Raw genomic sequence first — 52944 nt, forward strand, 5'->3', positions numbered from 1 at the left:
GAGTAGAATTCCATGACAGGTGCCTACCTTATGGAATTTCCTTCCAATAAATATTATGGCTGCCTCCTTCATTTTCAGGTTTTTGGGGAAGTTTTAAAAAGTTCTGTTTACCCTGGCTTTTAGTTGAAGGTTTTAAGTATATGCTTAAGTTTTAAGAAGGACTTTTATGCAATTTTTAAATGTATTATGCACAGTGTTGGTCATTTTTATTCATTGTTGTATGATATTTCGTGTATTGTCCTGTTCTTACATATGTTGTACTCCACCCTGATTTACTTCTTGATCAAAGATAGCACAAAACATTTCAAATACAGTAAATAAATGTTGTCGCTCATAGCTGGGCTGATAAAATGTTATAAACTTAAGCTTGTTGCAGATCACATCATTTTGTTTTCCACTTTAAAGAGCCACCACGGATTAAGGCTCCATTGCACTTATCTGGGATTAAGCATTTTTTAAGGTAGTGGGACACATTTCTGAGGAGACATGCATAAGAAGTCTTTGACGTGCCTGTTGTGCTACAGGCCCACAGAAATGAAGATCCATGGCAGGTTTGTCCAAGAAGACACTCTTGCTGTGTAGCTGTGACAAAAAAAGGAATCTGGTCTTTCACAGGGTCACCACCAATATCAGTCTAGTGCTACAATTGGGATTATCACATCCTGCTTTGAGTAAACACCGGTCCATTAAATGTCTACTTTGTTCATCTGATGAAATGGGCTTGTGTAGTTTCAGAAGCAAGTCCCACTGTGTTAAATGGAGTTTACATGTTTGAGAATGTCACTGGATTCATCGTAGCTGGTTTTGTCCATTAGGTGGCAACAAAGATCTTTTTTTAAAAAAAGACACATCTGAAAAGCATCAAGCAAAAAAAAGACAACTCAAACAAATACCTGTTTGGTGGGTAAATGCTGGCCTACATCTGAATCAAGCCAAGGCAATCAGACTAATATACCGTATGTGTTTTGTTTTTTTCTGGAGCATTAAAAAAACGTGTTGCTTTAATTCAATAAACAGCTTGTAAAGATCTAAGTAGCCAACATTTTGAGAACGCAGAAGAGTGATGTAGAGGTTATTCCTTCTGCACATTTCAAGTCTATTTCTGTTCAGTGCTGCTTTATTTGCATAGCAAGCAATCTAAATAATGACAATATATAAGAGCAGACTATACACTGCGGATCTTTACAAAGCCTCAGAGTTTGAATCAATTGCACTCCCTTTGCAGGGGGAGGAATCCCTGCCCATGAGCCCACCTGGAGCATTGGGTTTGTTGGTGAGCTCAAGAGATAGGGTCTTTTTTGTGGTGGTCCCCAGATTGTGGGATTTATATAGGGCCTTAACACTGCAGACTTCTTAAATAAATGGCATTCACATCCTCTAGTCAAAACTGTGACAATGGGCTTTGGGAATAGTAACCGAGCTTGGATCAGCCAGAAAATTGGCAAATATTCAACAAAACAGCATCCATTTTGCTAACAGTCATAACTCTGGCATACAGCTTTTACAAAAATTGCACACTATTTACTGTTCCATACAGTGGGTTGTTACATTTTAATCTTGGGCCTTTCTCATCATGTCCATCAAGATCATATGTTAAACAGCGATACTGTAAATTTATTTCACTGTCGAAATTAGGGAGTTGGCTTCCCCCCCCCCCCCCGACTGGACTGAGATGAGCTGTCAAAAGTGACGCTTGGTGAATCAGCTTTAGCTGGCTCTCTCACTAATTAGATAATAATCAGGTGATTGGCAAGGGAGGTGTATAGCTCATCTCCAGAAATATCTATCTTGGTTTCACCAGATCCCTTTTACTTTGTTACCATGCTTCCTCTTCAGTTACGGACGGTACATCTGCAGGGATCCCAATCTTTCTCCACACACCTTTCATTCTTTATCAGTGTATGGGACACAGGGTGCAATCTATGTTCCCTAATTTGGAAGTTAGTTCCATTGGGTTGAATCCAAACTAGCTTTCAGTGGGAACAAAGTGCAGCTAACTTATTCTGGATCCAAACCACTGATTCCAAGTAAGCTTGTTTCTACTTCAAGCATAGGATGTGGCAGAGCAAACCATTTAGGAGTTGTGACTCTTCAGGAGCCACACACTGATTCTGAAGCATGTCAACACTTCTGTTGACTTCAGCCATATCACTTTGACGCCCACCATTCATTGAGAACTTGGGGAATGGGGGCTTGTTCCAGTGTCTGTCTGTCTGTCTGTCTGTCTGTCTGTCTGTCAGGTTAGGCTAGCTGTGACCTGTGCTAAGATATCCTCAACTGCAGCACGAAGTTTCAGACTCCAAGGAGGCCTACTTTAAGACCATCTTTATATTATTCCTTTGTGTGACAAATGAAAAACAAATTTAATTTGGAATAGGAGACACAATGTATTGTGGCTGCTGCTGTGGCTTTTGTATTGGATTGTTGAGGTAAAGCATTTTTAAAAAAAACATGACCACCACCCAAAAACACAGTTAATTATCCAGTAGAAAGGTCAGTCGTGGAGGCCTTGTCTGCAGGCCCACCATCAAGGTCTTTTCAGTGATGGCCCCATATCTCTAGAGCTCCTTCCCAAAGGAGGTACAGCTAGCTCCTTCCTCTCACAAAGCTACAATTCCTAGACTTCCCTGTAAAGAGGGATAGATTGTTAAACCACTCTGGGAATTGTATCTCTTTAAGGGGAATATGAGCAAACAACTCTCAGCGCCCCTAATAAACTACAGTTTCCTGAAGTCTTTGAGGGAAACCATGATGGTTTAAAGCAGGGTCCCCAAACTAAGGCCCGGGGGCCGGATGCGGCCCAATCACTACTAAATCCGGGCCTGCGGGTGGTCCGGGAATCAGCATGTTTTTACATGAGTAGAATGTGTCCTTTTATTTAAAATACATCTCTGGGTTATTTGTGGGACATAGGAATTATTTGTGGGACATAGTTCTTTTTTTCCCTTCAAAATATAGTCCGGCCCCCCACAAGGTCTGAGGGACAGCGGACCGGCCCTCTGCTGAAAAAGTTTGCTGACCCCTGGTTTAAAGTCTTATCATAACACTTTAAATGTATGGTGTGAATGTGGCCTGGGCCTGCCTGCCTTCCTCTCCTCTCACACACAGTGTGGCAATCTCTCTCCTCTTTCCCTGAAACCAGAATAACAAGCAGCTTGGAATCCTTACCCCCCAAATGCCCCTCTGAGTGATGTCGCAAGTCATAGTGGGGACAAGGGCAGCCCTCAGGCTCAGCTGAAGCCACTTCTCATCTGCCTTCCATTTCCCCACAAGTGACTTTATTATATCCACCTCCATTCATTACCAATACACTATGCAAGGTCAATTCAACAGGGCAGAACTACAGCATCGTTCTGCTCAACAAGCAATAAACCTTTATGTCTTATCAAGGATTTATGTTTATGCTGACCAGTGGGGAAATTCCCTGTTACGACTGCAAACTTCTTCCTTTTGTTTCTCTTCTTTGGTTTAACTTCCTTCCTTGTTTGGCTCCAGTGTTCCTAAAACAATACTTTATCTCAGGATCCATATATATGTATGTGAGGCCAGTGTGGTGGTGTGGTTCGAGAACTGAACTAGGACCCAGGACAGCAGCGTTCAAATTCCCACTCAGCCATGAAGCTCACTGGGTGACGCTGGGCCAGTCACAATCTCTCAGCCTAACCTACCTCACAGGGTTGTTGTGAAGATAACATAGGGAAGAACAATGTGCACCATCTTGAGCTCCTTGGAGGAAAGGCGGGATAGAAATGTCATAGTTAACTAAATAAATATGTGCACAATCTGCCAGCAGAGGAGGCTGCTTCATGCATCTGACAAAATTCATGAAAGCTTATGCCACCATTAGATTGGTCACACCAATTAGCCTCCACAGTTGCTGTGGAATTAACTAGAAAATGATTTTTTATTGCTACTTTAAATATGTCTTTACAGCTATTGATCAAAAGATTCCATAATGTGTACAAAACTGTAACTAGAAGTGTGAATAAAAGTGTTTTAAAGCCCAGTCCTGTGCGTGTTTAAAAGGTAAAGGGACCCCTGACCATTAGGTCCAGTCGCGGACGACTCTGGGGTTGCGGTGCTCATCTCGCTTTACTGGCTGAGGGAGCCAGCGTACAGCTTCTGGGTCATGTGGCCAGCATGACTAAGCCGCTTCTGGCGAACCAGAGCAGTGCATGGAAACACCGTTTACCTTCCCGCCAGAGCAGTACCTATTTATCTTCTTGCACTTCGTGCTTTCGAACGGCTAGGTTGGCAGGAGCTGGGACCGAGCAACGGGAGCTCACCCCGTCAAAGGGATTTGAACCGCCGACCTTCTGATCGGCAAGTTCTAGGCTCTGTGGTTTAACCCACAGCGCCACCCGTGTCCCATTTGTGTGTGTTTACTCAGAAGGAAATTCCACAGAATTCAGTGGGACTTACAAAGGTGCACAGGAGGATCAAAGTCTTAGGTCACAGCCACACCATGTACTAAAAGTGCATTGAAAGCACATGGCTTCCCCCAAAGAATGCTGGGAACTGTAGTTTTTGCCCTCACAGCGCTATAATACCTATGCCCCATGGGTGTAGCCGGGGGGGCAGGGGGCATCTGCCCTCCCACATCAAGTAAAACAATAGAAATAACTAACTGACCGATCACATCGGTTTTGCCCCTCCACAAAAGTCTTGCCCCCCCCCCACAAAAATCCTGGCTGCACCCATGCTACCCCCCCCCCAACAAACTTCTGTCCCCAGGATTCTTGGAATTGTAGTTTGCTCCTCACAGAGCTGCAGTACCTAGGACCCTTAACAAATCACAATTCCAAGGGTTCTTTGTAGGAAGTCATTTGCTTTAAATGTGTAGCATGGATGTGACCTTAGTTTTCAAAGCTATCATCTGTGCACCTTTCCTGAGAGAAGATATGCTCTGGTTATAAAAACAAAACTCTTAGCTGAAGTCAGGTCCCATTGTTTGAAAAGCTTTTTACTTTTTTTTTTAGTTGAAGTGAAACTGCACCTGTAATTTTTAGATGCTGGGAGCTAGATAACGCCTGAGAAAGAAACCTGTGGGAGCAGGGTTGTTTGTTTCTAATAAATTAATTGCTCAGATTAAAGAGCATTGAGACACTGCAGAATTCCCACAGAGGTGAAGAAGTCATTCTAGGCAGTCATTGTCAGAAACATATAACTAAGGCAGAAAGCAGGAGTCCGTCAGCAAAATGAAGCGTGATTATTTCAAGAGGTATGTGAGTGAAGAATCTCAGGCAGCTGGCCAGAAGTCATGGAGTGTTGCAGGAAGCTGGGTTGCGCCAATGGTGACAAGAAGGGCTCAATGCTGCAGAAGCGGCTAAATCAGAAATGGCCAATATGGAGCCTCACAGGTGTTCTCGGACTCCAATCCCACCATCCCTGACCAATGGCTGGGCTGGCTGGGGCTGCTGGGATTTGGAGTCCAGCAACATCTGGAGGGATATCCCTGGGGCAAATGTATAGCAGGACTAGCAGGGCCTGGCATCCTTGGACACTGATGATACCTGCCCCAGGGACCAACTTATAGTCGTGTGTTTTTTTCTTTCTGGCTGGCACTCTAAGCCACTCCAAGTGGCTGGGTCTAGACACCTTTTTAAATCAACAGGGTAGCTCATCCCAGCCCCCCTGCAGACCTCTTGAGTGTTGCCAACCACAGCCAGATAAGCCTACCATGGCCAGATGACAGATCAGTGGTGACAACAGAGGAGACTCTGTCCAATCTGGAGCTGGCTCTGCTTCTAGGGAATTTTTGCCCCGTACTGCTAAGTTTAGTTCCAAATGACAATATTAATATGATCTGTGAGAACAGGATCATATTAATGATCCCTGCTTGGCAGGGGGTTGGACTAGATGGCCCTTGTGGTCTCTTCCAACTCTATGATTCTATGATTCTAGGATGCTATACTTGTGCTTGTTTAGTCGTTTAGTCGTGTCCGACTCTTTGTGACCCCATGGACCATAGCACGCCAGGCACTCCTGTCTTCCACTGCCTCCCGCAGTTTGGTCAAACTCATGTTCGTAGCTTCGAGAACACTGTCCAACCATCTCGTCCTCTGTCGTCCCCTTCTCCTAGTGCCCTCAATCTTTCCCAACATCAGGGTCTTTTCCAAGGATTCTTCTCTTCTCATGAGGTGGCCAAAGTATTGGAGCCTCAGCTTCACGATCTGTCCTTCCAGGGAGCACTCAGGGCTGATTTCCTTAAGAATGGATAGGTTTGATCTTCTTGCAGTCCATGGGACTCTCAAGAGTCTCCTCCAGCACCATAATTCAAAAGCATCAATTCTTCGGCGATCAGCCTTCTTTATGGTCCAGCTCTCTATAGGATGCTATACTAGATGGGCCATTGGGCTGATCCAGCAGGCTCCACTTAAGTTCCTATGGCTACCTCCCTCTTGCAGGATCAGGCATTGTTGCTGGCCATCTGGATGGGATCGCCGTGCTGGCAAGGTGGCTTAGTACATTTGCAGTATAAACAGGTGGGGAACCCAGAGCTGGACTGAATGGACTGGGTAGCTCAGTTGGTTAGAGCATGGTGCCGACAATGCCACGGTTGCAGGTTCGATCCCCAGATGAGACAGCTGCATATTCCTGCATTGCAGAGGGGGTTGGACTAGATGATACTTAGGGTCCCTTTCAACTCTACAATTCTATGTATTGCCTGGTATGGATTAACTGTGCCTTGCATGGATTCCATGCCAATAAGCCCTGAGGCCTGAGCTTGGAAGAAGAGGATGTGCTAAGAGGTAGCATGCACAGATCAAATTTTGTTGCAAAATCCTTAGTGAAAGCTACCATAACCATTGTTCTGGGCGAGGGGGGAGGGTGAGAATTAGCTTTCTCAAGGAGCACTATGGGATGGGTGTGTGCATCTCTCACTTTCCTAATCCTTGCCCGCCAAGTTCATTGCAATGACTGCATTTGCTGCACCAGTGATTGTGTCACTGGGAACGCTAATGTCAACACACAGGAGTATGTCACTTACAGCCCAGTCCTGTGCACTCAGAGGTAATAGAGTTCAGTGGGACTTATTCCCAGATATGTATAATATTACAGCCTCAGAGCTCTATTTTTTTTAATCCATTGTCTTTCAGTAGCATGCTGCCTCTTCCACTAATGATGATGCTGGTTTTTGTGAATGCAGTTTGTCACAGGGTCCCTAGGAACAAATGCAAGAGGAAGAGACAACCTGGGTTTCCTCCAGGAAAATACGCATGAAATGAGCCCAAGATTTCACCTCTTCCAGAAAGTCAAACCTGTTTTTTTTGCCATGCCGCCTTTGCAGGATTTATGAAATGTGATATGCTTGCTTTCGTTTGCTTTAGGTTGCTACGTTCTGCTTGTTGACCAAAGCCACCACTCCTGATCCTCTTTAGAAATCCCCGGCATAAATCAATTGCTGTTTCTGTTTGGGCCAAGAGGGCGGAGGGGTTCTGAAACACAATCATCTCACTTATCTCTCCCTCTGGAAACACCCTTTTGAAAGTCTGGTCAGCAGGTGAGAAAAGGACTTTGACTCCACTGTTATAGCAGATGAATCTCAAGGGGTGTCCAGAGCATTGTGTAGTCCTGTTTTGTTGGGTAAGTTTCAGTTAGTAAGGCTTGGGGAGGAGGACAAGATGCTTGGATCAGTCAGGTCGACCACTTGACAAGACTCTTGGCTGCTAAATCTATCTAGCAGGGAGAGGATTAATGCCTCCTTGCGAGAGGGGGTGGTCCCTGCTTGTACATGGTTCTCCCTCTCCCTGTTTTATTCTCACAACAACCCTGTGAGGGAGGTAGGGCTAAGAGTCCATGAGAGACGTTACCCAGTGAGCTTCATGGCTGAGTGCGAACTAGATGCCCATGGGAAGCCTATAAGCAGAATCTGACCACAACAGCATTGCATCTGACAGTGGAGATAGAAGCCACAGTAGCAAAACTCTTTTACCTGTCTGTTTGTCTGTTGTGTGAGACGGCGCTTCACCCCACCTTACCCCCATGTGTCAGTCAGTCCAGCAGTTTGCCACAAACAGCACCTTCGATAAGTGCTAGGGAAAGGAGGAAAGAAGGCTGGGAGTTTGGAGTTTGCTCAAGCACCTATAAGGCAGCATCAGGTTACCGGGAAAGGGGGTGGGCCCATGCAAATCACAGCTGCTCTGGGTGGCTTAAATAATTTTTTTAAAAAAACCATTACAGGTCTCGGGAGTTAAATGCAAAGTGAAAAGGTGGAGTACTCGGCCCGGATGCAACTCTCTTTTGCTCCAGAGCCAGGGCACCTGAAGGGATGTAGTCCCAGAAAATGAGATACTACCACTGCGCGTGGGAACAGAGTGACTGACCCACCTTTGGCTCTCACTTCTTCCTGCTTGGCAGTTGTGGTGGTGTTTTTAAGCACGGAAGAACTAAATATCCAACCGCAACATTTTTTGTTTCAAAAGAGGGACGCCAAGTGTCCCCTTTCCCGCTCCTCCAGCGATGCCCCCACAGGAGCTACTGGATTACTCCTCGCCCACCTTGAGAAGATGCAGCACCCCCAGCAGAGGAAGCGGCTCCGAGCTGGGCATCAAGTGCGTCCTCATAGGAGATGGGGCAGTCGGCAAGACCAGCCTCATTGTCAGCTACACAACCAACGGATACCCAGACCAGTACCAGCCCACTGCGCTGGACACCTTCTCAGGTAAGCAGAGCGGAGCCTGGGCAGCTTCTTCCATCCTGATATGTGTTGGGCTACATTTTGCCACAATGGGGTACATTGTGGTCTGTTGTCATTTTGGCACTCTGCGTCCTAAGACCTTTCGCAGTGACAAGTGGGATACAAAGTTCATAATTAATAGATCAATGGCACGTGTGACAATTGTGAATATATTGAGATGTATATTATTGAGATATATATCGAGATACATATTATTAAACTGCTGGGTTAAATGACTGTGTTTTATTAGAATAGGATGTTGTAATTTAATACTGTTTGCAATGTAAGAAGTCTGAGTGGGGAGGTTAGCCTGCATAGGGATTAAAAATATATATACATACATATTAAGAAGCAATTAAGTAAGCATGCAAATGATTGCTTCCCCCCCCCCGCTGTGCATGGGAGGCAGAAATTCACCAGGTGAAGCTATCTACAACAGGCAGATGCAGAGACAGGGAAAACTTTGCCTATTGAATATTGCCAGAAGAAAATGATTTGGGGGGGGGGCTACATGTGTTCTCTGTTCCAAGCAAAGACTTTTGGATCTTCTCTTCTTGGGTGTAATTGGAGTCGTAGTGGAGGGGCTGCAGCTGCAAACAACCAGCCTTCTGAGCTCAGTATCATATAATTGGCCAGCCAGTTGCAGCAATCTGGTGCTGTTCATCTGTACTGTAAAGAAAAAGATTGGGAAGCAATTTAACCTGATCCCTTACAAAACTTCATTGGCATCACAACCCAATGCATGTCTGCTCAGAGAAGTTAAGTGGCACTTCCTCCCAGAGAGGCTGCTTTCCTATAAATGCTGAGTACAGTGGCCTTCTTTGCCTGTTGCTTTAAGCCACAGTTAAACTTAGCTATCTGCTCGTGCAGGCGAGGGGGTGGGGGAAAGGGAAGGAATTACAACCACTTCATTCATCAAAGTTTGATGGGCTTGTGGTTTGTCTCACTACAGATAAACCATGAACTGTCACCAAGGTTTGTTCATGCTTTGGGAGAGAAAAACCCGAGCCCTGGTTTGGTTGTAAAGCTAAGCTAAGCCAAACCATAGCTTAGCTCCTGGTAGCAGGGCAGCAACAAAAGCTTTCCCTTTAAACTACTGTATAATTAAGCTTCTGTGTGATTTAAAGTGATGTGTGAACGAGGCCATTATTTAAAGCACCAGTAGCCATATGTATCTTACCCACCAATATTGAATCAGTGTCAGTAGCTTTAAGAGGTTCTGAAAGAAAATAAAAAAGCTGTAAAGTGGACACATCTTGAACCCTTAAAAAAAATATTGCAAAGCAAACAGGTTTGGTCTTCTACCCGAAACATGGGTGGCAACACTCTCGCTTAGCTTAGCTAACTGTGGAAGACTGTTCAACTGGTTTTGGGTGTTTGTAATTGGGAGAGTTAACCTCAAGAGATTGTGTTTCCAGTTCAAGCATAGGAAAAGAGGAGAGAGCAGTTGTGACATTTGAAGCTCTGTTAGTAATTCATTTATTAGGATGAAACTCCCCATAGCACGTGGGGCTTGATTGCCTTCAGCTCTGTACAAACAGGAGGTTTCCCACACTGCAGCTCATGTGATAGGGCACTGAACTGGAAATGCAGGAAGGATCATATGGAAGGTAGAAAAAGAAGCAGACATTTGGAGGGATTGTTTGCCAACTGACAGAACATGCTCTGAGTTCTGTTCTTCTTAGGGAGTAAGATCAGGCATGATTTTACTATGGTGGCATACATTTCCACTGGAAGAGTATAGTGGTTAGAGTGTCGGACTAGGAGACCAGGCTTCAAATCCCCACCCAGCCATGAAGCTCACTGGGTAACTCTGGGCCAGACACTGTCTTTCTCAGCCCAACCTACCTCACAGGGTTGTTGTGGGGATTAAATGAGGCAGGGAAGAACCATGTACATTGTACACCATCCTGAGCTCCTTGGAGAAAAAAAGTGGAGATCTGAATCCTGGTCTCCCAGGTCCGATGTTCTAACCATTACTCCATACCACTACTCAGTATGGAGCACAGTAAAACACCAAGCATTAAACAACTTCCGTAAACAGGGCTGCCATCAGATGTCTTCCAAAACCCAGATAATTGTTTATTTCCTTGACATCTGGTGGGATGGTGTTCCACAGGGCAGGAGTGACTACTGAGAAGTCCCTCTTCCTTGTTCCCTGTAACTTCACTTCTCAAATGAGGGAACCGCCAGAAGGCCCTTGGAGCTGGATCTCATGATAAGGGTGGAGACACTTCTTCAGATATACAGGGTCAAAGCCATAGGTGTGAGTCGTGCATCTGGGGAACCACCGATGAGGGAAATCACCCCCTCTCCCTGGCAAAAGTCTCTGCCAATATACGTAATACGGGATCAGAAATTCCTTGAGATGTTCTGGACCCAAGTTGTTAAGGACCCAAGTTTGTTTGGTTATTCTTCCATTTGGAAAGTCCAATTTCATCATTGTTATGGTCAACAGATGCATTTTCAAAAAATGGAAGTTAATATTTATTCATTTATATATTACATTTCTTTGCTGCCATTCCTTCTAAATGGACAGCAAATGCATCGGCGTTGAAACAGTGCAAAATTAAGCATCTGGGCTTATTTATTACAAACACAATCCTCTTTCCTTCAATATTAAGAATTAATTTTAGGCTTCAAAGGGATTTCATTAGAACACAAGCTGTTGCCATGTGTGTCTAAATTATCTGGCTCCCAGCCTTTTCACCCCATTGGGGCCTGCCCTGCCCCACACTCTCTCAAGGCTCTTCAAAGGCCATTAGTCCCCGCCTCAAGAGAGTTTCTGTCAGTCTGGATGCCTTGTAAGGAGAAGGGAGCAAAAGGCACAGCGGGTGAGAACCAGGTGTGAGAGCCTCTCCTTGTATTGCCTGTGAATTGCATAGGCAAAGAGATTACCTGTGGAAAGAGGAGGGACTGTTTATTCATTGCATCTATAATTAGGATGGAGAATTTCGGGTGCCAGGAGGCAGCTGTGTGGAATGATGGTTCCAAAGTCAAAAGGGGATTGGAGCATTCTTGGGTCTTAAAAGACACTAGCAGATTTCACGCTGGAACCCTGCACAAAAGGTCAACCAAATATTTTTGATGAAGTAGGTCATTGCCTTTAAGGTGTCAGGGCACAATGTGTCTTCCTTGCAGCCTTCCTTAACCCTTGCTGCAAAGGCTGCAACCCCATGCAGGCTAACTTGAGAGCCAGCCTTATTGAACACATTGGGATTTACTTCTGAGTAAACAGGGAAGTGTTCTTGGACAGTGTTCTCGAAGTGACCAACATGAGTTTGACCAAACTGCGGGAGGCAGTGGAAGACAGGAGTGCCTGGCGTGGGGTCAGGAAGAGTAAACAACAACAAACAGGGAGAGGGTGGGGGTTTAGAAAGAAATGGCTGAAATCCATTTACTTGAGAGTAAAGCCCATGGAATTTTATTTGGTTTTTTTAAATTGTACCTGAAGTCTGCTCTTCACCAAATGGCCAAAAACAGATAAAACCATTGCAAATCTGGAAACGAAATCACAAAATTCTGAAGCTGTCTTTGGAAACAGTCAGAAAACGATTGCATCAATTTCTTGGTATCAATTTGGCTAGGTTCCGTCAGCCCTTTTGAAAGTTTCCAAAAAGTCTGCCTCTTTATATTTTGGAAACAGTGGTAGTAAAGTAGAACACATCTTGACAGATATTTGGGGCACCTGTGGGAGTAAAGGGTGTACATCTTCAGCATGTTTTAATTGAGCTGCTTGAAGTAGGGTAATAGGGGTGGTGCAGGTAAAGAAAAAACTACTGGTAAACTGCGGGAGGCAGTGCAAGACAGGAGTGCCTGGCGTGCTATGGTCCATGGGGTCACGAAGAGTCGGACACGACTAAACGACTAAACAACAACAACAACAAACCTTAGATAAACTAGGCCCCAGTTTGAATCTCACCTTTGCTCTAATCTCACTAGGTGGCACTCTCTTTTGCTTAGCCTCCTGTCTGCATAATGGGGGACGAATCTACCTTACACAATGGTTGCAAGGATTACGTATATGAAATACTTTGAATGCTTTAAAGTGCTCAATAGAATTGAGTCTTACTTTTACCTTAGGATCTGGCTGTAAAACAGTTTCACCTTTTATTTGATTTCTTTCGTTATTTATAAAATATTGACATACAGCTTGGAATATACAGAAATGGCGAAACTTACCAGAAGAGTAAGAAATCAAGATAAAAAAATTTTTTAAATAAAATAATGGAAATGGTTTATTGAATATTTACAGATAAATTATAAACAGATAAAAACTTTGGCAGGATTATTGTAACAACCTGCAGTATATATTTAAAGAAGATGAATAAATGAGTAAATTAGGTTAATTTGGATTTTTTAAAAAAAAATTAAGGAACTGCAGAAAGAGGGGGAGGTAGGTCAAGTTTTGAAATGTCAAAATGAATGTAAAATTAGTGAAATGTATAAAATCAGTGAAATGTATAAACTTGTAAAGTATAAATAAATAAATAAATAAAATGGAAAAATGTACATACAGCTAGTCATAAAAATATATATATCAGAGCGGTTTAGAACAATTATACTATAGAAGCCATATAAAAATGTATTCTTAATTGGCTGCATAAGCCTGATGGAACAGAAAAGTTTAAAGGCATTTAAAGTTGAACCTTCCCCCTACACTGCACATAGACTCCCCTAGAAAAATGAGTAGTCTAGTGCAAATAGGCTGAGAATGTCTGGAGGCGACATCTCTGTTCTTTTAATTGGGAGCATGTGTAATGTTTAGATGGCAGGCAGACTGTGACTCAGAGAGCAGAGACATCAATTTCATATGTCAGCGGTCATTCCGCTGGTGGTCATTTAGTAGAACAGGCATCCCCAAACTTCGGCCCTCCAGATGTTTTGGACTACAATTCCCATCTTCCCCGACCACTGGTCCTGTTAGCTAGGGATCATGGGAGTTGTAGGCCAAAACATCTGGAGGGCCGCAGTTTGGGGATGCCTGTAGTAGAGTGATTAATCTATTTTCAGGTTTCACCTGTTGCTTTCATTGTTGTGTTTTACTGAATTGATCTGTTATTTTCTGCACTGTCCTGAAATCTAATATGGTTGAGGGGAGTATATAAATGTTCAGGGGCAAACCTAGTGGCTGGTTAGGTTGCCGCCCCCCACCCCCTGGGGTACTGGGAATGGGGATGGCGGCGCAGAAATCTCGCCTCACACCTCTCCACTTTTTGAGTTTCTGGTCCATATTCTCACCTGGCTTCAGAGGCGCCACTACAATTCCTGGCCAAGGGTGCAAATGAGCCTCAGTTCTTCTACTGAGAAGCAGTTTCCTTACATTGGAACTCTGGGGGCTGGGTATTTAATATTGTGAAGGCTGTGACAGCTTTTGCTCCACACCCGATTCAACAACAGCTGATCGCTAACCTTTGGGAGACCAGGCAAGGCCTCATCCTGATTAGGGGCTATTGTATATGGCTATCTTCCTGATCTTCAAATTTATTTGCAAGATATGGCAACAGCAGCTTAATTGCTCTTTCTGTCCTGTGCCTCCGGTGTTCCCGGTGCTCACAGAACAGGCTTTGCAATCTTCTTTTCGAAATGTGTTTGTTTGTTTTTGACACTCCTCCAAGGACTCAAGCTAGGATACAATGCACCCTTATCTCGTTTTCTTCTTCACACAATAGCAGCCGGAGAGATAGTGGCTTATCTAAAGATGGCCAATGAGTTTTCATGTTGTCGTTTAGTCGTGTCTGACTCTTCGTGACCCCATGGACCAACGCACGCCAGGCACTCCTGTCTTCCACTACCTCCCACAGTTTGGTCAAACTCATGTTTGTAGCTTCAAGAACACTGTCCAGCCATCTCGTCCTCTGTCGTCCCCTTCTCCTTGTGCCCTCCATCTTTCCCAACATCAGGATCTTTTCCAGGGAGTCTTCTCTTCTCATGAGGTGGCCAAAGTATTGGAGCCTTAGCTTCACGACCTGTCCTTCCAGGGAGCACTCGGGGCTGATTTCCTTCAGAATGGATAGGTTTGATCTTCTTGCAGTCCATGGGACTCTCAAGAGTCTCCTCCAGCAATATAATTCAAAAGCATCAATTCTTTGGTGATCATAGTTTTCATAGGTAAGCACTTATTTGATCCCTGGTTCCCATGCCCATGGCTAAGTCCACACTATGCTAGGGTGGCCATCTGCCCTGCTTTACAGAGGAATGGTCCTCTGTTGAAAGGTGCCCTTCGTTTCAAGGGCTGCCCAGTCCAAATCTGGTTTAAAGACTAAAAAACCCACCAGAAAGTAAAACTGGAAGCTGCCCTTCAACACTGAAAGCACCTGGGCAGCAAACATGCAGGTCCTGGTCTTCCCCACTATGGCAAGATGTGTTGTATTTATATTTAATACAGTGGTACCTCGAGTTACAGACGCTTCAGGTTACAGACTCCTCTAACCCAGAAATAGTACCTCAGGTTAAGAACTTTGCTTCAGGATGAGAACTGAAATCTTGCTTTAGCGGCACGGCGGCAGCAGGAGGCCCCATTAGATAAAGTGGTGCTTCAGGTTAAGAACGGACCTCCAGAACGAATTAAGTTCTTAACCCGAAGTACCACTGTAATAGTAATTAATTTTAAATCTGTAGTATATGCACAGGTCATGTGAATCGCTTTTTTGTTGCATTTCCTCTTTTCGGTGAGGCCTAAGGGGACGTGGGTGGCGCTGTGGGTTAAACCACTGAGCCTAGGGCTTGCCGATCAGAAGGTTGGCGGTTCGAATCCCCGCGACGGGGTGAGCTCCCGTTGCTTGGTCCCAGCTCCCGCCAACCTAGCAGTTCGAAAGCACGTCAAAGTGCAAGTAGATAAATAGGTACCGCTACAGCGGGAAGGTAAATGGCGTTTCCGTGCGCTGCTCTGGTTTGCCAGAAGCAGCTTTGTCATGCTGGCCACATGACCTGGAAGTTGTACACCGGCTCCCTCGGCCAATAACGTGAGATGAGCGCCTCAACCCCAGAGCCGGTCACGACTGGACCTAATGGTCAGGGGTCCCTTTACCTTTTAAGTGGCCACCACCATAAGTGACTATTCACTGCACCTTCAAGGGGCTGCCTCAAATTAGGGTGTACGTCAAATTAGAGTCCATAGGGACATTGTCATGAGTTCTGCCTTCCAGGCCAAGCTGCAATACATGGCTAAACTTGCTCATCTTATTTATGAGCAAGAAAAAGTCTGAGCCACATGGTCAAATCTGATCAGCTATACAGCTGAATAAGTTGTCTAACAAAACAAAACCCAAACTAAGGTCTGCTGAATAACAACCCCACTGGAGTTTCCCTCCACAAGCTTCTCAAAAGATTTGTCGTTTGTTTTTTATGCCCTGTCCACAGACCTTCTGTCAGGGGGTTAGGCTTCTCTTATGGAAATAATCACGTTTTCCCAGAACCCAAATTACTGTATAATGTTTGGAGGATGTCTGCAGGCAGCACATCTTTGTTGTGTAGTTTATGGGAGAACCACACACACAAGCACACACAGGTAGGTTTGCAACAACAAGGCTTGCCTGCCTTTAGAATACAGTGGTACCTCTGGTTACGAACACTTCGGGTTACAAACTCTGCTAACCCGGAAGTAGCTGCTCCTGGTTGCAAACTTTGCCCCAGGATGCGAGCGGAAGTCGTGCACTGGCAGCAATAGGAGACACCATTAGCGAAAGCTTGTCTCAGGATAAGAACAGTTTCAGCTTAAGAACAGACCTCCGGAATGAATTAAGTTTGTAACCAGATCTGTAACAGATCATGAGTGGTAAGTGCCATTACCTTCTCCCTGGTAAGTGACCAGAGAGAAGATAATGGCATTCAACAAAGCAAATTTTATGTATATATTGTTACTATCCACAGCACCTCCACCTAATAAGGATTCAGTTTCAATTTGTTGGCCCTTGTCCGGCCCATCACAAACTCTACACACTGGCCCAGCTTCTCTGATTGAGGTAGAATTGAAATATAGAGTGGGTGTCATCTGCATATTGATGAAGCCACACGCCAAACCCCCAGCACCACCCAGCAGTTTCATGGAAGCATTTAATAATACAAGACGGGGAGGTCTAAACCACTGAGCCTCTTAGACTTGCCGATCAGAAGGTCAGCGGCTCAAATCCTTGTGATGGGATGAGCTCCCGTTGCTCTGTCCCAGCTCCTGCCAGCCTAGTAGTTCGAAAGCACGCCAGTGCAAGTAGATAAATAGGTACCACTGCAATGGGAAGGTAAACGGCGTTTCTGTGAGCTCTGACTTCTGTCAAAGTGTTCTGTAGTGCCAGAAGCGGTTTAGTCATGCTGGCCACATGACCCAGAAAGCTAGCTGTGTGGACAAACGCCGGCTCCCTCGGCCTGAAAACAGAGCTGAGCACAGCACCCCATAGTTGAATTTGACTGGCTAAGCAGAAAATCTCCAATGCTATTCTCTGGTAATGGTCCTATTGATAGAAACAGAGCCACCGTAACACAGTGCCCCCAATTCCTACAGTACACCAGGAGGATACTATGGTCAGTGGTATGAAACATAGCCAAGAGGTCCAACAGACTCAACCGGGTACCATTCTGTCTGTCACTCTCCCAAATATAATCAACCAGGGTGGCCAAGGCTGTTTCAATGCTATATTGTATTCAAATCTGAAGCCAAGCTGAAATGGGTGCAGGTAATCTGCTGTATCCAGGGATGGCAGCCACCACACAATCACCCTGCCCAGTAAGTGATTATTGCAACTGAGCGGTAGTTATCTAAAACCTCAGGTTCTGGGGAGACCATCATCAGGCGGGGATGCACCACTGCATCCTTTAATGCAGTGGGCATCTTCTCCTCCATGAGTGAGGCATTAAGTGCTCCCTATAGTCATCCAGTCAATCCTCCTTTGCTTAAAAGGCATGATGGGCTATGGCCAAGAGAGAATACAATGGGCTCGATCCCTTCCAGAGTCCTGTCCCTCCTCAGGTTGCAACAACAACTGATCTCACAAACCTCAAGCAGACAATGCTCTAAGCACATGGTTAGCTGCTTTCTCTTCAAGGCTGGATTTCAACAGCCCATTCACCACTTGGAAAGGCCACACTGGGCAGTCCACTGAGGAGGCATACAGTGTACAAAGACAGCCCCATGGTTATCATGTCCTGAGGCAGAGCAGAAAATTGGCCCTGACACAGATCTGGGTCCATGTCACAAACAACCTAGAGAGAAGTGGGGTGGGTGCTACATCACCAACACCCCAGGCTGCTCTGCAGCTCAGCCCCTCTGGTGCAGATTCTCATATCCAGTTCCCAGACAGGCTTCCTGGTGAGAAATTAGTTTCCCATGCTTTTACAGGTTGAGATCTGAGCTCCCGATAACCTGTCATTTCAAGTTAGTTCGTCACTCGGGGTCAGAAATATGCATAAATATTGACCTTCAACCACCAAACTATCCTGTTTAGCCTGCTTCTCCATTATGCTGAAATTCTTCCATTGCGTAGGGGAGGGACCAATGCAAGGTTTAAACTTAGAGAGACCTACAAAATTGTAGTGATGGGGGAGAAAAGAAGCAAACTTCCTCATACTGAGGTACTGTGCATTATACGCTTGGCCAAATGCATTTGGATGCCCTGAAATGGGGTTCTCAGTTTTGCACCTTTTCACACTGCCATCACGTACTCTTCTCTCTGTTGCCATCATTCACAAATGAACCCCGTGCTCCTCCTCTCTCTCCCAACTTCTTTCTCTTTCCTCTTTCCTGATTCTTTTCCAGTTGGGCTTCACCCAGGTAAGGAGAGGGAGATAAGCACAGGCAGTTACTAAGGAAATGTGTGTGATTTTCCTCCTTCAGCAGAATGGAGGGCAGTAATAGTTGAGGGGCTGTCCTGAAACCACCTAGTCCAGGGTTTATCCCTAACCAATGCCATTCTGGCTGGGGCTGATAGGAGTTGGATCCCAATAATATCTGGAAGGCCACAGATTCCCCCAAACCTGATGTACAGGGTAGGCTGCAAAGTGATAGAAGCAATAAATCCCCAGTGAACTTACGGCCTGTATCCTATTGGTTCACAGTTCTCACATGAATTTCTGATAAAGTATTTGGGGCAGTATACAACTACCACATCCTGTTGGTGCCTATATTTCCGCTTGCTCAACAGGACATCCCCCCTACACACGTCCTGCATCTTCCCTCAAATACTGTGCATGCCAGTTATTTATTTCCCAGTTAAGCCCCACCCATGGGATTGGCAAATACTTAGAAATGAGACACCAAGCGGGAAATGCTCAGCATCTTGGACATCAAAGTAGAATCTTTGGATCAGGAACAGGTTTCCCTTCTTTCTGGGTGGTCAGCCATCTCCCATCCATAAGGAAGTGATGTATTTTCCACCAGCTCTTCTGATGGCTGAAGAGGCACTCTAGGACCTTGAGCTATCCCTGCCTCTCTCTTTTTTTACCTGTTTTTGCGCTCATGTGGAGCCACGTTTAAACCCCCTTCTCACCCAACACAGCGGCAGGCAAAGATGTTCATTGCGCTCCAAACATTGAACCCTAAAAATCAATAAGGAAACCTCTTTTTTGACCCGGTCACATGATGAAGAGGCAACCGTGTGTGGGGATATTCAGGGTTGGCCCAATAGGTTTCACTGTGTGAAGGCCTTGCTTAGACCCAGATATGTTCCATCTGGCGCATAGCCCCTTAGAAAGAAAGAAGCTATGAGCCAGGAGACCAGCTCCTGAAGGTGAGGCCTGGCTGGAAGAGTTTGTTGCTACCCTTTGCAGAATCCTAGGCCTCATCAAGAAAGACACACGTTCTTTTGTAATTCATGAAATAAACAGCAAAGGGCAAGACATCCACCGGCGTAGTCCTGAGTGGGGAATCGGATGCCCTCCTAACATTGTTGGACTTCAACTCCTGATATCCCTGACCATTCCAGTGACCCTGCTTTTGTATCTGTTTTGGCACATTGAGCCAACCAAAGTGTTTTGGCTTTCCCTGTGTCTCACTTGCTACCTTTAACACCTTGGCTGCACTTCAAGGAACATCCAAGCCCAGCCCATGTGACAGCTTGGAGGCCTTCATTGCCTAGGAGCCTGCCTGGCCGCTGAGGCAGCATGTAATGAAATTACTGCAGTGAAAGCTGATGGCTCCGTTCTAATTGTCCCAAGCCTAAGAGGAGTTTGTACTCCCTTTTTCTTTAATCAAAACCCCCAACCTACTTATTTAATATTTAAACTACTGTGGGATCTTCAACAGTAACTTTGTATGTATCTTACTGCCTTTCCGTGGCGTAGGATTTTCCACAAATAATGCACTGTGGCTGTGCTCTTGTCTGCGTTTCAGTAAGTTTCTGTTTTTCTGCAGTCCCAAAATGCTCCTTGATTCTGTAGTCCCCAAACGCCTGCTTGTTTATCCTTTGATGCATTTGCAGATCTCTCCTCAAACTTGTGCTTCTGAGAATGGAGAGCTCACATTTTCTAAGTGCTCAGTGTGCAATATGTGCAATATTTTGTAGCTGGAAAAATTAGTGGTCTTCTCCCCCCCCCCCATTCATGGTAATGGCTATTGCAGAGGTAGCCAAAGTGTCAGTGGGGGTGGTGTCCTCTGGGTACAACCTCCTTCCTCCGCAACACATAAAGTTTTATTTATTTTAAAATTGGACATTTCACCACACTCCCTCTTTCCTGTGTGGGAGTGCACATCTCACCATGGAAAAAAAGGAAAAGAAAGGGCTTTACAAAGGCACCATCTAGTAGCTCCATTGTCATTGAGATTTGGGGTGGGGTGGGGAAGGAGCTGAGACACAGGCGAAAATGTGATCAGGGCACCCTTTGCCCCACTGCGCTGAAAGGCCCCAAGGAAGGGAGAGTTATTTCGCTTTTGCTCTGAATAGATCAATGTAAATTCTGAAGCAGGATTGTTTGTGGTCACCTGCTAATGGCATAAAGCCTGAGAAAAGTTTAACTCTGTCTCTCTACAAAATAAAGAACCCATACACACCCCAGTTGAGGAAAGGACACAGTGGCAATATCACTAGTTGGTGCTAAGTATGGGCTATTGTTGCCTTTAGCACAGGATGTCTGCTTCTCTTGATTACACACGCCTGCTAATTATGCATTTTGTCTTGGGTCGTTGTTTTTCTTTATTACCCTGCCTCTACAGTCTCTGTAAGCTACCCCCAATATCTGTTAATGTTGCAGAGCTTGTGTTGCTCACAGCTTCACTCTGGGTTACGGTAGCTGATCAAGGTAGCTGATAAGACTTTAAAAATATATTCCTCCATGGTATATTTCCCTTCATCAGTCATTCATTTGCGTATTGTCACACACATGGTCTCATCTGTCTTGTTTTTTGTCTTGTGGAGAGAAGCTACAAAATAGTGGCATACTTCCAGTGGAGGATGGCTCCCATTGGGACTGGTAGGGTGGAAGGCAGAGAGGACAACGGCAAATGGAGTCAAAGCCAATGACAGGCAGAGCCAACTATTTATCCTAGAAGCATAAAACTGCAGAGTTGGAAGGGCTCCTGGGGGTCATCCAGTCCCTGCAATGGAACCTGTACCAGGGTGGGCAGAGAGCTCTCCTTCACCGAAAGTCTTCAAACAGAGGCTAGACAGAGATGTTCCCTAGCTCTGCATTTCTGCACTAACCAGAAAACTGGACAATATTGTATACAAGGGCCCCTTCTGCATCATTCTGCAGTGTTTCCATTTGAAAATAGATGTAGGCTGTCCTGGCAATGGAGGGTGTATCTGCATCTGTGCAATGACGTAGTTATACCAAGATAACAATCGCCACTTCCTCCTTTCTTTATCTGGGGCAGGTGCAGGGAGGAAAAGGCACAGATAACCAAATCAAGGGCAAGGTTTTCAAATGTGCATCAAGTAACTACACCCACCCACCCTTGTGGGTGATCTAGTGTAAACCTAGGTTGAAAGCATCATGTTGAGTTCGGACATGAATGATTCCAGACTGAGAAAACTTCATGTTTGTGGTTCGAATGGGATAGTGTATACACAGCCTAAGTCACCGGGATTTGTGCACTAGTAGAAGAAAACTGGCCTGCTGCAAAGGGATTGCATGGAACCTGCAAGGGAAAGGCCTTTGTATTGAAATTGAAACTTGCTAGGTTGGTTTGTTGTTTTTCAAAACCATACTGCAATTATGGAACAGTGTTGTTGCAAACATTGCACAAATAATTCACTAGTACAGTTTCGCTGTTGACAGTAAACTACACTGGCTATTCATGGCTGGTTCCATCCCTTCATTAGTGTGGCAGCAAAAGAAGGGAGTAGCTGGACATATGGAGGAACGCTTGCCTTTCAAATGGCTGTTTTTTTGACACACTGCAGCTCATCACATTCAAAGAGCTCCTAGGTATATTAAAAGGGGAATATGTTAGTAGATAGGTATGAAATATATCCAGCATTTTCCCCCCTCCCAACCTTCTCTCTCTTTCTGTTTGCAGTGCAGGTCCTGGTAGATGGGGCACCACTTCGTATCCAGCTGTGGGACACTGCAGGACAGGTGAGACCCATAAATTAAAGGAGAATACAGGTTTGAGTTCTGATAGGGTGCCAGGAATGTCAGGAAGGTGATGAAAATCTGGGTCAAAGTGAAATTATGAGTGGCATTAATAATCACCCTTGTACAGCACATTTCAAGTTCTAAAGATGTTTCGGATACATCACCCCTGTAATCCTTACTACAGACTTACTAGGCCAATCTTATCAAATTAAGAAAAAGCCCTGCTGGATCTGGCCAAAGATCCATTTAGTCCAGCATCCTGTTCTCACAGTGGCCAACCAGAGGCCTGTCGGAAGCCTACAAGCAGGACCTAAATGCAACCGAACTCTCCTTACTTGTGATTCACCGGAACTGGTATTCAGAGATATACACAGCTGGATCCCTGTACCGCAGCTGAGGGTATGCAGTATTGTCACCTGATGAGTTTGTGTTTGAGGTAACATTAGAACTGGGGGCTCCAGGAATTGAAATCTGCTGAAGCCTCCACAGCCAGGGTTCTGAAAAATGTGGGGTACCTCTGTATAGAAGTGCAGCCCAAGCGTTTATTGGAATAACTGGCTTTGTTTGCTTGGCTGAATCCCTCTTTGTAGTGGAACTTAAAGTACCTTTTACATGGGCCAAACTTAGCTCCCTCTAGTCACGAGAGTGGGTGAGCTACCAAGTTGTCTCTGTTTCCCTTTGGTTACACTTGGAAAGCTCAAACTGTTTTGTTTCTTGGCTTCGGAAGGTTTGCTGGGACAAAGGATGAAAATGTATGCCAGGCATAGGCAAACTCAGCCCTCCAGATGTTTTGGGACTACAACCCTCATCATCCCTAGCTAACAGGACCAGTGGTCAGGGATGATGGGAACTGTAGTCTCAAAACATCTGGAGGGCTGAGTTTGCCTATGCCTGATGTATGCTTAGAGCTTTGTGGAAAAGACATTACTACATTTTATGAGAACCTTCTAGCTCAGGCATCCCCAAACTGCGACCCTCCAGATGTTTTGGCCTACAAATCCCATGATCCCTAGCTGACAGGACCAGTGGTTGGGGAAGATGGGAATTGTAGACCAAAACATCTGGAGGGCCGAATTTTGGGGATGCCTGTTCTAGCTTATAAGCCACAGCTAGTTTCTGCTGGTATGCATCACAAACCAAATTCAACATCTCCTATTTTTCCTCTGCAGGAAGACTTTGATTGCCTCCGTTCGCTCTGTTACCCTGACACAGATGTCTTCCTGGTCTGCTTCAGCGTTGTAAACCCCACATCCTTTCAGAACATTATGGAGAAATGGATCCCTGAAATACGGACACACAACCCCCAGACTCCCGTGGTGCTGGTGGGAACACAGTCAGATCTGCGGGACGACGTCAATGTGTTGATCAATCTGGACCACTATCATGCCGGGCCTGTGCTGAGAACTCAGGCCGAAGACCTGGCTGAGAAAATCCGGGCTCAGACTTACATCGAGTGCTCTGCTCTGACTCAAAAGAACCTGAAGGAGGTTTTTGACACAGCCATCATCAGTGCAGTTGAGCACAAAGCCCAACAGGAAAAGAAAATGACAGCCAAAGGAATAAAAACCCTCTCCAAGTGCCGGTGGAAGAAGTTCTTCTGTTTTGTCTGAAGCTGGTTTGGGAATGAAGAGGCCTAGAAGTGGGGATTGGACTTTGCACTTTCTGCCACAGAGGGCAAAGTGGCTAACTGAATCAAAAAGGGGCTCCAACAAGGAGAGTGTCGTGAGCCAAGGGGACGTGGAGCCCCAGGATTTGCTGGGTTGGGGTAGAACTTTCCTGGAAGACAGGAAGTGGACTTGTGTAGTAGTGCCAGGATACCAAATGGCTCATGCAATCTTAATAGAACTGGGGTGGTTTGAAGCTTCATGTACTGAGTTCAGTATTAAAGAACAGCCAAGCCTGTCATTTTAGGTACCCAGACAGCATGGGCAGTTTCCAGAACCTCCTCACAGCATCTTATTTAAACCCAGGAGAAGCCGATGCAGTGGGGTGGTGCCATGCCGCTGCCCCCGCCCCGCCCCCCCGGACAATGGCATTGCTGCTTATTGGGGCAAGGGCAGGGCTGCAGGGCCAGACTGACAGGTGCCGGTGTGCCCTCACAGTCTTGTCCTTCCCACAACCCTGCCCCATAATTTGAAGTGGTCCCTTTTTCAGGAGGGAAGCCAAGCAGCAGCACTCTCCACCGCACGGGATTAAACTTGAGATATATTCTTGAGGCTGATATCTCCTTTTCAAGGCGCAGGCAAGGATTTCTCTGGGAGACAACAATGTCAAATAGCATGGCCTGCTCAAGGAAAAAGTATATTTTATACTTTGCTTTCAGTCCTTCTTCAGGAAGCAGAATAAGCCCTCCAGGCAGCAGGGTGTTTCTATGAAGGAGTATCAGTTGTGTGGCACATCCTTAAAAGGACAAAACATTTTCTAGTGAAATGATATGCGGTGGTCCCTATGCTTCCACAATGCTATTCCAATACAGTACATAATTTTGGATATCTTTGGACTTCTTTTTAAAAAAAAAAGTTCCACCGAAAATGTATTTAAGGCTTTTGGTAGGGTAGGGAACCTTCCGGCATCTAAATGTGAATATTCCCCTCGTAAGATGGACCGAGTGCATTTGAAAGAACTGTAAGAAAATTTCACTGTTGTGTGAAACAAATACAGTATTGTAAAAGTGAGAAGATAAAATAGAAGGAGGGAAATGACAGTAAAGGAGAAGCATGTGACAAGAAGGGCAGAGAGATGGTAGGAATGAAGGAGGAGAGAGAGAGAGAGAGAGAGAGAGAGAGAGAGAGAGAGAGATACAGATACAGAGAGATACAGAGAGATACAGAGAGATACAGAGGGGGTTTAAGTAAGGTGAAAGGGAGGCATAAAGCAGCATTTCCCAATGTAGTGCCCTCCAGATGTTTGAACTTCCAGATCCCATCAGCACAGCTGGCTGAGGCTGGTGGAAGAAATCAAGAGACAGGATAAATCAGGCTGGCATAGAGGAATCAAGAGACAGGAGAGCAATGTTGTCATGGGGTTTAGATAATGTTAGCAGAGAGTTTTTTTGGTTTTTTGCACTAAGAAACCCTTCAGTGACCTCACCTCTTGATGGTTAGTCATACCTCAGATTCAAATGAAGGAAGATGCAATAGGGGAATTGTCATGGAAATAAGATCTTTGATGTGCTGTACTGAAATCAAGGAAAGAGACTGCCGTTCTTCCTGTATCAGGAAAGAACTGGCTTTGCGACCTATGGGTGGAGCGTGAGAGCCAGAAATTCTGGCAGCCCTGGAGTAGCAGAGATTCCCACCTATGGATAAGGATCCGAATGCAAGCCTGGACCTTTGTATAAGAGGTGAGAGTGGCTGCAAATTGTTCAGCACAGAAAAAGAAGTGGCACTGTTTTACTAAATACACAAGTATTTTGGAATTCACCAGTTTCTTAAATGCCAGGCTTCAGAAAGTGTGAATGAGAAGCGGGAACCTGAGTGGCTTTGCTTATTCCATTGATGTCTCCACAGGCAGGAAACTGTGTCCAGATCAGGGATTGACCATCGCGTGCGGTAATCATGCATATTTTCTTTTTACTACGCGTGGATACACTGGGAAGCCCAGCCATGACTTTCCAGCGTTTGTACGCCTTGTGTGATGATCAGCACACAGTTTGCATGTTGCTGTGTTTGAAGCAGTTCTTGATCATCGCTATTCTAGAGTTGTACAGCACACTTTTGCTGCACAAGTAGGAAACGTTGCATGTTGGGTCTTTATGCATTTCCATTGTACACGGGGAAAGTCCTGAAAGGAGGTTGGACATCCTGGCAGCCTTGTGTTGAGGACTGAATCTTAAAGGCAGTGCCAACAGCAGGAGTTCAAAGGCACTAAGCATGCTTCCCTTTTCCTCCAATACTAGGGAAGGTTGCATGAGTGTTGTCCGCTCATGTTTGTAGCATTGGAGGGATTCCAAGGAGTTCTTCCTGGGAAAGAAAGGATCCTCAATCCTGTTCCCATTGCCCTAGGGACTGTGTATCATACACTTTTTGTTTTGTTTCCAAATAAAGATGTTTTGTTTTAAGTATGAATGTGGTTCTGTGAATTGTTTTCATTGGTGGGAAATACCTTCACAGATTACCTGCAAATGGAAATCAATTCAAGGTAGCGAAAGCCTAGTGATGATGAGTAAGAGTCACATAACATTTTCTTCCCGCAGAAGTAACAAGACACAAGTTGCAAAATGGCAGGTGAATTTCAGCGATCCAAAATTAAACTGGGAAAATCGGACTCCTCAGCCTTAATCACACGTGTGTGGTTGAATTATTGAGGACCTCATTCTATATAGATTGCTAAATAAATAAGCCACAATATATCCCTCAAAAAGCAAAATAAACTGTTAGGAGCAGTTACAGACATAATTAATAAATATAGATAATACAGGTGCCATCATACACAAAGTAAACCATTGGGTGGAATTCAGTGTTGTGTTATTATAATAGTTCCATCTGTGCAACCAGTTCGGTTTTCTGCATCATTTCTTTTGGCAGTAGGAAAGGGTATCTGTGCTGTAAGGCCATTACTTTCCTAAAATCATTATTTCACAGCAAGCTACTTGGAAACCAGCAAAATAGACATAGACTAAGCACTTTAATCCTGCTGTAACCAACCGTCACTTGACCTGGCCAAGTTGCAGCATGCCTTGCTGCTTGGGCGGCAGCCAGGGGGGAGAGTTTCTGTTTTTGGTGTATTTAATTCTAAAGGAAATCTACAGTGACACAGATTTTAGAGTTGCTGAGTCAGCTGCTACTGCTGTTTTCCAGACTAACTGATGAGAAGCAATTTGATGGAAACTTATCTGACTGGGAGTGATAGCAAACTGTCAAAGAACCTTTGGAGTAATTCACTGCAAAAACAAAAGCATCATAGAATCATAGAATCATAGAGTTGGAAGAGACCACAAGGGCCATCCAGTCCAACCCCCTGCCAAGCAGGAAACACCATCAAAGCATTCTTGACATATGCCTGTCAAGCCTCTGCTTAAAGACCTCCAAAGAAGGAGACTCCACCACACTCCTTGGCAGCAAATCCCACTGCCGAACAGCTCTTACTGTCAAGAAGTTCTTCCTAATGTTGAGGTGGAATCTTCTTTCTTGAAGTTTGAATCCATTGCTCCATGTCCGCTTCTCTGGAGCTGCAGAAAACAATCTTTCTCCCTCCTCCATATGACATCCTTTCATATATTTGAACATGGCTATCATATCACCCCTTAACCTTCTCTTCTCCAGGCTAAATATACCCAGCTCCCTAAGCCGTTCCTCATAAGGCATCGTTTCCAGGCCTTTGACCATTTTGGTTGCCCTCTTCTGGGCACGTTCCAGCTTGTCAGTATCCTTCTTGAACTGTGGTGCCCAGAACTGGACACAGTACTCCAGGTGAGGTCTGACCAGAGCAGAATACAGTGGTACTATTACTTCCCTAGATCTAGATGCTATACTCCTATTGATGCTGCCCAGAATTGCATTGGCTTTTTTAGCTGCTGCATCACACTGCTGACTCATGTCAAGTCTGTGGTCTACCAAGACTCCTAGGTCCTTTTCACATGTACTGCTCTCAAGCCAGGTGTCTCCCATCCTGTATTTGTGCCTTTCATTTTTTTTGCCCAAGTGTAGTACCTTACATTTCTCCTTGTTAAAATTCATCTTGTTTGCTTTGGCCCAGTTGTCTAATCTGTTAAGCTCATTTTGAAGTGTGATCCTGTCCTCTGGGGTATTAGCCACCCCTCCCAATTTGGTGTCGTCTGCAAACTTGCTCAGGATGCCCTCAAGCCCATCATCCAAGTCATCATCTTTTGTGAGTACAGCAAGCCTAGGAAAATACCTGAGGTACGGGATCTAGTTGGTAAGAAGCATTTTTATGGTGTTCCATATAAGAGTAAACTGATACTTTCCTCAGTTCCCCTTTGCTGAACCAAACTTGCTGATAGACCCAATTATGAAAGCCTTTAGGCCACAGAAAGGTTCTACCTTTTTAACAATAATGATAATTCATAGAGCATTCTTATGTGCAAAATCTCTTAAATGTTTATTGCATTCATCTCACAGAGTTAATATTACTAATTCAAAAAACTCTTTTAAAGCGCCAAATCTCTAACAATCTTTATTACAGACATAAAAGTTGGGAGTTTGTAATAACACAGTGCATTTACATACCGCACTTCAAAGTGTTTCACATTTGTTTATCTCCACAATCCTTAACAAACTAGGTCAGAACAATTAATTGTCTCCATATTGCAGATGAGAGTCTGGAAACTGAGCAAACAATAATGGCTTGTTAAAAAGGACTTGAATCGAGATTTCTCAGGTTCATCCCCGTCAGGGCAGCCAGTCGGCAACAATACCTCCAGAGAGATCCAGTTTTATGTGTGCATTTTAAGCTGATTTTCTGCCTGCAGCATAAAGCCACCTATCCATTGACTCTTCTTCAAATCATGCTAAACCATGCGATGCAGCTGAATCATGGTGAAGAAGGTACAGAGTGAGGGCTACCTAAGGGCCAGTTTCAGTCTGGGCACAGACTTTCCAGATTATACTCAATACTGGCTACATTCTTTCCACAGCTTTAAAGTCAGCAGATGACAGCAGAAACTATGCAGTTTAGCTCACTCGAAACCCCTTCTCTTGGCTCCATAAAAAGAGCAGTCTTTATCTAGGCTATGAATTTTTTTGCGGAAAATCTCCCAACAATGTGAGACTCATGTGAATGGCAGCGTCCTGCAGCTGACTGCTAAGTAATATTCCTCATAAATCCCAGTTGATAGCAAACCTAATTTATTCAAGGATGATAATCTGCAGGGCTATTCACAGGAGGGTATCGGTTTTACCAGCTCTAGCATTTGCTTACCTAGGCAGTCACCCATTTGTTTCACTACAAAAGAAATGTCTCCCTTAAAAGGCTTGGCTTCACCTCATCAGCTTCCTGCTGGGACAGCTACCCTATTCCCCCTCCTGATCCCAGGCTGCAAATTAAGCCCTGGGACAGCAAGTATTGTTCAGTTCAGTGGGATTCCTCTTCCTAAAGTGGGGTGTGGCCAGGCTTTAAAACTTCCAAAAGATTCCCCCTTCCTGCTGTTTTTCTTCCAAGTCTTATTTACAATCCATGGCGAAATGCAGATGTTGGTTGGTGTTGATGAAGTGAGTCCTTTAGCCAGCCTCTTTCAGTTAAAAATGCTGATGAGGCCACAGGGAACTTAACTTAACCATGCTAATTATGGGGGGCCTTTTAAGATAACATGCAACTGGGATGGTCCTTCACTTCCCCAGAAGCCTGGGGGGTATTTCCCCTTTTAAACAAAATTCAAGGAACAGGCAATTATACTAAGATGCGTTCAAATAATAAAAATTAGTCTGCTCGTTATCTTACCATTTTTATTTCATGTATCTACACAAAACACTAAGGAACTAACTTGGGCATTTTCATTTCACCCCAACATCCTTTAATCCCTGCCTCTTTCTTCATTGTTCAATTTGCTTGCTTAACTTCCCGCCTGATGAAAAGTTTTGATGAATTCGGAAGCTTCTTGCTTCTTTGTGATCTTTTAGTGGATTGTGCTTTTGTTACTGTCCATAAATAACAGCATTACTGTACCTGTCTTGTGCTTTTATCTGTGCTTTGTGGCTGTTTTATTTGGGTGTGTGTGTGTGTGTGTGTGTGTGTGTGTGTGTATGTATGTGTGTGTATTCTTTCATAAGCCACCCTGGTAAGATATTAACTATAGAAGCAAGCAAGCCAACAAACTCTTTATTTTTCATAGGTGTGTGACATGTCATCTATGGGGAAACAGAATGAAGATGATTTCTGAATCTCATTTTTCTTTATTTGTTCATTCAGTTCGCAAGCACATGTACATTCACATTCCCTTTCCACTCAAAGTTGCACCTTAAGATTTTCACTAAAGGTGAGCGCCTTGAGTCTCACTTCACACACAACAGCAGAAAATAAGAGAATTACGCAGGGTGAGTCAAGAAACATATGAATCAACTCTTAAGTTAGGCACAGTGACTTGCTTGAGGGAGGGCGGCCACTAAGTCTACCCATTTCACAGGTGGGGGACACCTGGGATCTGGTGTTTTCGTACCTCCTCCCTATCAGCTTCATCTACTTCTTAATTGTCAACGAAGATGGCACATTTCAATTAGTCTGGGGCAGGCATCCCCAAACTGCGGCCCTCCAGATGTTTTGGCCTACAACTCCCATGATCCCTAGCTAACAAGACCAGTGGTCGGGGAAGATGGGAATTGTAGTCCAAAACATCTGGAGGGCCGAAGTTTGGGGGTGCCTGGTCTGGGGGATCAAAGAGACAGTGGAATCAGGTCTGGGGCAGAACTGATAGCATTTTCAAGATCAGGTAACTGGGCCAGAGGTGGTAACACTGTGATCAGAAGGGGAATGGAGGCAGCCAGGTATCAAAAGCCTGTATGTGGTGAGGGGATGGATGTGGGTCGAATAGGAGGAGGAGGAGTCCAAAGCTTAGGAGAAGGAAGGTGGGTGTTGGTGAAAATCTTTGGTTGAATTGGACTTGGAGCTCAGCATTTAATAATCATCCCAGAGGACCACACTGACTCAGGCCACGGAGTACAGACCACCTCCTCGGATGTTGCGAGAGGCCCACAGGCAACAAGCTCCTCCTCCTGTACAATTTGCAGCGTGGCTTTGATTCCATAAGGATAAGGCCGGAGGCGAGGATGTCGGAAAACCATCTCGTCCTGCTCTCGGGGCCTCCTAAATGAAACCTGCTGAATCATGTAAACTGCAGTCCCTCCTGCGCTAGACAAAAAAGTTCCCAGCACAATGATAAGTGCAGTATTGTTTTGCCCCTGTGAAGGCCCATTGTGCAAGCGGGTGAAGAAAGGAGTTCGGGGTGGGGGGTGGGGAGGAGGGAAATGATTCAAGCTCAGCCCTGAGACAAGTCTCATCCTTTGCGTCATGTGATGCCGGTTCCCAGGCTGACACCGTGCCCTTTGCGCTGCGTGTGAGAGAGCTTGCAGTGCTCTAAACTGGTCAAACCAGTCTTGGAAGGGAAAGATCAGCTGCAGGGCCGTGTCTCTTCTTCTTCCACCGACACCACCATCCCTCCCCACCCCACGTGAGGCTGTGTTGTGAACCTGAAGTGCTGCATGAGAGGGTTTTTTTCCCCTTTGTCCTTCTGACTGAGGATCATCGTGTGTGTGTGTGTGTGTGTGTGTGTGTGTGTGTGAAATCTGGCTCCCAAACAAGTTTCGCCACATGTCACCAAGCCAGGCTTTTCTTTCCCATGAGATAATCCTGGGCGGGGCAGGCAATCTATTAAAATCGAAACACAATGAAAATGAAGGGCTTCCCAGGAGTTACTGTAAATCTCCCTTGCTGGGTTTTCTCAAGAAGGACTGGGAATATGAAGGCGATACTGGGTTTTTGGGAAAGAGGATAAACCTATTGTATGCCTACCGTATATCCAGACACACGTTGGGGCACGGTGAAGAACTCCCAAAGTAAGAGCAGTCAACAGTCCCCTGATGATGGACAGAGAAATCCCAATTCCCCTTATGATCAGCTAGGGGGAGTTGGATTGAGTAGACGTATCTCACTGCTCAGCCATCCTCCCATTGGCTGCCAGTTGTCTGGGCTGGTGGGATCCCTGAGCCAGGGACCACTCAGCCAGGCCGGGATCCTCTGAAGTCCAGACCATCTTGCTGTTGTTGCAAGAAGATTGTTGTTGGACTCAATCGCTGTGAATTGATTGAGACCAAATTATTGTCCTGCTCCCACCTTTTGTTGCAGCTGCTATGGATAGCTGGGCTAAAGATGCCACTCCACAGATCCCCACCCCTGGGAGTTCAGGATTGGATTGCACCCTTAAAGACACATCACTTCTCTTAAAGAAGCATGCCTTATTTTAGAACAAGTTGGATACAACTGGCTGTTGTGAAAATAGTTGCTTAGCAAGGTATAGATATAGCCACTTTTGTGCCTAAGGAACCATTTTGCTTAGGACCGGCCTGGAGAGATTTGTATGCCTGAGGTGGAGTAGTAGATGTCCCCTCCTGCAAGGCACCAAGGCCAGTCCAGCCATTTTGGCATCTGAGGCAGAAAATCCAACAAATACCTCTCGCACTCCCTGGCAGATAAAAAACACAACAACAACTACTAATTAACAATGTGCTGCCTTTTGTGACATTCAAAATCATCTGCCTGAGGCCAATGCCACACATTTGTAGCTCATGTTTACTCAGATTCTTATCATTGAACAGGATGAGCAATTGGGAGAGGGGTGAAGAACTCACCCCACTGTGCTAAACCATCTGTAGAGGCTATTTGAATCATCCCACCAAGTGGCAAGTAGAATATTTCCCACATAACCGATATAGATATGTGGAATGAACATGTGGGAAAATGGCTGCCTTAGTCCACTCATTATAAAGGGTAAAAAAACAACAAACCCTACTCTGTGTGAGCCAAGTCATTTCATCCTAGAAAACTGAATCCACTAGTGGGTTAGACTGAGGGGGAAGGACCATAGGTCAGTGGTAGAGCCTTGCATGTGAAGGTCTCATGTTCAATCCCTGGTGTCTCCTGGCAGAGGCTGGGAAAGACCTCTAGGGAGCCACTGCTAGACAGACCAATGGCCTGACTCTGTACAGTGGTACCTCGGTTTGCGAACACAATCCATTCCGTGGAGGCGTAAGCTCGCTGAGGTATTCGCCCGCCAAAGGCACGCTTCTGCATGTGCGCAAAGTGCCGATAGAGCGCTTCTGCACACGCACACGCTGCGCAGATCGCATCTGCGCATCCAACGCTGCGGAACCCGGATATAAACACTTCTGGGGCTGCGGCGTTCGTAAACGGAGGTTTTCGTAAACGGAGGTAGGCGTAAACTGAGGTTCCGCTGTATACGGCAGTTTCCTATGTTCCAGTGTTTCTACAGCTATTTCACACATGACATGGTAGTCAGTTTTGCCACCTGTACACAGGTGTTTTGCCTTAGGTGGTTGGCAATGGGTGCTGTTTGCCAGGTGAAACATTCAGCAGCCACTATGTGGTGCACAAGGGAAACAGAATTCCCATCTTTACCTTATGGGAAAGGAGATAAGGAATGCCTCAGTCAGGACCAGGTGGTTTCTGAATGAATAGTCGCCCCCTGGTGTAGGTTGCTAAAGTCTTCAGGTACAATGATGCAAGTTGACAACCATGCTCTTCCACATGGTCCTAGAAGAGGAAGTGTGAGTCCCTATCTTCCTTTTTATCCACCAATGTTCCCATGGTGAATGAAAGGGATCACCACCTTCATCAGATACCACTGGTTTTAACACCCATCCATTTAAAATGTGAATGGAGAAACCCATCTGCAAATGCCCAGTCGACACACACAAGGTCAGTGAGATGTTCTCAAGGGTTTCGAGAAGCATACCCTCTCTTCATTTTGTGTGTACATAGGTGACAATGCAGGTGTGTATGGGCAGCAAATGCAACTACTGCGTAGAGAGACGATTGTCCCTCAAACAAAGAATCAAGCAAAACAGGAAGATCTTAAATTTGGGAAGAATGTTATAAACCAGAAAGGCGAAGTGACTTCTATGAACATCATTCACCACCAATTGCAAATATATTTAAGATGCCTAACTTCCTTTAAACTCTAGGTAACTTAATCGAAGTTCATATCAGCCAGCATCCACAGGAATGCATTCCTGAGAACACAGAGCACAATCAAAGCAGTGAGGGGAAAAGGAACAAAACAGATATATTTCTATACTTCCTAACCTAATTTTAAAAATCATAGCAGTGGCATAGGACATATTTTGAATGGGGTACAAGATACACTGGCTATTCAGTTATAAGAAGGATTCACTTTATTGAAATGGAGAACTTACCATGAGAAATTGTGGAAGAAATATAGCAGGTGAGGCAATACCTAGGGGCATTGCTGGGTTAGTTTGTGGGACATGTTTAAACTAAAAGTTTCTCCTCTCATGTTCACTGAAAGTCACATCTGGCTGGAGAGGAGCGTGTGTCTGTCTGTGTCCCACACTTGAGGAGGAGGCAGGAACATTTTGCAATCAGAGATTGGAGAACTACCGTACAAGCCTAAGTATGGTCAGGAGGACTGTCTGAACCTTACCACCCATCAGCTCCATGAGTCGACAGGTGCCTCAGGCAGTACAATGACGCACCACACACCTGAGATCATCATTCTCATGGGAATAGACTCCTGAGAGAAGAGAAAGAGTTGGTGAGACTCTCCCAGGGCTTCAGTCACCGTCAGCACTCACAGTGCAGATTTCACATGATACTTCAAAAGCCTTTAATAACCACGAGGGATCTATGTTTAAAAACCTTCCAGAACTGTGCCAGGAGGAAATGCAGTCAATTAGGGGACAAATGTTTCACACCTCTTCAAATGAATTAACTGCATTCAGAGAGAGAGGAAACGTTTCTGTGTAAGACATAAACCAAATAATTCTAGACACTTATTGAAATTCAATACTATTTGGATTAGGTGCTTAATGCTGTACAGTACACCTCAGGTAGTGGTCTCGTACACCTCAGGTAGTGTGGTTGCTGGCCTTGAGCCAGACATCCTGGAGAGTGAAGTCAAATGGGCCTTAGAAAGCATTGCTAATAACAAGGCCAGTGGAAGTGATGATATTCCAGCTGAACTGTTTAAAATTTTAAAAGATGATGCTGTTAAGGTGCTACACCCAATATGCCAGCAAGTTTGGAAAACTCAGCAATGGCCAGAGGATTGGAGAAGATCAGTCTACATCCCGATTCCAAAGAAGGGCAGTGCCAAAGAATGCTCCAACTACCGCACAATTGCGCTCATTTCACACGCTAGCAAGGTTATGCTTAAAATTCTACAAGGCAGGCTTAGGCAGTATGTGGACCGAGAACTCCCAGAAGTGCAAGCTGGATTTCGAAGGGGCAGAGGAACCAGAGACCAAATAGCAAACATGCGCTGGATTATGGAGAAAGCTAGAGAGTTCCAGAAAAACGTCTACTTCTGCTTCATTGACTATGCAAAAGCCTTTGACTGTGTCGACCACAGCAAACTATGGCAAGTTCTTAAAGAAATGGGAGTGCCTGATCACCTCATCTGTCTCCTGAGAAATCTCTATGTGGGACAAGAAGCTACAGTTAGAACTGGATATGGAACAACTGATTGGTTCAAAATTGGGAAAGGAGTACGACAAGGTTGTATATTGTCTCCCTGCTTATTTAACTTATATGCAGAATTCATCATGCGAAAGGCTGGACTAGATGAATCCCAAGCCGGAATTAAGATTGCTGGAAGAAATGTCAACAACCTCAGATATGCAGATGACACAACCTTAATGGCAGAAAGCGAGGAGGAATTAAAGAACCTTTTAATGAGGGTGAAAGAGGAGAGCGCAAAATATGGTCTGAAGCTCAACATCAAAAAAACCAAGATCATGGCCACTGGTCCCATCACCTCCTGGCAAATAGAAGGGGAAGAAATGGAGGCAGTGAGAGATTTTACTTTCTTGGGCTCCTTGATCACTGCAGATGGTGACAGCAGTCACGAAATTAAAAGACGCCTGCTTCTTGGGAGAAAAGCAATGACAAACCTAGACAGCATCTTAAAAAGCAGAGACATCACCTTGCCGACAAAGGTCCGTATAGTTAAAGCTATGGTTTTCCCAGTAGTGATGTATGGAAGTGAGAGTTGGACCATAAAGAAGGCTGATCGCCGAAGAATTGATGCTTTTGAATTATGGTGCTGGAGGAGACTCTTGAGAGTCCCATGGACTGCAAGAAGACCAAACCTATCCATTCTTAAGGAAATCAGCCCTGAGTGCTCCCTGGAAGGACAGATCGTGAAGCTGAGGCTCCAATACTTTGGCCACCTCATGAGAAGAGAAGAATCCTTGGAAAAGACCCTGATGTTGGGAAAGATTGAGGGCACTAGGAGAAGGGGACGACAGAGGACAAGATGGTTGGACAGTGTTCTCGAAGCTACGAACATGAGTTTGACCAAACTGCGGGAGGCAGTGCGAGACAGGAGTGCCTGGCGTGCTATAGTCCATGGGGTCACGAAGAGTCGGACACGACTAAACGACTAAACAACAACAACAAACAACAACAGCTGTACAGTTGGGGAGGCCATTGTGTTCTGTAGGTCTTGGTTAATCATTATGCAAGGTGTATTAGGGTGTCTCTATTTAGGAAGCATTTTGAAGGGGAATAAACATGTATCCGACCACCTCAATCCTAATGCTCCCAGGAATGTGCCTGTCAATCAACAACTCCACCCAGCAACTAGATCTGTGCATGGCAAGAATTTCACTAGAAGCCTACAAGAAAAGGTACTTGTTTTTGCATAACCCTTTTGCCCAGTCCACATATGTGTGGCACACTGAAAATGCAGAACTATCTCACCAAAGTGAACTCGATGCTAGAATGATTAACAAACATAGTCAAAGAACCTATTAGAGGCAACAATACCTCCTTCAAATAATAGAAGTCTTGTTCAAATGAAGAGAACGAAAAAGAACGGAAACCTTGGCCGAAAAAGAAAGTGCAGGCGGACAGCAAGGGATGCTAAAAAAGAAAACATGAGAGGCACCATGGGCGTAGCCAAGGGGGGCAAGAAGGAGCAGCTGCCCCCCTAAATCAGTAACAACAACAAACAACAACGGAAACTGAGGTTCTGCCCCCCTAACAAAAATCCTGGCTACGCTCATGTGAGACACATGCAATAAACCTCAGGAGGTAAGAGAAGTATTGTACTCAGGCCTTGCTTGCAAGTTTCCCACAAGCATCTGGTAGACACCATAGGAGCCAACTCCTACTGACCGAGGTCCATTCACCACCACCCCCATTAAAATATTTGAGGGGGCTGGGACCCCCAAAGTGGATGGACATTGCCATTCAAATGGTGTTCATGTGCCATGTCATGTGATTGATTATGTGGGGTGGGGCTTACCTGCATCCCCCCAATATTTTATTCAAGTTGGCACCCCTGTTGACCACTGTGAGAACAGCATGCAAGACCAGATGTCCCCTGATCCAGGAGGCTCTTCTTCTGTGCTTAAATTCTCAGTCTTGATGAATTCACCTCAAAATCACCATCCAGTGGCCTCAGCAGCAAGAAGAGAGTTCAGTCATGCTGGCCACAGGACCCAGAAAGCTGTCTGTGGTCAAACGCCGGCTCCCTCGGCCTGAAAGCAAGATGAGCGCCACAACCCCATAGTCACCTTTGACTGGACTTAACCATCCAGGAGTCCTTTACCTTTTTACTTTTAACTTAAGAATAGTATTTATGAGACTGAGTCATCTCTCATGACTGAAGCTCCAGCACTGGGAAGAAGGTTGGACTCAATGTCCTACACAACATCCCTTCAGACTATGTATATAAATCTGTGAGTTCATATCTACCTCATTGCTTTACGGTACATATGTATGGTTTTGACAAATGGTTGGAGTATTAGATTTTAACTTGGCGATCACTACGATCCCCATTGTGGACTTGTCCAAAAGCACTTTCAGAAATAAGATTTTTGTAATACTTGTTAGTTTGTTGAATTAGCAAGTGGAAGCAAGCTCTCTGCTGATAGCGTTGATCCCCTCCAACATCTAGCAGGGATTGATACACATGAACAATGTTCAACATTGGAAGATGTGTACCAGAGGTGGCAAATGTGTCATCCCTCCTCCAACACCAGTCCTAACACCCTCAACCACAACCCACACCCCTACCATCCTCCCCAATCCACACTAAGGAAAAATAACAACCGTAACATTCATAACACAACTTACAATCAGGCTAAAAGATGACACATAACCAGCACAATGGTGGCACCAGAGCGTACCAACACCCGCACCCACACCCCAACATAACAACAATGTTGCTATTAACATTAGCAACATTGTTCCTAACTCTCACACCCAACATGCATGCCACAAGGATGCTTTACACAGTCTCGCTGATCACCCCCCATCGTAAACGACAAGGGGGAAGGCCTGTCTCTGAACATGGCCCCCCACGTCAGCCGAGACCCAGGGCCAACCGGCCAAAGGCCGGATGGCCCAAAATACCCCGAACGAACACCTATATAAATACATATAGGGAATTCTCTACAACCTCCCCCCTACTCTTTAACCCAAATCTAACTCCAACCCCATTAGCCCCCCACCCACCACCCCCTAGGTCAGTGCAACCTCAACGGTTCAGTAAACAGCATGAAATGAGAGACACAGGACAACCCGAATGGGTTGGCAAGGAATCGCTCCATATAATAGACAAACATGACGGATAGCTTAAAAGCAATTACACTAAATGTAAGGGGGCTGGGAAATCCCATCAAAAGAAAGCGCATCACCTCATACATAAATACCATGAAACCACACATCGCCTTCCTACAAGAAATACACAACCCCCCCAAAAGGAACAGACTACTGAGCGACCCCCGCTTCAGCCAACAGTGGGTGGCACAGGGCTCAGGTAAGGCCCGCGGAGTAGCCGTAATACTTCATAGAGACCTAAACTTCAAAGCCACAACAGTCCTAAAGGACAAAAGAGGCAGATTCATCTTCATCAAAGGAACAATAGATGGCAAAACTAAACTGACAATTGGCTCTATATATGCCCCAAACTCGAAACAACTAGAATTCTTCCAGAAGACACTGAACAAGTTCCTCTCCTTCTCGGAAGGGGAAGCAATCCTAGGAGGTGACCTCAACCTAAATATAAAAGGCATATCCCTGAAAAACACTCAACCCACAACCCCAGGGGCAACCTTCCTTCATGGGAAACCCCCAACAACGAGGGACCCTTACAAGTTACTAAAACTATTAAAAAACAGAGGCCTCTATGACATTTGGAGTGAGCTGCACCCAGGAGACACCACCCACACATTCCAATCTGGACGTCACGGCACAACGTCCAGATTGGACAGCATTCTACTCTCACAGAGCCTGATTCCCCTGGTGGAATCATCTAACATAGGCAACATTAAAATAACAGACCACGCCCCAGTAGAAGTCACCATTAAAATAGGAGAGAGAACACACAGTACTCCATCATGGTCCTTCAGCCCCATCCTAACCACAAACAAACAAACCAGAGAAAATCTTACAAAGACCCTCCAAAACTATTTCAAAGAAAATGATGTAGACAACACAGCGACCCCCCTCCTATGGGACGCAATGAAAGCGGTCACCAGAGGAGCATGCATAAAAGAGAAAACATTCCTCAAAAAACAAACCTCCACACAGATTAGTAAAATGGAACAAGACATTACCGCCCTCACATCACGCTACAAACAAACAGGAGCCAAAAAACTCCTTAAACTTATAGAACAAAAAAGAAGAGAAATAGACTCCCTAGAAATTAACAAAACAATGATCAGTATTCTATATTCTAAACAACGCTTCTATGAATACGGAGGGAAGAACTCCAGACTATTAGCAAATAGATGTAGGAAACGAACACTCAAAACAAAAATACACTGCATCACCAAAAAGGACGGCAACATAACATTCTCCCCCAGAGAAATAACCTCAGAATTTGCAGAATTCTACTCCAACCTATACACTTCCTGTAATCCACCCGAGAAGGAAATCCAAAAATTCCTAGCAGGACTGACCATGCCTAACCTAACAGATGAGGAACGGGAATTCATGGACAGTCCTATCACCCCAGTGGAAATAGACACGGTCCTGAAAAACTTGAAACCACACAAAGCCCCGGGCCCAGACGGCTTCACTGCAGAATTCTATAAAAAATTCAAAGAACCCCTGCTGCCCTACATGACACGCCTGTTTAACGACATCATGAAAGGGAGGCCCATCCCCAAAACATGGAACCATTCCAAAATAGTATCCATCCCAAAACCTTTGAAGGACAATCTCAAAGTAGAATCATACCGCCCGATTTCACTAATAAACCAAGACTACAAAATATTCACAACAATCCTGGCCAATCGCCTAAAAACTTTCTTAGGTAAGTTAATAGCCCCAGACCAGACCGGCTTTGTCCCCGGTCGCAATATCACGGACCCCATCAGGAAACTACTGAACCTAATTGAACACAGCAAGGCAACTAAACTCCCATTGACAATTATGTCCTTAGACATCCTCAAAGCCTTTGATTGCCTAGAATGGAAATACCTATTAGCAGTACTAACTAACATGAAATTTGGCCCCAACTTCCTACAAACCCTCAAACAAATATACTCCCAAGCCTCGGCTAAATGCAGAATTAATAACATGGACTCGAACACCATAGCAATCCAAAGAGGCACAAAGCAAGGATGCCCATTATCTCCCTTCCTATTCATTCTGGCTCTAGAGCCCCTAGCAATCCGAATGCGAGCGTCCACAGACATCAAGGGAGTGGAAATAAAAGGCAGAACATACAAACTAGGGCTCTTCGCAGACGACCTAATGATCACAACATCAGACCCCTTAAACACAGCGATCTCCCTAATCAGAGAACTCAACACATTTGCAGTGGTGTCTGGCCTACAAGTAAACTTTGCAAAATCAGAAGCCATGTGCTTCCACACCCCTCCTCACACCCAGAAAGAACTCACTAATATCACTAAGATAAAACTCTGTCATACCAAGTTCAGATACCTAGGGGTACAAATAACCAAAAACCTCAACAAATTATACCTGCACAACTATAAACCCCTGTGGCAGCAAATAAACAAAGACCTAAAGAGATGGAGCAATATGAACTTCACCCTCTCAGATAAAATGGCCATGATCAAAATGATCATTCTCCCAAAATTAACCTACTTATTCCAAACCCTCCCAATCTGGATCCCCCCAACCCAACTTCGCAGATGGCAGAAAAAACTATACTCTTTTATCTTCTCGCATAAAAAACCAAGAATAAGCACCAAATACCTGCACCTTCCCACCTCACAAGGAGGATGGGGAATCCCCAACATAGAAACATATTATAGAGCCAACCAAATACGACATATAATCCCATATATACTGGAAGATGAAACAAAACAATGGATACACTTAGAAAGGGACACGATTGATAGTATTTGCACCTCAGCATACCCACTCCTCCCAAACAAACTAAGGAAGATACCCGCAACACTAAACAGGTACACACAAACCATGTTCAAAGCATGGAAAACAGAGACAGACAAATTATCCCCAACCTCATCCCCACTAATCCCCCTGGCTTACCATCCGCTATTCCACCATGCAGCACAAAACCTCCAGATAAAAACCTGGCAGACCAAAGGCTTATATCTCCTAATAGACTTTTATAAAAACAACCAACCTATGACAACACAAGAAATACAGGACAAACTAGAAGACATCCAAATATCCTGGTTAGCACAACACCAACTACATGCCCTCTTAAACAATCCAGTTGTAAAATCAGCAGCGACCAGACCCCTAACTACCTTTGAAAACCTCATCCTGACGACGAAGGGACAGGGCAAAGGGATGGTATCTGCAATATATAAAATACTGCTCCAAAACCCCACAAGCCCCCTAGACACAATCAAAAGACAATGGGAAGACGACATAGGCTATGAAATTAATCCCGCCCAATGGACCAAAATGTGGTCTAAACCCCCCTTTAAATCCATATCAGCAAAAAGAAAAGAACTCACTCTGAAAATCATCTACAGGTGGTACCTAACACCACGGAAACTAGCGATAATACGCCCAGGAACATCACCAAAATGCTGGAGAGGATGCACCTCAACAGGCACATACTTCCACATGTGGTGGGAGTGCCCCAAAATCCAACTATTCTGGAAAACAACCATAAGAGAAATAGGTAAAATAACCCAACAAACTTTAGAATTCACCCCAGAACTGGCCTTGCTAAACATCTTCCAGGACAATAACGCGCACCTACATCACAAAGAACTCATAACCCACTTACTCTCAGCAACCAGAAGCACCATAACCAGACACTGGAAAGACCTGTCAGGAATAAACATGGACCATTGGTACCAAATAGTATGGGAAACAGCCCTACTAGAAAAATTAACCAATAAGTTGAAACTGACACGGGGACAAATAGAAGAGGATGGCTTCACCCCGGTATGGTTCCCCTTTATCACATACACAGCCCAACAAGATAACGACAAAAACCCACCAACAGCATACAAATCCATATGGTTAACCTGACCCACAACACTCACCCCCTTGCTCACAAACAAAACAAAGACCACCACAGCTAACCACAAAGGAACAACCATATCCTAGGCCAACCCCAGCATCTCTCACCAACAAAGGAAAACAAGCGAACAACAGAGAACCTATGCAAATGTCGCTGACAAGAAAAAACCCACCCCACCCACCCTCCCCCCACCCACTATCCTTCCCCTCCCCTCACCAATGTCTCAACAAACAAAACTGAGATTGTAACAATCTTAAGAGAGACATTGCTCTCATCTCTGTAAACCAAGAAAATCCTTAATAAAAATGATTTTAAAAAAAAAATGTGTCATCCCTCCAGAGCCATGGACTACATTGTGGTCAATTGGTCATGCCAAGCCATAAGGAGGGGATTTTTTGTTCACAGTATCATTCTGAAGGCAGCCCTGTTCAGGGAGGCTTTTAATGTTTAATAGATTACTGTGTTTTATTTTTCTGTTGGAAGCCGCCCAGAGTGGCTGGGGAAACCCAGACAGATGGGCGGGGTATAAATATATTATTATTATTATTATTATTATTATTATTATTATTATTATTATTCTGCAGGGCACCATGTTGGTTGTCCTTGGTGCAAACCACTATGCTGGTAGGAACCCCCACTTGATCACTCCCACTTCTGGTTCTGCAGTAAGATTGCCACACCAGTTGCTGGGGGAATACAAATGGCAGAGATGGTAGCTTGGACACTTCCAGTTGGGACATCTAGAACCAGCCAAGCCTTAACTTCCACCAGCTACTTCACAGATATACTACGGTATGAGACGGAATAAGATCCTGAGCGTTTTACTCTAAGAATCCAGTGATATTAATGAACATGACTAAGATCGTTAATTTCAGTGTTCTGAGTAAAAACTTAGTTGAACACCATCCAATAATTTTTTTAATGCGAACTCTGGTCAGATTCAAGACGGATAACAACTTTAGTGAACAGAGACATAGTGGAATCTTGTATTATTCTACTGTTTCCAGTGAAAAGGCTCAATGGCTTCAACCACTTGCTTGTCTCTGCTGGTAGCCACCCTGAGGCTGCCCCTGCATGAGTCATCAATAGCTGGAAGCTGCTATTGTTACTGTATTTATCCTTAATGGAGCCAAACCAAAAGCAGGCACATTTTATGCACCATTTCCCCCAGGGAGAATGGGGGAAAAAGCATTTGAGGAGAAAATTTCCTCTCACAAAGAAGAATGCAGCTCATCTGGTGGGCTTTGGCACAGCTCCATTGAAAACAGCAGCATGCTATAGGGCTGACGATATTTCTTTTTGACAGAGGTGTATAACAGGAATTCAACACATGCATCAGCACCTCCAAAAATAACTACACTTGTTGAACGTAATACTTAAATTTAATACTTGCATTTATTTGTGTTCTTAGTTGTATTTGTCTTAATTTTATGCCGTGAGCCACCTTAGATCCCATACTGGGAGAAAGGTGCAAAATAAATAAAATAAAATAAATAAATGCATCACAGTATTCATATTTATTAAACTTATTAGTCACTTTTCAAAAGCAAAAGTAACTCAAAGCAGCTTACAATAATAAATGAATAACACATAGATTAAAACCAGCATAAAACAAAACAGAGAAAAATCTAAACCTCAATTTTTAAAAGGTAGAACTAAAACATCCTACCCACTGAAGGAGGCCACAGATAATTAAAATCCAAAGGCCTGAAAAAATGTTTTTGCTTGGCAGCTCAGGATAAGTAATGATAGTGCTAAGGGAGCCTTCCTGGGGAGAGCAAACCACAACCAAGGAGCCACCACTTAAAAGGCCTGTTCTCGTGATGCCACCCTCTGGACCACCAGGGCAGGGGATATAGAGGAGGACCTCCGAGGATGGTGGCCAATCAGCAATAACTTACTAGCGTTTTGTTGCATTGGGTCAGAGCATCACTAAGAAACAAGTAGAGAGAGCTACTAAGCAGGTGGGTGAGGTCATGCTACAGCCACCTGAGATTTAGCCATGTTGCCGTCAGGGCAGAGCTTTGAGATGTCAGCTCTCCCTTTTTGGAGGGCTGCTTTGCGGGCGGGAATTTGGGGCCTCCCTGCAACTCGGCTGTGGGCAGAGGTACGCTGCCCACGTCAGTATCATCCCTGACCATGTCACGTCCCCGGCCAGCCAATCGGGCTGCTTGGGGGCATGACTACCCACGGTTTAAATTGTGGGGCGGCCGGGGAGGTGGACTCCTTTGCTTCCAACCCCCCCCCCCACTCTCTTTTCTTGCTTGGTTTGACTATGGCATTGCTATGACTTATGTCAGCCGCCTGGTTGTCGGGGCTGGGTATGGATTTTTCCACTTGGCGTAATTGGCACTAGCCATTTGGTTTTCGCCTACCTAGTAGCAATCGTCACAACCTTGTAAGGTTAGGCATTGGGCAAGCCTTATTATGGGAGGGGAGGTTGTTGCTTCTGCCTGACCCTCCATGGTATGGGTATCCCATTAAAGGGATCCAGGGGTGTGGTTCCTGTCTGAAGCCTGAGTGTGGCACAACCCCAACGGTGACCCGGGGGAGGGGGCTCAATTGATGTACATCATAGGGCTGCCCTCTTCCGGTGGTTGACCCTAAAAGAGACTTCCTGCGGTCTTGCTTCACCCAATTGCCTAAGCCAAACCGCTCACATCTGTAACCAATAAAGTTGTGGCCTAATTTATCCCATTAACCCAATATTCTTGTGTTTGTATATTTATTTCAGGAAGCTGAGGGTGTGTGTCTTACCACACAAAGGCATTCAAGGCCCCACTCAAAGGAATGAACAGGAGGGGCTCCAAACACATCAGGACGGGCTTACTGCATTTTACCACTGTATTCCGCTCTGGTCAGACCTCACCTGGAATACTGTGTCCAGTTCTGGGCACCACAGTTCAAGAAGAATACTGACAAGCTGGAACGTGTCCAGAAGAGGGCAACCAAAATGGTCAAAGCCTGAAAACAATGCCTTATGAGGAACGGCTCAGGGAGCTGGATATGTTTAGCCTGGAGAAGAGAAGGTTAAGGGGTGATATGATAGCCATGTTCAAATATATTAAAGGATGCCATATAGAGGAGGGTGAAAGGTTGTTTTCTGCTGCTCCAGAGAAGCGTACACGGAGCAATGGATTCAAGCTACAAGAAAGAAGATTCCACCTAAACATTAGGAAGAACTTCCTGACAGTAAGAGCTGTTCGGCAGTGGAATTTGCTGCCAAGGAGTGTGGTGGAGTCTCCTTCTTTGGAGGTCTTTAAGCAGAGGCTTGACAGGCATATGTCAAGAATGCTTTGATGGTGTTTCCTGCTTGGCAGGGGGTTGGACTGGATGGCCCTTGTGGTCTCTTCCAACTCTATGATTCTATGATTTTTGAAATGAGTAAAGCAATGCAAAAGAACCTGCTGGATCAGGCCCATGACCCATCTAGTGCAGCATCCTGTTCTCACAGATCATATTAATACTGTACTGTTGTTTGGTACTAAACTTAGCAGTAAGGCAAAAAAAATTGCCTTAGAAGCAGAACCATTTGCAGATTGGATGCCCCAATGGGAAGCCCAAAAGCAAGACTTGAACTCAACCCACTTGTGATTCGCAGCAACTGGTGTCCAGAATCCCATCGCAGGAGGTAGAATATAAGTTATAACCATCATGGCTAGTAGCCTTATCCTCCACGAATGAGTGTAATCCTCTTTTAAAGCCATCCAGTGCACATTGCCATCTAGAGAGGGGAGCCCCAATACCATTAAGTCCAGAATCTAAAATTTCCTAATTGCACCATTCTTTCTACTGCTGCCCCTGAAAACATACATTATTCTGCATGATATTAGTCACGTTCTTTCCTTGCTGGCAACAGTACATGGAAAGGGAGACTGAGGTATTAAATGGCAGAGAAGAGATGGGGGAGGGGGGCACAAACAAATGACAGGAAGTGTTTTACTTTGACCAAGTCCAGGCATGCCTTTTGCCCTAGGTGTGGCCATCTTTTAAGTCTATACAGACAGTGCAATAAGAACTGGAGTGGGCCAGGATTAAGCTAATGTGCTGAGCTGTGACACCGTCAAGCTGAGCTGGCTAACACAACAGTTGTGATGATGAGCCCATTAATCACCTTGCAGCCCAGGGGACTCCCTGCCCTGGCAACAAACCCAATTAAGAAAAGAACTGTTTGCTCTTCACATCTATGTCACAGCACAGGAGAACTTGAAAAGCCTGGTCATGGGAAGCTGAGAAAGAAAAATGCTATTGCTGCATGCAATTTATGAACATAGGAAGCTGCCTTCTACTAAGGGTGTCTCCAGACTGTCAGTGTTTTGTGGGATTCAATTCAATCACGTATTTGAGCTTTAGGTTTGCGCATTTAAAGTGCCCTGTCATTGTAGCAGAGTAAATTTGCTTTAAAGAAGCAACAATACACTTTGCAGGTTGGAAAGTGGCGGGAAAATACACTGGAAACTGTGGCATGAACGAATGACTAGCAGGAAGACTTGCAAACACTCTGCAAGCAAATCAGGATGAATGTTCCTTGTTGGATAACCTCCCTGCAAACAAATCAAAACAGATGCTCAATAAAATCTGGATAAAATCTAACCTTTGTGCAATATTTGTGTAAGCAAATCAAGATAAATGCTCAATAAATAGGTGAGCTGGAGGGGCTCTGAATCAGACCATTGGCCATCTAGCTCAATACTGTCTGACTGGAAGTGGCTCTTTGGGGTTTGGGGCAGAGTTCTAGCTCAGGCATAGGCAAACTCGGCCTTCCAGATGTTTTGGGACTACAATTCCTATCATTCCTGACCTGCTAGCTAGGGATCATGGGAGTTGTAGTCCCAAAACATCTGGAGGGCCGAGTTTTATTCCTGTTCTAGCTCAACTTTACTTGAAGATTCCCAGGATTGAACTTGGAACCTCCTCCATGCAAAGCACAGAGCCTGTCTATTCCAAGCAAAGCCCCAAAACCACAACAGTGGAACTGGGTGCTAATTCAGGATGTGGGTTACGAATACTGTGTTTTTTTTCTCTGTTGGGAACTAAAGTGGTCAGATCAAAATATTCAAAAATATTATTATAGCAACTTTAACCGAGGTACAGAGTATGAAACTATGTCTCCTTATGAACTGAAGGCTGGAATTAAGGAGGAAAGACCTTAAAGTAGACAAAAGCCTTAGATCATGCCCCCCATTATTTTAAAGCAGAAGCTGGATGTTCAACAATCAAGAATGTTGTAGCTTTGACAGGGGTATGGGCTAGACGGCCTTTGGAATCCCTTCCAACGCTATGATGCTGTGGAAACCTTTCATTGTACTTTCAAAGTATTTGTGTGAAAACTCGGGATTCATTTAATTCCACATCACCTTATCTACCCACCTAAGGTTCCACCCATTTTACCACCCCAAGAACCCTGTGAGATACTTTAGGCCAGGGATGAGGAACCTCAGGCCTGGGGATTGAATGCAGACCACCAGGTCTCCCTGTTTGGCCCTGTCTCTCTCGAGTGACTCCCCCCTTGCTGCTCCTGCTCCAAACCATTTTCAAGGGTCTTCCTGGCTAGAATGTCCACTTGACAACAGCACATCTGCACTATTTGAAGCACTATTTAAAGCACCATTACACCAGTTTGTGGAGAATCCTGGGACCTGTAGTTTGTTAAGGGATGTGACCCTTTAAAGGTAAAGGTAAAGGGGCCCCTGACCATCAGGTCCAGTCATGTCCGACTCTGGGGTTGCGGCACACATCTCGCTCTATAGGCCAAGGGAGCCGGCGTTTGTCCGCAGACAGCTTGTTTACCTGCACGGAAACGCTGTTTACCTTCCCACCGGAGCGGTCCCTATTTATCTACTTGCACTTTGATGTGCTTTCGAACTGCTAGGTCTGGGACCAAGCAACGGGAGCTCACCCCGTTGCAGGGATTCGAACCGTCGACCTTCTGATCAGCAAGCCCTAGACTCTGTAGTTTAACCCACAGCGCCACCTGGGTCCCACAGCGCCACCTGGGTAGTTTGTTAAGGGAAGTGACCCTTTACAAAGCTATAATTCGTAGCATGCTTGATGAATTACAGTTCTTAGGATTCTCCTGGCATGTGACGGGTGGCGTTGGGGATGCTGAAAAGTCTCGGCATGGACTCAGCAAAGGGATCTATCCAAGCCACCCAGTTAACAAGGATGTTCGGACTGACAGGATTTTGGTCTATGTGGCAGCAATTAAAATGACAACGTGGGGGGGGGGACCAGCCCTGATTACACACACGGCCATTCAATTGAACACACATATATGCAGTGTTGTTTTTAATTTTGTGAATCTAAGTTGGGTGTCATTGGGCGGCAGTACTTCAATATGAGTAGGAAAATGAGAGTACTCCCCAAAAAATTTTTTTTAGAAAAAACACCAAAATATGCCATGCTTTTTATCTTTAAAAAAACAAACTGACTACCTCTGAAGCATGTAGGAGATGCATAGATCTCCAAGTTTTCAAGCAGAGAGAAAACTTGGAAGAGAAAATAACAGAGCAACCGCTGTTGTCTAATTTTACCTAATAACTTCCAGAGGTTCATTGTATTTGTTGAAGAACAGACAAAGAATCACCCAATGACGATGCAGCATATTATGCAATGGATTCTGGTCCATGGTTGCTTATGTCACAATAAATTTGTTTAGTCTTTCAGGCGCTACAAGACTCTACATTTGTTCTCAATAAATATATATATGCAGCGAAAGCGCACTAGTGCCTCCATGTGGTCCATTTAAGAACTTCCGTTCCTTGACAAAGGCTGACAATAAGTCTAACAAGTGGGACCTGCGATGCAGTGTTACAGCATCTCTCTTATTTCTTGAGAGGTGTGCTCCTTTTTAGGGCGGCTCCAAATAGCCTGAAACAGGTAGACAGGTAGATTGAGAAACATGGCACAGCAGCAAAAACAAATTCCATATTGCACCATGCGCGAGGCTTGTTGCAAATGCAGGATAATTCTTCACTAGTGATTTATAGGAGGCTGCCTTATATACTGCCTGGCAGCAGGTTTCCCTGGTTTCAAACAGGAGTCTCTCCCAACCCTAACAGAAGATGATGGGCATTGAGCCTAACACCTTTTGCATGAATAGCATTGTGCTCTACCACTGAGCCATTATAATTCTTGTTCCCAATAATTCAGTGTGGCATCCCCAAACTTCGGCCCTCCAGATGTTTTGGACTACAATTCCCATCTTCCGCGACCACTGGTCCTGTTAGCTAGGGATCATGGGAGTTGTAGGCTAAAACATCTGGAGGGCTGCAGTTTGGGGGTGCCTGCCATAGAGCCAAGGAGCCTGGCACTGGACCCTTGTAATGTAGTTCAGGTCTAAAAGGGAGGTGTGAAGAGGGCAGAGAACATATTCACTCCTGGCCTTATTCTGCTATACTATGCTACCAGCCTAAAACTTGAGCAAACAATAGTTTGGGATGTGTCAAACACAACTCCAAGTAGGGAAGGGGAAAATACGTCCTTCTTTGCTTCCTCCTGAAGGTGTCACTAGCGGTACTTGACAATATGCCTCTGCATACCAACATTCCACTTACGGGCTTCCTATAGACATCTGGTTACCCAGTGTGAGAAGAGAAAAGTGGACTAGATAATAATTTTATTAGTATTTATACCCCAGCCACCTGGGGCAGCTTAAAGCATATATTAAAGCATAATTAAACATCAAACATTAAAAACTTCCCTAAACATGGCTTCAGATGTCTTCTAAAAGTCAGATAGTTGTTTATTTCCTTGACATCCGATGGGTGGGCATTCCACAGGGCGGGTGCCACTAACAGAAGGCCCTCTGCCTGGTTCCCTGTAACCTCACTTCTTGCAGTGAGGGAACCGCCAGAAGGCCCTCAGAGCTGGACCTCAGTGGCTGAGCAATGGGGGGGGGGGGAGACGCTTCTTCAGGTTTCCTGGGCCAAGGCTGTTTAGGGCTTTAAATTACAGGTAGTAGCTGTGTTGGTCTGATGTAGTCAAAACAAAAAAATTAAAAATTAAAAATTAAAAAAGGATTTTTTAAAATTTTTTGTTAGGGCTTTAAAGATCAGCACTAACACTTGGAATTGTGCTCGGAAACACATTTGAACTTATGTAGCAGGGGTCTTTTGTTATTTGTGTTGGCCATATAGTCTGACAATCTTGGTCATGTTAGTCCCTTGGAATCAAGAAACCATGATCAACTGCAGAGATAGCTCCACAGGATCAGTCAGGGTTCAAAATAGTCAGCCAACTAAGTTAAGGAATGTAGCTAATGGGTTAACTCTCCATCAGTCAGCAGAAGTGACTCATTCCCCACAATGCAGGCATTTTGTCTCTCTCTTATCTGTTACTGGGCAGATTTGGCAAGTAACTCAGTGTATAAAAGGGCCGCAGAAACTGAGTCAAGCGGTTAAGCTCACCCCTTGATCAGGACACTAGACTTCTGTCAATGCACTTTTAATGTGCATCTGCTGTGTTCTCATGATAACCAGGGTGTTGAAGTTTGGTGCCGTTTTACCTTTATTTTTGTGATTTTATTATTTTACTGGGCGAGGTGCCGTGATTGCTGATTGTTTAAAAAATTATGTTTTATATATTGACTTGTCTGCTGCCTTGGGCTTTAACAAAGGCCAGTCACTCATAAGCCACCCCATAGCCATAAGTTACAAGGAGACTTATTTGAGCACGCAAGATCATGCCCGGTTGCGTTTTCTCCTTATTCCAAACTGGTCTGACTGGTTGAAGGCCCAGTTTGAGGTGACACCTTTTTCCTCCGTCAGTTTTGGGTCCTAACATGCAGGAAGTGACCTCACAGCAGCAACCCTCTGACCTACTTGCTACCTGGCTGAATAGCTGGGCTGGATCCACCATTATAGTGACTAACGAAGTTGCTGCTGACATTATGAAATGTCTGCCTGCCTCTTCCTTTCCCTGAAGCATTTTGACAAGTGTGACTCCTAAGTCCTTCTCAAGTCAACCAGAGCGAAAATAACTTTCCAAGCAAGTAAGTTGCTACAAACAAAAATATTTTATTAAAATTTACATCTACTGAGAGAGAGAGAAATCCAGAATTTAAGGGCTCAGGAAGCAGAGGTTTGCAGAAAGGGAACAAGGGGGGACGTGGGGGAGGGGGCAGGTGGAAGGAGGGCAGAACTAGCAGATATAAAATATATTTTTAAAAGGTGGAGTAACCTGCCAACCGCAGAAAATAATGAGTTATCTCCTGTCCCATTCCTTCACAGCACATTGGTGGCCCTCACCATCATATTCTCAATCTCATTCTGCCACTTCACTGAGCATTAAGACATCTGGCTCTTGGAAAGAGCTGCTCCCTTCTCAGAGAATTCTTTTTGCTGGTGCCTGTTGGCTTCAGCAAAAAGTCCTTCTACACACACACACACACACACACACCTCATTAACACCACAAAAGAAGGCACAAATATTCTCTGCTCGCTCTCTCAACTTCATAGCAGAGGGCATTTCCAAAGCAGCAGAGAGCTATATACATTTGCATTCCCGGTACAGAACTGTATAAAATTCATTTCAGACAGCAGCCCACACACCCATCACACAAAGAGGGTATTTTGTCCTGGTTCTGAAAGCAACATTTGGGCTGGATTCTTAGTAGGGCGAAAATGGGAGTTGGCTGATTAGCTAAAACCAGCCCATCTATATAACCCAAATATTTGTGAGGGCTTCTGTGCCTGAAATGTCTGGGAGTCACATGGAAACTCTCAATGACAGGGGTAAGCTGTATGGTGATCCTCGAGCAGCTGTCACATGAATCCTTTTCACAAGCATCCTCCATACCTAGGGAAATGTATGCATGGGCGAGGAGTGTAGCCCCCACCGGGGTCCCATTCAGAGGGAACAACACAGTGCATGATATTGAGGAGGGCATTGCAAAAGTTTAGGGAAACACATGGAGGATGGGATCTAGTTCAAACATCAACAACCATAATCAATTCAATACTCAGGACTAACGAGGGGTAGCCAACATGGTGCCCTCTGAACATTGCTGGATTCCCAACTCCTACATCAGAATTTTTTTGGGGGGGGGATTGCAAAAAAATATATCTGTTACACTGAACAATGATGAACAGCAGCAAAAGGACAATAGCTTGCCTTGTCATCAGCAACTTCAAAACAGTAAATTGCAATTGGATTTATATATTATATGCTCTGACAGCTAAGGCAGGTGATAAATGAGAAACCGGAACATACATGTCCTTCATTCACCCAGTTCATTTCTGGGGCAGAAGCTACTACATATATATATATATATATATATATATATATATATATATATATATATATATATACTACTACTATATATTACTGTAGTCCACCAAAAAGCAGTGTCTCTCAGCTTCCACAGTGCTCCTTCTGAAGCTCTCATGTAATGGGAAATCAGTAAGTGGCACTAGCTTGCAAATAAACAATTGGAATTCTCTATCATTGGGGCCATGAGGGCAGGGGAATAGTTACTGCTCCACAAGATTCACTATGTACTTGGGAGACCAGCTAGTTAACCAGGAACATCTTTCTAGTCACATTTTGATTCTATAAAAATAAATACATACAGGTGCAATATTCAAACTCAAAGAACTAGTCGTTTAACATTAAAAGCAGAAAT

General features: G+C 44.8%; 1 protein-coding gene across 3 annotated transcripts; it reads left to right on the forward strand.

The window, feature by feature from the left end:
* The first annotated feature begins 7442 nt into the window (after positions 1-7442).
* Positions 7443-26246, forward strand: RHOV (ras homolog family member V). 3 transcript variants are annotated; one of them, XM_088670748.1, is made up of 4 exons: positions 7443-7504; positions 8185-8665; positions 22125-22183; positions 23353-26246. In XM_088670748.1, the coding sequence occupies exons 2-4, from the start codon at positions 8464-8466 to the stop codon at positions 23791-23793; spliced, it is 702 nt and encodes a 233-aa protein (XP_088526874.1). In that variant the 5' UTR covers positions 7443-7504; positions 8185-8463; the 3' UTR covers positions 23794-26246. The 3 variants fall into 3 exon arrangements, with proteins under 3 accessions (XP_088526874.1, XP_034967327.1, XP_034967337.1); XM_035111436.3 differs by having other exon boundaries at positions 7455-7587; XM_035111446.3 differs by having other exon boundaries at positions 7455-7587; positions 22130-22183.
* Positions 26247-52944: the final 26698 nt, after the last annotated feature.

This window comes from Zootoca vivipara, chromosome 1 (genome assembly GCF_965207765.1).
Source record: "Zootoca vivipara chromosome 1, rZooViv2.hap1.1, whole genome shotgun sequence".
Classification (NCBI taxonomy): domain Eukaryota; kingdom Metazoa; phylum Chordata; class Lepidosauria; order Squamata; family Lacertidae; genus Zootoca; species Zootoca vivipara.

What these genes read in the sequence shown, in the direction of transcription:
- RHOV (XM_088670748.1), top strand. Translation starts at nt 8,464, where the DNA reads ATGCCCCCACAGGAGCTACTGGATTACTCCTCGCCCACCTTGAGAAGA. An exon ending in TGCGCTGGACACCTTCTCAG is followed by an intron (nt 8,666 to 22,124) that starts GTAAGCAGAGCG and finishes TTCTGTTTGCAG; the next exon opens with TGCAGGTCCTGGTAGATGGG. An exon ending in TGTGGGACACTGCAGGACAG is followed by an intron (nt 22,184 to 23,352) that starts GTGAGACCCATA and finishes TTTCCTCTGCAG; the next exon opens with GAAGACTTTGATTGCCTCCG.